The 64,107-nt window shown below is 36.8% G+C and overlaps 1 protein-coding gene across 1 annotated transcript; it reads left to right on the forward strand.

The window, feature by feature from the left end:
* The first annotated feature begins 2,236 nt into the window (after window positions 1-2,236).
* LOC149821072 (cinnamoyl-CoA reductase 2-like) lies at window positions 2,237-59,510 on the forward strand. The gene is made up of 6 exons (XM_089982873.1): window positions 2,237-2,441; window positions 2,677-2,849; window positions 2,929-3,114; window positions 3,249-3,411; window positions 58,612-58,798; window positions 58,893-59,510. Exons 1-6 carry the CDS (start codon window positions 2,330-2,332, stop codon window positions 59,035-59,037), a joined length of 966 nt encoding a protein of 321 aa, XP_089838999.1. The 5' UTR covers window positions 2,237-2,329; the 3' UTR covers window positions 59,038-59,510.
* The last annotated feature ends 4,597 nt before the right edge of the window (window positions 59,511-64,107 follow it).

A 64,107-nucleotide genomic window follows, 5' to 3' on the forward strand; every position in this document is an offset into this window, starting at 1 on the left:
GAAAGATACATAGTTTAGACTTCACATCTAACTTAGAACATTGTCAGAACATTCAAAGACTGATAGAATAATCAACTTACTTAACAATCCATATCTCCTCTAGAGTCTTGCAATCAATTCCTTTAGATGGTGACATTGATTATAAAATGAGTCATGTTAACTATTTTTGCCCAAAAGCTTTTCTTCAATCTTGCATTCAATCTCATACTGCGAGCCCTTCATAAGAATCATGTTTCATCCTTTCTGCCAAACCATTTTATTGATGTGTCTCTGGTGTGGTAAAGTGACTGGTGATTTAATTATTTTTAAGTAACTTCATAAACTCATTAGACTTATACAATCCTTCATTATCTAACCTCAAGTATTTTACTCTTTTTCTACCTGTCTTTACCTCTACTTTTAGAGTTTGAATTTCCAGAATATCTTTGCCTTTTTCTTCTTAAGTAGACCCAAACTTTTCTTTAAGTATTCATCTAGAAGTAGACCCTATGTGGTCTCATGTCTTATTTGGCAAGACAATTCCACATCACCCCAGGTACCCGCCCCATCCAAGGTTCTCACCCTTAGGCAGATGTCATTAAGTCGCACTCGAGGAGAGGTCTCAACATCTGGAATCTTTCTGCCATGAATCAAGCACTTGTCGGAAGATGGTGGTGGAGGATGGCCAGAAATAATGGCTAAAGGCCAACCATGTAGCTCATGGCGTAATAAGGCTTCTTTAATTTGTATAGGCTGGGCCAAATCTCTTGATTCCTTTTTAGCACTGGGTTGATCACGGCAATAACAGTGTGGGTCCTTCCAAAAGATGGTGGCTTCTCCACAAATTCGGCATATCTAATCTCTTTTGTTCCCTTGTGACTTCTCATCACCTTCTCTTTCCTATTAATAGAATTTTTCTCTTTCTCTCACAAAAACAAATGCACCCTTAGGGTTACATATGTGTAGGATCTGTAACCCAACACTGATCTGACTTTCAGTGAATGGGTTGGATTCCAGATCTGGATCCAACTCAAAGCATATGTACAGTTCAGTATATATATATATATATATATATATATATATATATATATATATATATATATATATATATATCATCTCACCCATCTAACATTGGATTCGTAGAAATGGATCAATTGAATAGATTTTCCTATAAAATAGATACAACAGGTTGGGTCAAACCTGACTTTGACCTGGTTCCAAACTTATTTATTTATCCAATTCTGGCCCAAGTTTGATTTAACCCAACAGTATTTGTTCTAAATCCAGCCTATTTTATAAAACTGACCTGGTTTTTATGAATTGTACCTGCTCCAATTGCCTTTGGTTGGGTCAGAATTGGATGAAGATCCAACACACTTGCACACCCAATTCACATTCATTTTCCTTTTCTTAAAATGCCTGTCATGATATTTCTTTTATTGATTTGGAAAATGGTAAATGAAAATAATAGCAGAAAATTTTGCTTTTATAGGGTTTAATTTATAAAACATGTTATAAACCATTGAAAACATGAATATATATAAAGTTTGGAAAGAAAATAAATGAATGGGAAATGTGTTTTGGACAAATGAGAAACAAGCTTGCTTCCGCTTTCCCTTATTTGAAAGAAGTGTCAACTCTTGCTTAAGAAGTGCACTAACCTTCTGGTAGGAGCAGCTACTGCATGCCACCTTGTGTTGGGATGCTGCAAGTTCCAATCCAATGGTATCATTAACTGGTAGGGGTCTGCCTAACCCCAGCTTGCCTTTCAAAAAAAAAAAAACGTGAACTAAGCTTTCCACATGCTTCCAATTTATGTGTGCCTGACGTACCCCTGAATGGAACATGCCATTGGAAATGGTAGGCCAAATTTTGAATCCAGCCCAGCTTATCAACACTGAACCCAGTGGATTCAATGAGTCTAGGTCTAATAGATCTTATTATTTTGAATTAAAAACTTAGCAAATGAACTCTCTTTCTCTGTTTGTAGTGTAGCTGAATCTTTCTTCTTTGTTCGTGCATTGCACCAGCACAATGTCACTAAAGTGCACTAAGCACTCTCTTTCTCTGTTTACTATTAAGCCCGTACAATTCACTAAATTGTCACTAAAACCGACAAAAATCCACCAAGGCACAGGGCCATCACATATGCTAAGCCCGTACTATTCACTAAATTGTCACTAAAAACGACAAAAATCCACCAAGGCACAGGGCCATCACATATGCAGACAGAAACTGTGCAACTGCCGCCATTACATCCACTTACACACACACTCTCCATCTGCACACACACACACACACACACACACAGAGAGAGAGAGAGAGAGAGAGAGAGAGAGAGAGAGAGAGGATGGGAGGGGAGACGGTGTGCGTGACCGGAGGCAGTGGGTTCATCGGCTCGTGGCTCGTCCGCCTTCTCCTCCTTCGCGGCTACACAGTCCGAGCCACCGTCCAGAATCTCGGTAACACTCCACTACCCCCCTTCGCCCGATCAGTGCGATCACCACTCTAGTCCTTAACTTCTTTTGGGGTTGGAATTGGATGCACCCACTTATCCAGAAATGTGGGATGAATTGGGGTATTTCATTACAGTGCCCAATTCAACATCCTGGCTTCGTACACTAGCTTTCTGAATAAGTGGGTGTGTCCAAACACTCCTCACTCTACCTCTCTTCTTCCTTGCCTTTTCTATCTAAGAGGACGAGCGGGAGACGAAGCATCTAGAAGCACTAGAAGGAGCGGAAGCGAGGCTACGTCTCTACCAGATTGAACTTCTCGACTACGATTCCATCTTCTCCGCCATCGACGGCGCGGCCTGTGTCTTCCACCTCGCTTCTCCGTGCACCGTCGATCGAGTGAACGACCCGGAGGTACGGTCCTTCCCTTCACTTTTTTGTTTATCAGACCCTGATCGGTTTCTTGTTGTGTGTTCGTGTGACAAATCGGTAGCGGGAGCTTCTTGAACCAGCGATTCAGGGTACGCTCAACGTTCTCAAAGCGGCGAAGGCGAGCGGCGTGAAGCGGGTCGTGGTGACTTCGTCGATTTCGGCCATAATTCCGAGCCCCGGATGGCCTGCAGACGTCGTTAGAGGGGAGGATTGTTGGACTGATGTTGAGTACTGCAAGCAAAACGGTGTAACATTCTCCTTTCTCCAGTCTTGTATAGTTATACTGATTCTATCTGCCATCGAGGAACCCTAATTTCGTTTTTTCTTTTTTTCCTTCGAAAATTTGAGATTTTTATGTGAAAGGTTTGGTGGTGGTTTTAGTTGTGGTATCCGGCTTCGAAAACTCTAGCGGAAAAAGTGGTATGGAGATTTGCAGAAGAGACTGGATTGGATGTGGTTGTGATTAATCCGGGGACGGTAATGGGGCCCATTTTACCTCCCACCGTCAACGCGAGCATGGCAATGCTTGTTCGTCTTCTTCAGGGTAATTGGCTCCTGAATTCTCCTTCTTTTCCTAGTTCATTGTCGATGTGATTGAATTGTGAAGTTTATGACTCAATTTGGTTTTATCAAATGAATAATGTGTTAAATAGTGAACCACGATAAAGATATTGATGACGCATGACTGCCCAAAATTAATTGAATTGCAAGGCCTTCATTGTGAGAATTAGTTTGGAATTATTGGATGAATAATGTGTTGAGAGATGACTGTTATAATTTAAAAATGTTGCAATATTTGGCCAATTATCTCGACTGCTGGTGACTATGATGAATAATAAGTCAAATAAAAATTATCCAATATCTTGATCATCAAACAAATAAATCAAGCTAATAAGTCACTACACACTGTCTCGTGAATAAATGTAAACAATCAAACCGTTTAAGACTTAGGGTCCGTTTGGACGACTTGGGGCAAAACCAGGTTTCTAAGAAACCTGCATTTGGATGGCAAAAACCCAGTTTTGGTCTAAAAAAAATGTAAATAAAAAAGAGTCAGGTCATTTTCCAGCCAGCCAGCCAGCCACTAGCTGAAAATGGCTGGCCAAATGAAAAACAGAAAGACATTTAAAACAAAAAATGGTGGCCGGCCGGAAAATGGTCGGCCACCATTTTATCTTACAAAAATGAAAAAAAGAGATGGCACTGCTGGCCATTTGCCAGCAATGCCTTGAACGTGAAAACAACAGATTTTTTTTTTCCGGTCATTTTCTGACCATTTGCCATTCGGAAAAAGTCAAACACCATTGAGGTGGGGAAGGCAAAAGCATAGTTGGCAAACTCGTGACTCGGGTTTGGATTGTTTGACCCTTGACTCGCGAATATGTATAATCACTAAATTTAGCACATGACATCAATGACTAAGTTATATAAGTACTCAACTATGTCACATATGTGCGGGTGCGAGCGCGGCGATGCGGCACTTTAAAAAAATTTGGGTGTGGGGTGCTGGAGTGTATATATATATATATATATATATATATATATATATATATATATATATATATATATAGAGAGAGAGAGAGAGAGAGAGAGAGAGAGAGAGAGAGAGAGAGAGAGAGAGAGAGTTTGGGTCTAGATCAAGTGTGGATCTATATTAAGATCCACACTTGATCCAAACCCACCTTTTTTAATCAAAAAGTGGGGTACGAAACTCCAACTCCCTTTTTTTTTCTCTCTCTCTCTCAGTTTGGGTTTAGATCAAGTGTGGACCGGGTCCACACTTGATCTAGACCCACCCTTTTAATAAAAAGGTGGGGGCATGAAACCCCCCTTTTCTCTCTCTCTCTGGTGGGTTTCGACCGAGAGGGCATCCCCTTTCTCTCTTTCTCTCTAGTAGATTGAATGAACGAGAAGAAGAAGAAAAAGCGGAGGAGCATGTAGCTACTCCCCGATATGCCCTCTCTCTCTTTCTTGCATATTGGAAGAAGGAGAAGAAGAAGAGGAGGTGAAGGTCCAACTCTTCCTCTTTCGTCTTCGTCTTCTTCCCTCTCTTCCTCTTTCATCTTTTTCTTCCTTCTCTATCTCTCTTTTTCCTTTTTTTCTTCCTTCTTCTTCTTCTTCTTCTTCCTCCTTGTTTCACCGACATAATAAAAAAAAGAAAAAAATATTGGTCACAATTTTTTTAATGGTCCAAAATGGACTCGGTCAAAGTTGAGTGAATCCATTTTGGACAAATATAACTTTGGGTGCAGGTTGACCGCACCCAGGATTATATTGACCGCATCGGTGCCGCACCCGCACCTGCGTCGCGACACCTGGAATTGGTGCTGCACCCGCACCTGCATTACGACACCTGGTTTAGCGAGTCCCTGTGATATATGTACTCAACTATCTATAATTGCTAATATTTATGATTCTTTATAACAAGTATTCTTTTATTAAAATTACACATTAAAACCACAAAATGCACGACAAAAAAACACATAAGATGCAATTTGGGTTAGTGGTCCTGAATTGGTTACCCAGTTATGATCCGATATGGGTCGACTCCAGCAATTCCTGAGTCAACTCGTTAGGTTTACCAACTATGGTGAAAAACCCTCCCCGATAAACCAAGTTTACAACTTGGGGTGGGGCGGGGGTCTACTTAGCTAAGTTTACAAGGTTTTATATTTCAGATGCTCAAACAAAATAAAATTTAGAAGATATTAAAACCACAAAAATATAAAAAAAAATCTCTAATATCCCAAATTCTAATACTCTAGTAATATAGTTTCCTAAATCCATAGTTGGCTCACCCGGTGACTCGGGCAAAAACCGTTTTTGGTCTAACTCGTGACTCAGCATGACTAAGCAAGTTAACTTGGATGACTCGGTTTTTGTTTTTTCATAAATTTTAAAAATAAAATTCTTGCAATTATTAATATTTTAAATATTAAAAAGTGTAAAAATATGGGAAACATGAAAGAACATTATGGTCAATGTTGCATAGGGATATGGGGGCATTTTACTAGGTTGAATTTCATTAGTTTTGCTTGCTCAGATGTTAGCATGCATTTTGGTTAAGAAGATATGTGGAGGAGCTGCTGAACACAATTAATTGGATAAACACAATGTGTTTTCTATGAATGAAGGAAAAAAGTCAAAATACACAGACAAGTTGATCATGCATGGTCTCATTGTTACCAAGCCCACAAATGCTTTTAGTTTCATTTTTGGTGTGTAAGATATCTACTGATGTTTTTTTTTCTTTTCCAGCTTGTGTCAAGGTATAATATGTAGTTTCATACTTTAGTTTTGAATGCATGTCACTACAAAATTTGATGTTGCACTTGGTCACTTGGCCGAGTATCTATGTCACATGGGTGCGGGTGCAGGTGCGGGTGCGGGTGCGGGGATTCGGCACTTCCAAAAAACCTGGGTGTGGGGGTGCGGCAGGGGCAAAAATGTAAAAAAAATTTATATATATATATATATATATAATTTTGAAGTTTTAACAGTTTAACATTTAACAGTAAACATTGTCATAAACTCATAATATGATTCATCATGCATGCAGTATATCAACCTAAATATCAAATTATCAATCAAATAAGTAAAGCAATTACATAAATCGACCTAAATATCAATCAAATAAGTATTGCATAAAAGAACTAAATTACATACCAAAGTATATCCTGATGAAGTAATGGATGCTAATAATTTTCTTCTTCATCATCAAATGCATCATTAGAAGGAATACTGGGCTCAGCTAAATCCATGTTTGTTACGTTGAATTCATGTTCTCCCTCGAAGTCACACTCTTCTGGGTTTACATCCCAAAATTTGGATGTTCCTTGTCTGCATTATAAACCCAATTTGAAAATGATAAATACAATACAAGTATATTTAAATGAAAACTAAGAAATAATCAAATAACTAAGAGAGCAAATTAGTACCTGTATTCATCATTGCTTCGCGAAAGTAATCGAAGATTTGAATAAACATATACTAAATCCTTTGCACGCTTGCTGGTGAGTTTATTTCTCTTCATGTTGTGGATTTGAGAATATGTGCTCCAATTTCTTTCACAACAAGATGAACTAGCAGGCTGCGATAGCAATCTTGATGCAAGACGTTGCAGAAGAGGTGTTTCTGATCCAAATGTTGACCACCATGTGATAGGATCTATATTATCTTCTTCTCTCGCGAATAATGCCGGTGCATATAATCTCGAAGATGAAAATTTTCTAAACTCTTGTGTGACTTGATGTAGAAGATATGCTTCTGGAAAAAGTCATCATACACATATTTCTATGTCTTGATAGCTCTGGGTCTAAATTTGGAGGGACACGACCAATACCACCAGCCCGCCACTTATTTGCATAATATTTTGGATTAAGAGAATGTGCCATGCAATGTAAAGGAGTGTTGCTCTTATCCCATCTTCTGACTAAAATTGAATGAATATGATTAAAAAAATCTGAATCATCCAATGCAGGATTTTTTTCTTCATGCATGAAAACTATAGCTTGTATTTTTTCAATCATATTATCCCACATTTCATAAACTCTGTGAAGCATGGGCTCATCCTTATCAACTTCTCTTAACATTTCCCAAATAGGTTGCGTAAATTAAAGGAAGTATACCACTCTGTCCCAAAACTCATCATCAAGAATGAATTTCTTAATTTCTTGAGCCTTCATATCATCATCAACACGATAGAATGTCCAATTTTCATCAGTCACCATGTTAATTAAAGCATTCTTCACTCTTTTAATCCTCTTCATCATCACAATGATGGACGCAAAACGTGTTTCAACGACCTTCAACAGTTTCAAATCAGAATGCCTATTAAATATAGCATTAGCACGATGGTGGTTAACAACAAAATTCCTAATGCTTTTGACATTTCTTTCTAAATCTTCAATCCATGAACATAAAGCATATGCTTGTGAATTTTCTTCTTCTTTGGGGTTGATATGCTCTTTAGGGCTAGATTTAAGCTGTGTGCTACACAGGGAGTCCAAAAAAATGAGGGTACTCACTCTCCAAACTCAACGCTGCACTTTTACAAACCGGAGCGTTGTCTGTAATGATTTGTACCACTTTCTGATCACCCACTTCTTTTATCACTTCTATAAACAATCCCTTCAAATACTCTGCATTTTTATATTCCCCAGATGCATCAACTGCTTTCAAGAATATTGGGCCACTAAGCGAACAAGCAATGAAATTGATTAATGGACGCCTTTGAATATCTGTCCATCCATCAGACACAATGGAAACTCCATTTTGCTCCCATGAATATTTTTTAATTTCTAGCAACCTCTTCACGTTTGCCCTCTCTTCTGCAAGAAGTGTGGTTCGTATTTTTTCTGAACTTGGAGGCACATAACCACTCAAATTATAATTTGCCAGGGATGTTACTAAATCCTTCCAATAAGGATTTCTAGCCGCATTAAATGGGAGTGAACCATAATAAAAATACCTCCCAACTTTTCTATCCAATTCTTCTCTTCCATATGTATTGAATGCTGCTTGTATCGTTCCTCTACCTCCTAAATTGACTTTTCTTTTTTTTTCAGCATCTTCTTGGTGGCTTGCAAATGGCACACTGACTGCAGAAGAATCGACCATTGCCTTTCTCTTCTCATATTCTTCTTGTATTTTCTTGTATTGCCTTCGCATTGCCTCATCAACTTTTCTGCAAGCTGAAATGCCATGTCCTGGTATCTTCAACAAATGAGCCTTCACTCTTGTGTAAGACCCAACAAAATCTTTTTCGCAGAGCTTGCATCAAAATCTTTTGTTTCCACCACCTCCTTCTCCAGTTTTTGCAACTTTATCTACATGTATCCATAGTGGCCCCACATCATCAATCCCACTGCAACTATCAGCAAAACTAGCAGCAGAATTCACATGTTGGGATGAGGATGACGCAAGTCCTTTCCCTTTATCCGTCATTTTTATCCTGAAAACACAAAAAAAAAATACATTACAATTTTCAAATCAATTCGAAGACACAGGGAGAAGGGGGGGCTTAGCCCCTCCCCTGCCAACCCAACAAGAGAGCGAGAGCGAGAGCGAGGGGGGCTCGGCCCCTCCCCTGTCGACCCAAAAAAAAAAACAGATGGGGGAGGGGCCCCCTGTCGACCCAAAGACAAAAAACAGATGGGGCTCGGCCCCTCCCCTGTTGACCCCCCCCAAAAAAAAAAACAGATGGGGGAGGGGCTCGGCCCCTCCCCTGTTGACCCAAAGAAAAAAACAAACAGATGGGGGAGGGGCTCGGCCCCTCCCCTGTCGACCCAAAGAAAAAAACAGATGGGGGAGGGGCTCGGCTCCTCCCCTGTCGACCCAAAGAAAAAAACATATGGGGGAGGGGCTCGACCCCTCCCCTGTCGACCCAAAAAAAAAAAAACATATAGGGGAGGGGCTCGGCCCCTCCCCTGTCGACCCAAAGAAAAAAAAAACAGATGGGGGAGGGGCTCGGCCCCTCCCCTGTCGACCCAAAAATGAAAAACATAAAGGGGAGGGGCTCGGCTCCTCCCCTGTCGACCCAAAAAAAAAAACATAAAGGGGATGGGCTCGGCCCCTCCCCTGTCGACCCAAAAACGAAAAACATAAAGGGGAGGGGCTCGGCCCCTCCCCTGTCGACCCAAAAAAGAAAAACATAAAGGGGAGGGGCTCGGCCCCTCCCCTGTCGACCCAAAAACGAAAAACATAAAGGGGAGGGGCTCGACCCCTCCCCTGTCGGCCCAAAAAAGAAAAACATAAAGGGGAGGGGCTCAGCCCCTCCCCTGTCGACCCAAAAACGAAAAACATAAAGGGGAGGGGCTCGGCCCCTCCCCTGTCGACCCAAAAAAGAAAAACATAAAAGGGAGGGACTCGGCCCCTCCCCTGTCGACCCAAAAAAATAGCTAGATGGGGGAGGGGCTCGGCCCCTCCCATGCTGAAAAACGAGGGAGCAGGGGAGGCTCAGCCCCTCCCCTACCGACCCAACAAGAGACCGAGAGAGGGGGGGGGGGGGGGGGTGCTCGGCCCCTCCCCAGCCGACCCAAGAAGAGAGTGAGAGACATACCTGCGAAAGGAGAGGAGGAGCCTGGGAGGCGGAGCTGGGGGCGGCGGCGCTGGGGGCGGCGACGCTGGGGGCGGCGGCGCTGGGGCGACAATGGGAGAGCTCGAGCTCAGGGGGAGAGAGAGGAGAGATTAGGGCAAAAAATTTTTTTTGCCCTAATCCTCCTCCTTTTCATCGGGGGGGAATTTTTTTTTCCGCCCAAAATTGTGGACAAAAATGACCCTGGGTGCGTTGACCGCACCCAGGGTCGTGTTGACCGCACCCGGTGCCGCACCCGCACGCGATCCCCTGTCGCGTCGACGCGGGTGCGGCATCTGTTTTGCCGAGTCCCTGTGACATAGCCGAGTATACACCCCCACCGAGTGGCAACCGAGTTTGTCCATAACCATGCAAAACTCAAATCGCCACTTGGTCAGGTGCCGGGTCAGCCCGAGTGACCGAGTTCGACGGTTTAGACCGGCGATTTCACCAACCATGTCTAAATCTACTCTAAACATCCTAACTCCTAACTCCCAATATTAATCTACTTTTTATATTTTACAATGTAGATTTTTATTGTTTCATCCACAACTCATGATGATGGGCCATCATCAACTATTTCATCCTCGAACTTGGCAATGCCCTTTGGTGGTAGCTTTGCATTTGTGCATGTGGTGGTGACGGTGTAACATACGCCCTTCTTTCTTCTATTTCTCTAAATTTGGCAGAAACTTCAATACAAGCTCTGTTCAAAACATAGGAAACGTGATATGGTTGTAAGATGCCATGCCTTGCAATATAATATTTGAACTTGTATAGCCCATTTAGTTGTCAAAAGCGCTAGGTGGAGCCTAGGCGGTGAGCCCCTAAAAAGACTAGGCGGTACCCCAAATAATTTTTTTTTTAAAAAACATACAAAATATGTAAACAAACTACTAAAATTAATGACAAACATGTATACAACATAAAATCAATAAACAATAAGCAATAGATAAATAATAGCATGTTGTCGACCACTGTGAAACAATTATATTACATAAAAACAAATAGATAACTCATATGCTTATAGATTATATATGAATTAAGTACACCTATATGTATATATATATATATATATATATATATATATATATAATATAAACACATAATATTGTAAATTTATAATATATGTTTATGATATGTTAATATATATATAATTGTATACAATTACACAAAAAACATATATATGTGTGTGCTATGCCCATCAAATCGAGAGACTATCTTGGCTAGGCTGCCTAGGTTCCGCCTAACGGAGGGTTGAAAGGAGGAAGAAGAACAAAAATAAGGTAAAAAAGAAAAACAAAAGAAGAAAAAGAGAGAATAAAAAAAGAAAGTTTTTAGGGTGGGAGAACGAAGAAAAAGAAAAGAAAAGAAAAGAAAAGAAAAGAAAGAAATGAGACAAAAAAATTTAAAAAAACATGACAACTATGTCCCTACTGCTTAGGCATGGACAACCTAGGCAGACTAGGTATAAACAAAAATAGGGCCCTACTGCCTAGACCCAAAAGCCTAGGCTGTGGCCCTATGCCTAGCCAGGGTAGGCGCAACTTTTGACAACTAAGATATCCCATTATGAAGCATGCGCCTAAAACACTACCAAGTTACAATTTTTTCAAAAGCATCTGGTTCATTGATAAATCTTAAATAAAAAAGCTAAAAACTCTAAAACAATAATTTTTTTATCTTAAAGCTTTGTAAATCTCTTGCTGCAATATCTTTTATAACTAAGAGAAGGAAAGAATTTGTTTCCCTTACAACCTCCAAAAAAGAATAGAAGTGGTGAACTTCATTGGAAATTTGCTCCTTTCTCATGCAAAATCACCTTCTAAGATGGAAAGCATAAAAAACTCTAAATTCTCTTATGAAACTTCTAAATCTCTGTTAGGAATATGAATTATTTACAACTGTAGGGTTGTATTTGTAATTTATCTATTTTGTTTGTGTTGTATTGAAAAGACGGTATTTTGGTAAAATACCAAACCCTAATGTAACCCTAACATCTATCTATCTATCAATGTGTGTGTGTATATATATATATATATATATATATATATATATATATATATCATGTGTGTGTTATGAGAAAACTACCCACTAAGGAATCCAAGAGTGGGCATCGACTTCTATTCCCAGTCATTTCCTTCCTCTTGTCTCATGTGCTGCCATTGAGATCTCTGAAACCAAAATTTTAATCTCATGCCCATTCTCTTCAGAAAGTGTTAGGTGTTAAAAATGTAAATATATATCGTATAAATACATATGTACATATATGTATTTATAAATATATATGTGTGTGTAACTAGGTTAGTTTTTATTTTTTGGTCTTGTTTGAACTAGTCAACATTTGTTGACTAGTCAACAAGAGAGTCGTTGGGAGGCCCATGTTAAAATGTAAACTGCAATATATATATATATATATTATTTAATATTATTATATTTTCTTTTATTATTTTCTTTTTCTATTTTTTATTTTCTTTTTTTAGCATCTAGTTCAATAGAAACTAGATATTTTGATCCAGTCAAGTTCCTGTTGTGCAAGTAGGACTGTAGTCCAACAGCTATAATAAATGCTGTTGGACTATAGTCCAACAGCTATAATAATAAATGCTGTTGGACTGTAGTCCAACAGCTATATTAAGAGACGTTGGAATCCAACATCTCTTTTTGGAAAATGAGCTCTCCTCTCTCTCCCATTTTTTTGTATATATAGGGGTGAACCCCTTCAATGTAAATAACCATGCTTCTTAAGCATTTTGTTTATGAATAAAGTATTATTTATTTTTCAAGTGTTCTTCCCTTTATACCCTTTCAAGGGTCATGCTTGTAGTGTCTCCAATAGACACTTGTTTGTGAGTTATTTGTGCATTTGTTGAAGACCACCATTTTATTACATGGTATCAGAGCTACGAAATCCTTAGATCTTGAAGTGCTTCCGCCTCGATTTCCGTGCCACATTTACAAAAGGTGTTTCATCACCTTGTTCTTGGCTCAAGAAGATTTGTTTGAAGAAAGGCGAACTTGTGCTAAAAAAAAAATGGTTTTGTATCCTCTCTTATTCCTTTGTCTACTCTTTTTCTTTTCTTTTTATTTTTCTCTCTCTCTCCTCCTATTTATTCCTCTCTTACCCTTGTAAAAGATGGATGACAATGATAAGATCACCATCATTCCTATGAAGCTAAATGATACTAACTATGTAATGTGGGCTTCGATTATGAAGCACCACATTTGGGGAAAAGGTTTATGGGGTATAGTGGATGGTTCCGATTTGGAACCTAAACTATCTCTTACCAAGAAAGAGGGTGATAAAGAGGTTCCTCTAACGGAAGAAGAGAAGAATAAGGCGTTAGCCACTTATGAAAAGAAATGGAAAGAATGGAGGATAGGGCATGCAAAAATTATGTCATGGCTCATCAATAGCATAGACATTAAAAAATGCTCTAGTCTAGCTAAGTTTGAGCATGCCGATAAGGCTTGGGAATACCTCAAAAACATGTATTCCCTTAAAGATATTGCACATGTATGCAATTTACAAGATAAAGTTCGGACAATGACTCAAAAAGATAAACTATTCGAGAATATTATAATGAGTTGTCCGAACTTTGGGAAGAGTTGGCTCTTCTTGAGCCCAAATGGCATTGTGCCGAAGACATCGAGCTTCGCCAAAAGCAACTCGATATGGAACATTTATATCAATTTGTGAATGGTCTAAGGCCGGAGTTTGAATCCACCAAATCGGCCCTTTTACATCGTGGAAAAATTCCTTCTATTGTTGATACTATAGAAGAGCTCACTATGGAGGAAAATAGACTTAGAAAAAGTACTCCAAAAGTTGATGATGACTCCGTTTTAGCTGTATCTAGACCGGGGAATCATACTCGTACTTACAAGCCACTTCATTTTGGAAGGCAAAACGGCGACTTTGATAAAAGAAAAGTTATTTGTCATCATTGTCATGAACCGGGGCACTATAGGCCTCAATGTCCAAAGTTAAAAAGAAGAGAAGAAAAAAGAGTTGCATCTGTTGAATCTGAGTCAAAAGATCAAGATGCACCTGTGTCTATGGCTCAACTGATGGAAATCCTTCAACCTCTTCTCAAAGGGGTATCCTCCTCAACCGAAGCCTCAACTGGAGCGGCAGTTGCATCTTTCTCCGGTTCAGGTAACTTTCCTTGACTTTTAGATTCTGGTGCTTCTTTTCATATGACCCCAAATGTTAATAGTCTATCCGAATGTCTTAAAAATAACTCAAGTGTGTCAAAGGTTTTTACAGCCGATGGCACATCTCTCGAAGTAAAAGGAATAGGATGTTTTGAAAATCTTCAAAAATCCAAAAGATTTTTTATCCCAGAAGTTAGATATATCCTTAAACTTAATTTGAATCTCTTATCTGTCTCGCAAATATCTGATTATGGATGTAATATCTCCTTCTCTTCTCATGGTTGTTGGGTACAGGATCGCCAGTCAGGGAAGCTGATTGGGGAAGGCCATAGAGAAAGAGGACTTTATTACATGGACTTTTTGGAATTACCCAAGAATGCATTTTGTTATAATATTCAGAAATTAGAATTGGATTTATGGCACAAAAGGCTTGGCCATCCTCATATGTCTAAAATTCAATATTTTCCAAGTTTGGAAAAAATTTGTAATTCTGAAAATTTTTCTTGTAAAGACTGCATTCTTGGCAAAAGGTTACCATTTCTTAGTAGAACTTTTGTTTCCTCACGACCACTTGAGTTAATACATTCGGATGTTTGGGGCCCCGCACCAGTTATTTCCAAAGGTGGTTATACATATTATGTCATTTTTGTTGATGACTTTTCTAGACATACTTGGATTTATTTTCTTAAACATAAATCTGATGTCTTTGCTAACTTCCAAATATTTCATAAAATGGTTAAAAATAAGTTTCAAAATGATATTTCTGTTTTTCGCACTGATTCAGGGGGAGAATTTATGTCCAACGAATTCAAAGACTATCTCAATTTACATGGTATTACACATCAAAGATCATGTTCACACACTCCACAACAGAATGGCCTAGCCGAACGCAAACATTGGCACATTATGGAAACTACTAGGACATTGCTAATTGCAAATCAAGTTCCAAAAAGTTTTTGGGCTGAAGCGGTCCTAACTGCCACCTACCTCATTAATAGGATGCCATCTTCCTCATTAAAGAATACAACTCCAATAGAAAAGCTTGTTAATTTAACTCCAAATTATTCTAGATTAAGAGTCTTTGGATGCAAATGTTTTGTTTTCACCAACAGAAATGATAAACTCTCTCCTCGTGCAATCCCATGTGCCTTTTTAGGATATGCTGATAATAAAAAAGGCTACAGGTGTTTCGATTTTCAAAATGACAAATTATATGTGTCAAGAAATGTATCTTTTTTGGAAAAAGGAAGCTTCTTTGAATTTGAAAAATCCAAGGATATCACTGAATACTCGTTTTTAATTGATCCAACTTCAAAATTCAATGAATGTGATGTTGGATGTGACCTTGACAATGATCAAAGTCCTATTGTTGTTGAAAATGATGATAATGAAGAGCAAATCCATAGGGATGTTAGTCTACAATATTCAAGACGTAGAGAGCAAAATCTTCCATGTGCATTACAAAAATACTCTGAAGTCTCACCTAGAAGAACGTCTAGAATCTCTAAACCTCCAGAAAAATTTGTGTCTTATGAATCTTTTTCACCCACGTATAGGGCCGCCATTACATTAATACAATCATATGTTGAACCATCATCCTATTCTCAAGCAAAAAAATCATATAGAATGGATAGAAGCCATGAAAATAGAATTGGATGCACTAGAAAAGGCCAATACTTGGACGATACAAGATATTCCTCCGGGTAAGAAACCTATAGGTTGTAGGTGGGTATACAAAGTCAAAACCAAAAGTGATGGGACCCTGGAAAGATATAAGGCCCGTTTAGTAGCAAAAGGATATGCCCAAGAGTATGGCATCGATTATGAAGAAACATTTGCTCCTGTGGCCCGTATGACCACTGTTAGAACTTTAATAGCCTTGGCCTCCATTAGAACATGGCCTATCTTTCAATTAGATGTCAAAAATGCTTTCCTGAATGGGAATCTCGTTGAAGAAGTATACATGGAAGCCCCACCTGGTATTAGTATCCCTAAGGGTAAAGCTCTTCGTCTAGAAAAAGCTCTTTATGGTCTTAAACAGGCTCCAAAAGCCTGGTATGACCGATTTAGTCATGTTATGCTTGATATTGGTTTTCAACCTTGTTTAACTGACACTGCTTTGTTTGTTAAGAAATCTGATGCAGGCATCATTCTTCTTCTTCTCTATGTGGACGATATGATCATCACCGGAGGCGACAAACAGGGAGTTGCAAATATCAAATCTCTTCTTAAAACTCACTTTGAAATGACTGACTTAGGTTTATTAAGATATTTTTTAGGCATTGAAGTTGCTTATTCCCCTCGGGGGTATTTGATATCTCAATCTAAATTTGCTCTTGATATCGTTTCCAGGTCTGGAATTACAGATGATAAGAAAGTAGACACTCCAGAAGTTGTCAATGTTAAAATGAAAATTGATGATGGAGAACTTCTTGATGATCCTACTCCTTATAGACAACTTGTTGAAGCTCTTTCTTATCTTTCCATTACTAGGCCAGATATAACTCATGCGGTTCATATAGTCAGTCAGTTTCAGCATGCTCCCACCTCCGTGCACATGGGAGCGATTTTGCGTATTATTAGATACTTAAAATCCTCTCTTTCACGAGGACTCTTCTTGTCTGCTTCATCTTCATTAAATTTAATTGCATATACTGATGCTGACTGGGGAGGTGATCCCAATAATAGACACTCAACTACTGGTTTTTGTGTGTTCCTAGGTGAAACCTTGATTTCGTGGAGGTGCAAGAAGCAACAGAAAGTCTCTCTTTCCTCCACCGAAGCTGAATACAGAGCCATGACAACCACCACTATGGAGGTTGTTTGGCTCAGACGATTGCTAGCGGATATGGGAGCTAAAGCAACGCAAGCTTCAAAGATGTGCTGTGACAACAAAAGTGCGATCTACATTGCAAGCAACCGGACATTCCATGAGCGCACTAAACACATTGAGATGGACTGTCACTATGTCAGAGAGGAATACTTACATGGAACCATTGATCTGCCATATGTTACATCATAATATCAATTAGCAGACTTCTTCACCAAGCCTCTCGCTGCTCCCAGATTTCACTTCCTCTTAGACAAACTTTCGCTCATTGTACCGTAAGTTTGGAGGGGAGTGTTAAAATGTAAACTGCAATATATATATATATATTATTTAATATTATTATATTTTCTTTTATTATTATTTTTTTCTATTTTTTTATTTTCTTTTTTTAGCATCTAGTTCAATAGAAACTAGATATTTTGATCCAATCAAGTTCCTGTTGGAACTTGACTGTGCAAGTAGCTGTTGGACTGTAGTCCAACAACTATAATAAATGTTGTTGGACTATAGTCCAACAGCTATAATAACAAATGTTGTTGGACTGTCGTCTCTTTTTGGAGAGCTCAAAATGAGCTCTCCTCTCTCTCCCATTTTTTTGTATATATAGGGGTGAACCCCTTCAATGTAAATAACCATGCTTCTTAAGCATTTTGTTCATGAATAAAGTATTATTTATTTTTCAAGTGTTCTTTCCTTTATACCCTTTCAAGGGTCATGCTTTTAGTGTCTCCAATAGACACTTGTTTGTGAGTTATTTGTGCATTTGTTGAAGACCACCATTTTATTACAGCCCAATGGCTCTATTGAGAGTCGTTGGACCCTCCCAGTGACTGTCTTGGAGCCTCTCATGTTTGTCTATATGTTGAAACCCCTCTCAAATGTAATGTTTCTTCCATAGTCTTGATCAATAAAATATTAATTTTATATCGTGTCTTTGCCTCTTTAGTGGGTGTTTGTGTGTGAGCTCATTTTGTAGCTTGTGAATGTTCTGGTACTTTGGTGGAACTGTTTGAGTGTCCAGTTTATTGTTTTCGTGAATATTTTTTGGAGGACCTTGTTGTTGAGAAACTATGTTTTGATGACACATAATATGATATACTGTCATGTATGCTTTAATATGATATGATGATATGCCTTTATGAAAAATGTTATATTATGACTTGATATGATCTGTCATGTATTTAACGAGTATTTGATGCAAGGTTATTTCACCTAAAAAGAATTGAGACAACCTGCTCAAGTATAACCTTTGGTGCAATTATACTCTCTGAAGAAAAAGCTTGATGGGCCATACACTCTTAAAGATCATTCAAGGAGATCGGCTACTTCAAGATGAAGACTTTTTTCTTCTTTAGAGTCATATGTAACAGAACCTTCAGAAGCATGCATATTGCATATTGCATATTACATACTCTATCATACAAGCCATCTATTTTACAAAAAGATATGTTTTCATAAAAGGATACGATATTTCAAAAAACGCCTTTTTGAAAACAAATCATTGTACTTTCTTACAAGCATTTATGAAAAATGTATTTTGACAATATATAATAACTCATGATTTCAAAAGCATTAATTGTATCTTCTAACATGCACTTATGAAAAAGACAACTTGAAAAGAAACAAAAGCTAATGATTTCAAGTATGAAAGAAAAAGACAAAATGAATTTATGTCATAATACATAATCGACTATCTTGAATTAACAAAACAAATATTATTATATTATGGAAAAGACTTTAGTTACTTTATACACTCAAGAATGTTGACTTACTTAAAATCATCATTCCTTCTGTAAACATTAAATGACTCTTCAAAAAGCATTTGAGAAATGACCATTTATAAATAAAGTATTCAACAAAGCATTTATTGTTTTTACATACATTTAACTAAAGAAGTGACGACTTGTAATAAAAATACTGATATACTACAAATCATTAAATTGAGTAAAGACAAAACTACATGATATCTTACACTCCAACGTTCACTGTATTACAAATCATTTATTATAAGAATAGAACTTTTACAAATTATATCTCATCTAAAAAATACAACAACGAATAGTGTACCCCAAATGCTACACTTATGGAAAGAAGACTTTTCGAAAAAGCAATATAGTACACATATCTTTTTACACAAAGTTGTTTTTGAAATGACTTGACATCTCATATCTCAAAAGGACAATCATTTAAAAAAGGCAACGACTATTTTCTTGAGGCTATATATACACTAACAAAATAGTATTTTGAACAAGACACGTGAGCTTACAAAGAGAAAAATTCTTATTCTATATTCGAAAAAGAGAGCCTAGAAAAAGAAAGAGAAAAGAAAAGAAAAAAAGTCAAGAAAAACTCTTTGACAAAGAGAATCATCTGTGTGAAAAGAAAAGAACATTCTGAGAATCTTCATTCGTGCATTCATATCTTTTTGAAGGTTCTATAGGAAGTATTGTAACTTTCTGTTATTCACTATATTTCTTCTCTGTGGAGAGAAGTAGACCTCTGTGAAAGCGGGTGTTTTCCTTCTCTGTTGAGAGAAGTAGGCCTCTGTGAAAGAGGGTGTTTCCCTTCTCTGTTGAGAGAAGTAGACCTCTGTGAAAGAGGGTGTTTTCCTTCTCTGTTGAGAGAAGTAGACCTCTGAGAAAGATGGTGTTTTCTTTCTCTGTTGAGAGAAGTAGACCTCTGAGAAAGATGGTGATTGTACTATTTATCCGGTAACTCAGATTTTATAGTGAAAGGCTCGAGTGTTTTGTTTGGGGACTGGATGTAGGTCAGTAATTCGATCGAACCAGTATAAATCTTGTGCTTTCTGTGTTGTGCCTTATTGCCTTTAAATTTTTATATTATCGATCTATTTCATATTTCACTATTCACCCCCCCTCTAGTGGAATTTCATTTGTTATCAGAGCAGGTTTGCTGGTTTCGACATAACAAGTCTTCCAGCACAAATGACATCAACCTCTTATGCTCGTGATATTGAAGGTCAACACGCATCTCGGCCTCCCTTATTCAACGACTCCAACTATGGATATTGGAAATGTAGGATGACTATATTTCTAAAGTCTATAGATTTTGCTGCATGGAAAATTGTTGAACATCCATACACATCTCCATCCTCAGACTATAGCTTATGGTCTGATGAAGAAAAAAAGATGGCCAATCTAAATGCAAAGGTTATGAATGCTTTGTATTGTGCCATTGATCAAAATGAATTTAACAGAATATTCATTTGTGAATCTGCTTATGATATTTGGCACTCTCTGGAGGTTATTCATGAAGGAACCAACAAGGTGAAAGAAGCCAAGATCTTATCTCTGGTTCGAAAATATGAGTTGTTCAAAATGAACAAAGATGAACCTATCACAGAGATGTTTACAAGATTCACCAACATCACCAACGACCTTAAATCTCTGAGAGAAACCTATTCCCAGACATAAGGTGAAGAAAATCTTGAGATCTCTCACAACTGATTGAGAGAAAAAAACAACAGCTATTGAAGAAGCTCAAGATTTATCCAAGCTTACCCTGGACGACTTAATAGGCAATCTTATGGCCTATGAAGTTCATATGAAGGAAAAAAAGGAAGATGAACAACCTACAAAGAAGACTCTAGCCTTCCCAGCCCTTTCTGAGAATGAGGACTCAGAAAATGAATCTGAAATTGCGCTGCTTACTCGAAAATTTCAGTGCTTCATGAGAAAGAACAAACTATCAAATAAGCACAAGGAAAAGAAAGATTCTAAGGAAGATAGCATGTGCTATCAATGTAATAAGCCAGGTCACATGAGACGTGACTGTTCTCTTCTAAAAAAGAAATCCAAAATCGAGGAACTAAAGAAAAGGTTCTTCAAGAAGAAGGCTCTGCATGCTCAATGGGATGATTCAGAACCATCCACAAGTGAAGAGTCAAGTGATGATGAAGCTGAAACCGCCAACATGTGCTTGATGGCAGAAAGTTCTGTAAGTGAATCCTTTGATTTTTCTTTTGAAGAACTTCAAAATGCTTTTCAAGAACTTTTTGAAGAATCAAGAAAAACGATTCTCAAAAACAAAAGTTTGAAATTTGAAAACCTAGAGCTTCTCCAGAAAAATGAAGAACTCAGTATTGAAATTTCTGAGTTGAAAAAGAAAAATTTTATTCTTACTTCTGAAATCAGTTCTACTAATTCCAAAACAAAAAATCTTCAAGTAGAAATTTTAAAATTAAAAAGCAAAACTGAAAACCTTATGAAAACGGTTTTCAAGTTTACCAAAGGGAAAAAGAACCTGGATAAACTCCTATCCTCTCAAAAACTCTCTTTTTACAAGAATGGTGTTGGTTACTCTCATATAAATACACCTTCTTGTATGAACAAAAATATTGTTTTTGTCAAAGGTTCTGCTGAACCTAAGCAGGAGTATTACAACTTTCATACTATGTACTTCTCTAAATTTGTAGACAAACCCAAATCAAAATGGATATGGGTTTCAAAGTCTAACAAAAAGGGACCCGATCGGGTACCTCATAGAATTTTTACTTAATGTTTTGCAGGCTCTAAAGAAGAAGAACAGATGGATACTAGACAGTGAATGTTCAAAACATATGACAGGACATCCAAATCTGTTTGTTGTTCTTCATCATAAAGGAGGAACCGTCACCTTTGGAGATAACAACAAAGGTTTGATAATTGGTATTGACAATATTAGTAATATTGATAAACCTCTTATCAAAGATGTTCTCCTTGTTAAAGGCTTAAAACATAACCTCCTAAGTATAAGTCAAATGTGTGACACAGGTTATAATGTTAGCTTTAAACATGATGCATGCCTTATAGCAGACACCAACGAAAATATTATTTTAAAAGGTATAAGAAGAAATAATATATATGAATTATACCTAGAGAATATTACTGAACACTACCTTATAGCTAACAATGACACTCAAAATCTATGACACATGAGAATGGGTCATGTTAACTCTAAATATATGTCTAAATTAGCTAAAAACAATTTGGTACGTGGGTTACCTAAAATATCATTTAAAAAAGACTATTTTTGTAATGTATGTCAATTAGGAAAATTGTCTAAATCATCTTTCAAATCAAAAAATATTGTTTCAAGTAAAAAACCTTTAGAGCTTCTCCACCTGGATCTTTTTGGTCCTTCTAGGGTAGCTAGTCTTAATAATAATAAATATGCTTTTGTCATTGTAGATGATTACTCAAGATTTACTTGGGTAATATTTTTGAAAAACAAAAGTGATACGTTTTATGAATTTGAAATTTTATGTAAAAAATTACAAAATAAAAAATCCTCTACTATTATCAAAATTCGTAGTGATCATGGAGGAGAATTTGACAATGATCTTTTTGTAAATTTTTGTAACTTGCATGGTATTTCACATAACTTTGCCTTTCTTAGAGCTGCACCTCAAAATGGTGTGGTAGAAAGAAAGAACAGAACCCTTCAGGAATCTGCTAGAACTATACTCCAACATAATAATCTTGCTAAATATTTTTGGGCAGAAGCTGTTAATATTGCATGCTATATATCAAATAGAGTTCTTGTCAGACCCTTATTAAATAGAACTCCTTATGAATTATTCTATGACAGAACTCCAAGGATAGACTATTTTAAAGTCTTTAGGTGTAAATGCTTTATCCTTAACACAAAAGATAACCTTGATAAATTTGATGCTAAATCTGTTGAAGGCATATTCTTAGGATATTCAAGTCATAGTAAAGCATACAAAGTTTTTAATAAGAGTTCAAATACTATTAAAGAATCTATGCATGTCAGTTTTTGTGAATCTATTAATCAATCTGTTCATAAGCAGACTAACGATGATGATATTGAAAGTACAAATTTTTTCTTAGATAACACAACTAAACCAAATGAAGATGATCTTCAAAGAACATTTGCTGAAATCAGAGATCATCCTCAAAAGCAGATTTTGGGAGACCTGACCAAGGGGGTTCAAACTAGAGCTCAGCTAGAATGGATTGCAAACATGACATTCATCTCTCAACTTGAACCAAAGAAGATTGATGAAGCTATCATTGACGAGTTCTGGATGCTAGCCATGACTGAAGAACTAAATCAGTTCCAAAGAAATGATGTCTGTGATTTTGTACCAAGTCCAAAAGATCATCAAATCATTGAGACAAGATGGATCTTCAGAAACAAGCTGGTTTGAACATGTAATGTTGTAAGAAACAAGGCAAGGCTAGTGGCTCAAGGATACAACCAAGAGGAAGGTATTGATTTTGATGAAACATTTGCTCCTGTTGCTAGACTTGAATCTATAAGAATGCTTTTAGCATATGCAAGCTATATGAATTTCAAACTATATCAAATGGATGTTAAAAGTGCCTTTCTAAATGGTTTTATAAATGAAAACGTATATGTAAAACAACCCCCAGGTTTTGAAAATGAACAATTTCTGGATCATGTTTTCAAACTAAAGCGTGCTTTATATGGTTTAAAACAATCACCTCGTGCTTGGTATGACGGACTTAAAACTTTTTTATTAAAAACCAGATTTTCTGTAGGCAAAGCAGATTCAACCTTATTTATAAAAATAGTGAATGATCATACCCTAATCGTTCAAATATATGTGGACAATATCATCTTTGGATCTACTAACAACAGTCTTTGTGAAGATTTTTCTAAGTCCATGCAGAAAGAATTCGAAATGAGTATGATGGGAGAACTCACCTACTTTTTTGGACTGCATATTAAGCAAACCAAGGATGGGGTCTTCATCAATCAGACTAAATATGCTCATGAACTTCTGAAGAGGTTCAACATGAACTCAACTGCTTTAAAGAATACTCCTATGAGCACAACAACTGTATTAGGCAGAGATGAAGATGGTAAGACTGTGGATACAAAGTCATACAGAGGTATGATAGGATCACTACTTTATTTAACTGCTAGCCGTCCAGATATTATGTTCAGTGTGTGCTAGATTTCAGTCAAATCCAAAAGAATCACATCTTAAAGCTGTAAAAAGAATAACGAGATATCTAAAAGGCACAATTGATTTTGGGTTATTTTATTCAAAATCATCTACATTTGATTTAATCTCATACAGTGATGCTGACTTCGCTGGAAGTAAATCTGACAGAAAAAACACAAGTGAAACATGTCATAATGCTAGAGCACTCGCTAGTTTCATGGTTCAGTAAGAAACAAAATTGTGTATCATTATCAACTATTGAAGCTGAATACATTGCTGCAAGCCTAGCATGTACACAGGTCATCTGGATGAAACAAACCTTAAAAGATTTTGGTTTAAAATTTGAAAATACAACTATTTTCTGTGATAATACTAGTGTTATAAACTTATCTAAAAATCCTATTTTACACTCACGAACTAAGCACATTCAAATTAGACACCACTTTTTAAGAGAACAAGTCCTAAGCAACATAATCAAACTAGAATTTATACCCACTAATAAACAATTAACAAACATTTTCACTAAACCTTTAAAAAAATGAAGACTTTATAAGAATTAGAAGAGAGTTAGGAATCTGTAAATTAAGTGATATATGAATTTAATCCATATGACTAATTAAGATATAGTAAAATTTGTTTACTCGAGTTCACCTTTAAAAATATTAAAATATAATTTTACTACAAACTTTACTTGACAAAAATTATCTTAACTAAAGGTTAACAAGTAAAAACACTTTATGTCAAATCATTTTTTTTACAAATTCGTTTTACACTGTCATCAAAATCGAGTGTGTATTTTTTTCATGCTTTGTCTTCATTCCCCTTACCACCTTTTTCAAAGTTAAAAAGAGTCTATCATGTATTCACGTACATCACAAGTTATTTTGTTTATCATCTCTCTCAAAGTACATTTAGTTTTATGTCAAATCACCTTTTACGCATCTCTATAAGAATCCCTATAAAAACTCATTTTCGACAAACATGTCTTTCCTCTTATTTTTTAATCAATTATCCTTTTCATTGGTCACATCTCTATAAGGGTCCTATCTTTCTCTCTCTCTCCCCTACGAAATTTGAATCCACCTTTTCGTCATTTCAAAACCACGGATTTGGCCCCTTGACAAGATTTGAAAACCTCATTTTTTACTCTCTAAAAACTAGGAACTCTTTCATATCGAGTTTCTTAAAAACTATGTCTAGACAATCATGACATTACTTTATGTCATATCGATCATCTATTATGTTTGTCTTCTCCATTTATATCTTATTCTAAAATCTATGAATGACATCACCTTTTCTTTATGTCAACTCTTGCTCCTTCCACGCCTATCCATAAAAACTACTTTTTATATAAGCAATCATCACTCTTCTCTCATAAGTCTATTTTGTTTTCTTCTAAATGCATCCTATACAAATTTAGATTCTATCCTCTTTAAGTAAATTTTTTACTTGTTGTTTGTTTTATTAGGCCTTTATTTATCTCACATCTCATCACATCTTCACATGAAAATCTTTAAAATCTATGGATCATAATCCACATCGTGGCACACACCTCTTTGGCTCCACTCTTTCATCCTATTTTATTCATTCATTTTTTTACTACTTCCAATAAGCACTCCTTACTCTAACTATGACATATTTCACAATACGATGGACTTTTCCTCTATTAAAACTTCCTTCTATAGAAAAATAATTTTTGAAACTATGTTCTTCTTGTCATCTTTCCTAATATAATATACTCTCATCAACACAATCTTCCAAAGAATGATTTGATCTATCATTCACAAGAGCCTTAAGTTACAACTCACGAGTTCTCAATTCAACTAAAATCTAAATTTCATTCACTTCAATTGTCATTCACTTGGTATTATAATATTTTTCATCCCTCTATTTAATGAAGTGTTTCATTCCTCACCAATTCATTCGAAATATTCTGTCATCCTACAAGCTCTTACTCTCTCCATTTTTTTAAGCCTTTATTCCCTCAAATCACTTGCAATGGCCTCTTCTTCGAGAACTTCTGATGTCAACATGATTGAGGCAGCTGAATTGAGATATCCAGATCTCATTCACCACTTCCATTCCATTAACTCTCTGCCAATCCACACTGGTAAGTTAGTCCATTTTAACGCATTCACCTCCTTTAACCTAGAGACCTCTCTTCAAGACTTTGTGTACATCTTAGGATCGTCCAACTCCTTGTCATATTATCCTCAGCTAATCAAAATTTTCTACACCAACCTTTCAGTCAACCATGACCAATCAACTATCACATCCATGGTCCATGGAAAAACTTTTTCTTTCGACATTCCTCTGTTAGGCCGTATTCTTAACATTCCTTCTTATGGCATCGAACTCCCCAACATAGTACCTATCGATCGGACCGTGTTCAAGAAAGTCCTCCACTCCACTCGTTCAACCCACTTCCCGTGGCATACAAACAATTTGAAACTTCATGCTCTGCTGTTGTCCCAGATCCTCTCTTCCAATGTCTTCCCTAAAAACCCATCCAAGGGATTCGTGGCAAACGAAATCTCTCTTATTTTCTATGCCATTTTCTGTAATTTTCCCATAAACTGGTCCAGTATCATCTTCAATAACATGATTAATTTTCGTTCCTTCCGCTCTCTTCCATTCAGGTATTTTATCACCCATATTCTTCATTATTTCCAATTGCCACTTCAAAATGATGTCGTCTCCTATTCCATTCATTCTTTTGATGACTCCTACTTCCCTGAAGAAGGGTCCCCTTAACACTATTCTGACGACGAAGGCCATGGTGAAGCAGATCCAACAACAAATTCTGAACTAGACATCTTCTCAGCAATTGTCGACGTCTAGAATACTCAGGATCTCCTTCTGAGGAACCAAGCTTCTCTGCACCAAGCCTTTGAATCTTTGAAGATCGGCCAAGATGATTTACTCTGGAAGCTCAATCCCACATCCGATTCAGAATGAACTCTTTTATTTGGTCTGTAATAACTTTTTTATACTCTGATCCCCTCCTTTTTGTCTATGACAAAGGGGGAGAAAAACCTGTCTCCTATGTTGGAGAAAAATACTCTGATCTGATACTTAAAACTTTTATGTTTTTAATGCATTTTTATATCATTATTATTTTTATGCATATGGCTTTTTGACAGGGGGAGCATATTTTGTCATCATAAAAAAGGGGTTGAATGTTGAGAAACTATGTTTTGATGACACATAATATGATATACTGTCATGTATGCTTTAATATGATATGATGATATGCCTTTATGAAAAATGTTATATTATGACTGAATATGTGTAATGAAATAAGCGGAAGAAGCCAAGAATGCTAAAGCATTCACTATGTCCCACACGGACAAGTGCAACAAGCACAAGTGAGGAAATCCACTAAGGGATATACAAAGGGCCTTATAAAAAGGCAACACACATGAAAAATAATATCACTATTATTGAAGAGGAGCTCTCAAGAGCAATACAACATACATGGGGGGTTCTCCCTATTTATAAGAAAAGGAGACCAAAGGGGCTCCCAATAGAGTCGTTGGGAGCCCCCAACGGTCACATATGTGACCGTTGGGGGCCCCAACGACTCCATTGTGGGGCCCCTTTTCGGTATCCAAAAAATACAATTTTAAAAATAAAATAAAAAAAAAAAATAAAAAAAAATAGTAAAATAAGAGAAACAAAATAAGTACCCCTATGGGGTACTTTGTGAAATGACCATAATACCCCTATCGGGTATTATAGTATTATTACATATGTTTTAACACCCCCCCTCAAACTTTACGGGGGAATGACCGAAAGTTTGCCAAGAAGGAACAAGAAGCGAGGAGCAGGCAGGGCTTTGGTAAAGAAATCTGCAAGTTGATATTCTGAAGTGACATATGGCAGTGTAACTGTCCCACGAAGATATTCATCACGTACATAATGACAGTCCATCTCAATATGTTTAGTCCTTTCATGAAAGGTGTGGTTGCTGGCAATATAGATGGCACTTTTATTGTCGCAACAAAGCTTCGAAGCACCGGTAATTTCGACTCCCATATCTTGAAGAAGACTTCGAAGCCACACAAGCTCCATTGTAGTGGTTGCCATAGCCCTGTATTCTGGTTCAGTAGAAGACAATGAGACTTTCTGCTGTTTCTTGCACCTCCAAGCAATTAGCGAATCTCCTAGAAACACACAAAAGCCAGTAGTTGAGATTCGATCATTTGGGTTTCCTCCCCAGTCAGCATCAGTATAAGCTAGTAAATCTAAGGAAGAGATTGAGGATATGAATAGCCCTTTAGTCAAAGTATTTTTAATATATCGAATGATCCGGAGCACAGCACTCATATGCACAGATGTAGGAGCATGCTGAAATTGGCTTGCAGAGTGCACAGCATGAGCAATATCGGGCCTGGTGATAGTCAGATAGGTGAGGGAGCCTATGAGTTGCCTGTAGGGCGTAGGATCATCCAACAGAACTCCATCCTCCAGTCGTAGTTTAGCATTGATAACCTCGGGAGTCTCCACCTTTTTATCATCTGAAATCCCAGATTTGGAACATATGTCTGCAGCAAGCTTCATCTGTGACAATATATACCCTCGAGGAGAGTATGCAACTTCTATACCAAGAAAGTACCTGAGAAAACCCAGATCAGACATATCAAAATTATGTTTTAACATATTTTTAACTTTAAGAATACCACTTTCATCATTGCCAGTGATGATCATATCATCAACATAAAGCAGAAGGATGATGATACTATTACCTGCATGTTTAACAAAAAGAGCAGTGTCAGTATAACATGAGCGAAATCCCAATTGTAACATGATAGCACTAAATCTATCATACCAAGCCTTAGGGGCTTGTTTAATACCATATAAGGCTTTTAATAACCGAAGGGTTTGACCTTGGTTAACATTGATTCCCGGCGGAGGGTCCATATATACTTCTTCATTCAACTGACCATTAAGAAAGGCATTTTTAACATCTAATTAGAATATAGGCCATTTCTTAGATGATGCTACCGCAATTAAAGTTCTAACGCTTGTCATGCGAGCCACGGGAGCAAAAGTCTCCTCATAATCGATGCCATATTCTTGTGAGTATCCCTTAGCAACTAATCTAGCTTTATAACGCTCTAGGGAACCATCACTTTTTGTTTTGACTTTGTAGACCCATCGACATCCTATAGCTTTCTTATTTGGAGGAAGGTGAACTATTTCCCAAGTTTTAGCTTTATTTAAAGCATCTAGTTCAACTTTCATTGCTTCAACCCAATGAGGTATACTTTTTGCTTGATTATAATGGGAGGGTTCATAGTAAGAATGCAAGGCTATTAGACAAGCTCTATATTTAGGTGAAAGAGTTTCATATGAGACAAACCTATTAGGTGGAATTGATTCTCTAGAAGAACGCCTAAGGGAGGTTTCTTCTAGGGGTTCATTAAGCCGCAAGAATTTTTCTAAAGCACTAATAGATTGGGCTTCCTCACGCCGAGTGTATACTTGGAGATTGTCACCATTAGTTGGTGATACATCATTATCATGAGAATCATGAGTATTTTCTAAAACTTCCGGATGACTGAAAGAGTCATCATTTGAATCTTCTAAAAGATCATTGATAAACATATAATCAATTTCATTTGATTTTTCCAATATGTCAAATCCATTTTCATCTTCTAAAAAGGTTACATCTTTGGAGATAAATAACTTATTGTTTTTATGATCAAAGCATCTATAGCCTTTTTGATTTTCACCATATCCTAAAAATACACATTCTATTGCTTTAGGTGACAATTTATCTCTTTTATGTAAAAGAACAAAGCATTTACACCCAAAAATCCGAAGACGATTGTAGTCGGGTGTCATATTAAAAAGTTTTTCATAAGGAGATATATTATTCAATTTTGAAGATGGCATCCTATTGATTAAATAGGTGGAGGTTAATACGGCTTCGGCCCAAAAATTTTTAGGAATATTTTTAGAAATGAGTAAGGATCTAGTGGTTTCCAAAATATGCCTATGTTTTCTTTCCGCTAGACCGTTTTGTTGAGGAGTTCTTGGGCAAGATTTTTGATGACAAATGCCATGTTGTTTTAGATATGATTGAAAATCATTTGATAAGTACTCTCCACCCGAATCGGATCTAAGAATGGATATTTGACTTTAAAATTGATTTTGAATTTTTGCATGAAATTCTTTAAAGAAGTTAAAAACTTCCGATTTAAAGTTAAGAAAATAAATCCATACATATCTAGTATAATCATCAATAAAAGTAACATAATATGAATAACCACCTTTAGATAGAACCGGAGATGGCCCCCAAACATCGGAATGCACCAATTCAAAAGGTATTGTTGTCACAAAGGATCTAATAGGAAAATGAGTAGACTTCATTTTGCCAAAAATGCAATCTTTGCAATTGATATCTTTTTCTTTACAAAACTTGTGTCCAAAAGGAAAAAGATACATTTTAGAGTAACTTGGATGTCCAAGCCTTTTATGCCAAGTTTCAATATTTTTGTCTTGGACATAAGTACAAAATGAGGTATTTGGAAGCATTAAATTATCCATAAAATAAAGGTCTCCCTTCCTATGGCCTTGCCCAATCCGCTTCCCGGACCGGAGATCCTGCACAAAGCACCCTTGGGATGAGAAAGATATTTCACATCCATGGTTGGCTATTTGAGAAACGGAAAAGAGGTTAAGATTTAATTTTGGAACTATTCTAACTTTTGGAACAAGAAAATTTTGAACATTTTTAGAATCAAGAGTTCCAACACCATTTATTTTGAGAAAGGTTCCATCGGCCGTAGAGACACAAGACATTTTTGAATTGGTGTGCACATTGGTTAATGCATTTTCATGAGGGGTCATGTGAAAAGAAGCTCCGAAATCTAAAATCCAAGAGTACGTACCGGGAGGTGATGATGAGGCAATTGCGGCACCGGAGGTGGAAGAAGTAGCCTTTAGAATTTGTTGGAGAGCCAAGGAAATTTGTCCAAGAGTATCTTTGAGATCCCCGTTCTTGCCGTCATCTTCTTCGGTGGATGATTCTTCAACGGAAGCCACCTTTGACTTGAATGCTTCATTTAGCTTTGGGCAAACGGGTTTAATATGTCCCGGCTCATAACAATGATGACATATAATCATTTTTCTCCCACCACTCCCTTGCTTACCAAAATGAGGTGGTTTGTATGTTTTGACATGATTGCCGGGTTTAGATACGGCAAGAACTTCATCAATGCTTTTACCCATATTATGTCTAGTCTCTTCTTGAGTAATCTCGGCAATAGCCTCTTCTAAGGGAGGAAACGTGGATCTATGGAGGAGTGAGGATCTAACTTGTTCAAATTCGGGATGAAGCCCAAATAAAAATTGAAACAATCTATCTTGTTCCATTTGTTTTTGTCTTAGTACCACATCCTCCATAGATACCCATTTAGGCTATAAAAGAGCCAATTCATCCCACAAAGGATTTAGAGCACTATAATAGTCTTGTATGCTCATGTCACCTTGTTTTGTGGTTCTCACTTTTTCTTGCAAAAAATAAGCTCTTGCAAGATCCTTTTGGGTAAACATACCCTTCATAAAAAACCAAGCTTCATTTGCCCAGCGGAATTTTGCAATATTTGCACATACCTTGAGTTCGACATTATTCATAAACCATGCTAGGATTTTTGCATGGTTGCTCTCCCAATCTTCCATTTGATGATTATAATCTTCAATGGCCTTGAGACGAGCATCGCCTTCAAGTGCTTTCTCTTGATCTCCTTCCATCTTTGTGAGCTTAAGTTGGGGTTCCAGAACGGTTCCCATTACATAACCCCAAAGCTTCTTGCCTTTGAGATTATTCTCCATTGCGGATGCCCACATCATGTAATTTTTTCCATTGAGTTTGAATGATAGATCGATCTTGACTTCCATTGCTACACAATGAAGATGTGAGAAAGAAAGGAAGTAGAGAGAGACAAGATTTTACCTTTAGAAGATCGTATGACTCTGATACCATGTAATGAAATAAGCGGAAGAAGCCAAGAATGCTAAAGCATTCACTATGTCCCACACGGACAAGTGCAACAAGCACAAGAGAGGAAATCCACTAAGGGATATACAAAGGGCCTTATAAAAAGGCAACACACACGAAAAATAATATCACTATTATTGAAGAGGAGCTCTCAAGAGCAATACAACATACATGGGGGGTTCCCCCTATTTATAAGAAAAGGAGACCAAAGGGGCTCCCAATAGAGTCGTTGGGAGCCCCCAACGACTCCATTGTGGGGCCCCTTTTCGGTATCCAAAAAATACAATTTTAAAAATAAAAAAAAAAATAAAAATAAAAAATAGTAAAATAAGAGAAACAAAATAAGTACCCCTATGGGGTACTTTGTGAAATGACCATAATACCCCTATCGGGTATTATGGTATTATTACATATGTTTTAACAATATGATCTGTCATGTATTTAACGAGTATTTGATGCAAGGTTATTTCACCTAAAAAGAATGGAGACAACCTGCTCAAGTACAACCTTTGGTGCAATTATACTCTCTGAAGAAAAAGCTTGATGGGCCATACACTCTTAAAGATCATTCAAGGAGATCGGCTACTTCAAGATGAAGACTTTTTTCTTCTTTAGAGTCATATGTAACAGAACCTTCAGAAGCATGCATATTGCATATTGCATATTGCATATTGCATATTGCATATTACATACTCTATCATACAAGCCATCTATTTTACAAAAAGATATGTTTTCATAAAAGGATACGATATTTCAAAAAACGCCTTTTTGAAAACAAATCATTGTACTTTCTTACAAGCATTTATGAAAAATGTATTTTGACAATATATAATAACTCATGATTTCAAAAGCATTAATTGTATCTTCTAACATGCACTTATGAAAAAGACAACTTGAAAAGAAACAAAAGCTAATGATTTCAAGTATGAAAGAAAAAGACAAAATGAATTTAAGTCATAATACATAATCGACTATCTTGAATTAACAAAACAAATATTATTATATTATGGAAAAGACTTTAGTTACTTTATACACTCAAGAATGTTGACTTACTTAAAATCATCATTCCTTCTGTAAACATTAAATGACTCTTCAAAAAACATTTGAGAAATGACCATTTATAAATAAAGTATTCAACAAAGCATTTATTGTTTTTACATACATTTAACTAAAGAAGTGACGACTTGTAATAAAAATACTAATATACTACAAATCATTAAATTGAGTAAAGACAAAACTACATGATATCTTACACTCCAACGTTCACTGTATTACAAATCATTTATTATAAGAATAGACCTTTTACAAATTGTATCTCATCTAAAAAATACAACAGCGAATAGTGTACCCCAAATGCTACACTTATGGAAAGAAGACTTTTCGAAAAAGCAATGTAGTACACATATCTTTTTACACAAAGTTGTTTTTGAAATGACTTGACATCTCATATATCAAAAGGACAATCATTTAAAAAAGGCAACGACTATTTTCTTGAGACTATATATACACTAACAAAATAGTATTTTGAACAAGACACGTGAGCTTACAAAGAGAAAAATTCTTATTCTATATTCGAAAAAGAGAGCCTAGAAAAAGAAAGAGAAAAGAAAAGAAAAAAAGTCAAGAAAAACTCTTTGACAAAGAGAATCATCTGTGTGAAAAGAAAAGAACATTCTGAGAATCTTCATTCGTGCATTCATATCTTTTTGAAGGTTTTATAGGAAGTATTGTAACTTTCTGTTATTCACTATATTCCTTCTCTGTGGAGAGAAGTAGACCTCTGTGAAAGCGGGTGTTTTCCTTCTCTGTTGAGAGAAGTAGACCTCTGTGAAAGAGGGTGTTTTCCTTCTCTGTTGAGAGAAGTAGACCTCTGAGAAAGATGGTGTTTTCTTTCTCTATTGAGAGAAGTAGACCTCTGAGAAAGATGATGATTGTACTATTTATCCGGTAACTCAGATTTTATTGTGAAAGGCTCGAGTGTTTTGTTTGGGGACTGGATGTAGGTCAGTAACTCGATCGAATCAGTATAAATCTTGTGCTTTCTGTGTTGTGCCTTATTGCCTTTAAATTTTTATATTATCGATCTATTTCATATTTCACTATTCACCCCCCCCTCTAGTGGAATTTCACTTGTTTCCTTTCATAGTATTAAGACTTGGAGATCAAGCTGATTTTTCGGTGCATTAGGAAAGCATGTCACTCAAGATTTGGAAGAGATAAAACCTCTTTTGCAAAATTCATTTAAGTGCTAGTGAGATTGTTGTGTTCTCTTGGTGGTGGAGTGCACGTGCATGCATGCTCTTCATTGAAGGTGCTCTCTTGGTGGTAGAGTTCTCGTGATCCTTTTGATTGTCTCCTATTTTTCTTCTCGCTCTCTATCTTTTATCTTTTCTCTTAACCCTTGTAAACATGGGTGACAATGATAATGTCACTTTAAAACCCATCAAGCTCAATGACACAAACTTTATAACATGAGCTTCAATTCTGAAGCACTTCATATGGGGGAAAGGGTTGTGGGGATTTGTGGATGAGTCAGATTTGCATCCCAAACTTATTCTTAGTAAGATAGGAGTGAAAGAAGTACTTCTTACAGAGGCAAAAAAGACCAAGGCTATGACCACATATGATAAAAAATGAAAAGAATGGATAATGGATCTTGCCAAGATTGTGTCTTGGCTAATTAGTAGTGTTGATATCAAGAAGTGCTCGAGTCTAGCTAACTTTGAACATGCAAATAAAGCATGAGATTATCTTAAGAGAATGTATTCTCTTAAAGATATTACTCACATTTGCAACTTGCATGACAAAGTACACACTATGACTCAAAGAGTAAAAGGTATTGGAGAATACTTTAGTGAGTTGTCCGACCTTTGAAATGAGTTGGCTATTCTTGAGCCATAATGGCATTGTCCCAAAGACATAGAACTCCGTCAAAGATAAATTGATGCAGAGCATTTCTATTAATTCATCAATGGTCTAAGACCGGAGTTTGAGTATACTAAATCAACTCTTCTTCATAGAGGAAAAGTCTCCTCTATTGAAGATACTATTGAAGCGCTAAGTATGGAGGAAAATAGACGGAAAAAGAAGATATCTAAGCATGATGATGATTCGGTACTAGCCGTGTCTAGGCTAGGAAACAATGTCCATTCTTACAAACCATCACATTATGGGAGACCTAACAACGATCACTATGGAAAACAAGGTAATGAGTTTGAGAAGAAAAAATATTTGTTATTATTGCCGTGAACCGAGACATGTCAAGACATATTGTCTTAAATTAAAGAGACCCTATGAGAAGAAAGTAGCCTCGGTTGCACAAGAGTCAAGCGAATTTAAAGCTACGCAAGAATTAAACATCGGGAGCATGTCCTTAGCTCAACTTGTAGAGGCTCTTCAACCACTTCTCAAAGGAGCTTTCTCAACCAGAGTGACAATCTGTTCTATTGGCATCTTTGAACCCGATAAGTTTCTTTGGCTTCTTGACTTAGGTGCCTCTTTTCATATAATACCAAATGGTGATATTTTATTCGAATGTCGTAACTCAAGCGGGTTAAATGCTTTTACTGCTGATGGAACATCTCTTGAGATAAAGGGAACAAGAAATTTTAAAAATGTTTCAAAAGGTTTTTCTATTCTAAAGATTATATATATTCCCAAGCTAAACTTAAATCTTTTGTCTGTCTTTCAATTATCTGACCATGGGTATAATATTTTTTTCTCTTCTATTGGTGGTCGAGTGCAATATCGCCAATTAAGGAAGCTGATTGGGGAAGGCGATAGAGAAGGAGTTTTATACTACATGGATTTTTTGGAAATACTCAAGAATGACTTTTGTTGTAATATTCAGAAACTGGATTTTGATTTATGGCATAAAAGACTTGGCCATCGTAATATATCCAAAATCCAGTATTGTTCAAATATGAAAAAATTCTGTAATCTTAATTTTTTTTTATGTGAAGACTATATTCTTGGCAAAATAAAAAGATTACCATTTCAAGAAAGAACTTTTGTCTCTACACAACTGCTTGAGTTGGTGCATTAAGATGTTTGGGGTCGAGCACCTGCTATATCTAAGGGTGAGTTTGCATATTATGTCATCATTGTTGATGATTTTACTAGACATGCATGGATTTATTTTCTCAAATATAAATTTGAAGTTTTTTCATATTTTCAAACATTTCACAAATTGGTCAAAAAATAAATTTCAAAACGATATTTTTATCTTTCGCATTGATTCAATGAGAGAAATTTTATCAAACGATTATAAAGATTACTTGGAATCAAATGGTATTACATGTAAAAAATCTTGTCCCTACACTCCACAACAGAATGGCGTGACTGAAAGAAAACATAGGCACATCATAGAAACTTCAAGAACTCTACTTATCTCAAATCAAGTACCTAAAGAGTTTTGGGCCAAAGCAACATTGACTGCACTTTATCTTATTAACAGAATGCCATTTGTCACCTTGAAAAATTTATCACCAGTTGAGAAACTCTTTAAACTTATTTCTAATTATTCTCGATTAAGAGTTTTCGGATGAAAATGTTTTGTTTTCACTGATAAAAATGATAAACTTTCTCCTTGCGCTATTTCTTGTGTCTTTTTAGGATATGCAAATAACCAAAAAATGCTATAGGTGCTTTGATTTTAAAAATAAGAAATTATATATTTCAAGAAATGTATCTTTTTTAGAAAAAGAAAAATTCTTTGAATTCGAAAATTCTAAGGAAATAACTGAGTATTCTTTTATGTTGGATCTAATTCCAAAGTTTGGCGATAGTGATGTTGATTATGATGAAAATAAGGATATCAAAAATGATATGTTAAGTGAAGAAGAATCTCATGATAATGAGATGAGTAAAGAATAATCTCAAAATCAGGATTGTATTCAATATTCCAGGCGTAGTAGTTCTGAACATCCATGTACCCTAGAAAAATATACTAATGATGAAAACCATGTAGAAATACAAACTAAAATGTCATCTAGAGTATCTAAACCCCTTGAAAAATTTATGTCCTATGAGTCCTTTTCACCTAAGTACCAAACTTACATTACATTGATATATTTCTATATAGAACCCTCAAAATATGCTGAAGCAAAGAAACATTCTGAGTGGGTAGAAGCCATGAGGGTAGAATTGGATACGTTAGAAAAGATGAATACTTGACTATCCAAGATATTTTCCTAGGAAAGAAATCCATATGTTGTCGTTGGGTATATAAAATAAAAACCAGTGATGAGACTCTTGAAAGATATAAAGCTAGGTTAGTTCCCAAGGAATACTCTCAAGAGTATGAAATAGATTATGAGGAAACCTTTGCTCCAGTTGCTAGGATTATCATAGCTAAAACTGTAGTAGCCTTTGCCTCTGTGAAGAAATGACCTATATATCAAATGGATGTTAAGAATACATTTTTAAATGAAAAATTGGTTAAAGAAGTATATATGAAAGCACCGTCTGAAATAATTATTCCTAAAGAAAAAACTCTTTGGTTAGATAAGGCTTTATATGATATTAAACAAGCTTCAGAGTCTTGGTATGACATGTTTAGTCAGGTTATACTTATTTTGAATTTCAATCGTCTAACTAACACAACTTTGTTTGTTAAGATTTTGATGCATGTATTATTCTTCTTCTCTACGTGGACGACATGATCATCACTGAAAGTAATAAACAGGGAGTTGAACATATTAAAAGGCTTCTTAAAATACATTTTGAAGTAACTGATTTGAGATTTTTAAAATATTTTCTTGGTATAAAAGTTGTTTATTCTTCTAGAGGATATTTGCTGACTCATCTAAATTTGCTTTAGATATTGTTGCCAGGTCTGATATCTCAGATGATAAGTGGTTGACACTCCTAAAGTTGTCAATATTAAAATGAAGATTGATGACGGAAAACCACTCAAAACCCAATACCTTATAGACAACTTATCGGGGCATTGTCATATCTCTCAATTATAAGGCCTGGCATTGCGCATGCAGTTCACACAATGAGCCAGTTTCAGCATGCTCCCACCATTGTTCATATGGGAACAATTTTACGTATTATTAGATATATCAAAACTTCTATTTTTCAAGAACTTTTCTTGTCTGCTTCTTCCTTCTTAGATTTAATTGCTTATACTGATGCTGACTGGTGAGGTAATCCAAATAACCGATACTCAATCACTAACTTTTGTGTTTTTAGGTGAGTCATTGATTTCATGGAGGTGCAAGAAGTATCATAAAGTTTCTCTCTTGTCAACAGAAGCAGAATACCGAACCATGACTACTACCACTATGGAGGTACTCTGGCTAAGAAGATTGTTGGAAGATATGAGAGTTCAACCTAAGGGAGCATCAAGAATGTGTTGTGACAACAAAAGTTTCATCTACGTTGCCAACAACTGGACCTTTCACGAACGAACCAAACATATTTAGATGAACTGTCACTATCTACGAGTGGAGTATCTACGTGACATTATTGATCTTCCTTATGTTACTTCAGAATACAAGTTGACAAATTTCTTCACCAAGCCTCTCGTTGCTACTAGATTCCACTTTCTCTTAGGCAAGCTTTCAGTTTTCCAACCGTAAGTTTGAGGGAGTATTAAAAATGTATATATAGGTAACTACGTTAGGATAGTTAGTTTAGTTTTTATTTTTTTGGTCTTGTTTAAACTAGTCAACACTTGTTGACTAATCAACAAGAGAGTCATTGGGAGGCCCAACAACTTTATTTAGACCCGTTGGACCCTCCCACTCTCTTGTAGCCTCTCATGTTTGTGTATATATAGGGGTTAAAACCCCTCTCATATGTAATGCTTGCATAGTATTGATCAATAAAATATTATTTTTATTCTGTGTGTTTGCTCTTTTAGTATGTGTTTGTGTGTGAGCCCATTTTGTGCTTGTGAATGTTCTTTTGGTACTTTGGTGAAACTCTTTGAGTGTCCACTTTGTTGTTTTGATGAATATCTTTTAGAGGACCTTGTTTCCTTTCATTAGGGTGTGTTTGAAGGTAAAAAACAACCTTTATTTGTGTAAAAAGTCCAACCAAAACTGATCCAACCTTTTAAAAAGCAAAAAAAAAAAAACCCTAAAAAATGCGAGTTATGAGTATCATATGGTGCACCCCATATGAGGGTATATGTGTGACTGTTAAAATGTATCTAATATATATATATATATATATATATATATATATATATATATGCTATATATTACATCAATACCCGATAGGGGTATTTTTGTAATTTCACATAGTTGTTTTAGAAAACAACTATTTTTTCTTTTTGTCGAAATGTAATTTTTATTTTTTGTTTTTTAATTCTTTTTATTCCTTTTTTTGAGGACCTAAAGGGGCTTCAACATAGAGTCGTTGGAGCCCCCTTTTGGCTCTCCTTTTGAGGCCCTTTGGCTCTCCTTTTGAGGCCCTTTGGCCCTTTGGCCCTCCTCTTGTATAAATAGGGGTGAACCCCTTGTGTATATTCATTCTTGAGAGCTTTCTCTCTTCTCAATAAGAGGCTCTTTATATTGTTGCCTTCTTAAAGGCTTGTGCTTGTATTGTCCCTTTGTGGACTTGTGATATTGTCTCTTTTATTCATTGTTGTAAGTGCTTGTATGCACTCTTTATCTTTCCGCAATATCTCATTACATGGTATCAGAGCCACTCGATTCTTGAAGGAAAGGTGTGGTTCGTGTATCTCATATTTAGTGGACATCTTCTCACTTCTTGGCAACATCATGGAGACAAAGATTGACCTTTCTTTCAAGCTCAATGGAAAGAATTATATGATGTGGGCATCGGCAATGAAAAACAATCTCAAAGGAAAGAAGCTTTGGGGTTTTGTCATGGGGACCGTTCCGGAACCAAAGCTTATTTTCACGAAAATGGAAGAAGGTCAAGAAAAGGCTCTTGAGGGAGATGCTCGCCTCAAGGCCATTGAAAGTCATCAAAAGGAGGTGGAAGATTGGGAAAGCAATCACGCAAAAATCCTTGCGTGGTTTATGAACAATGTGGAGCTTAAGGTATGTGCTAATATAGCTAAATTTCGTAGAGCCAATGAGGCTTGGTCCTTTATGAGGGGTATGTATACCCAAAAGGATCTTGCAAGAAAAGATTAGAACCACCAAGCAAGGTGATTCTAGCATTCAAGAATATTATAGTGCCCTAAACCCACTATGGGATGAATTGACTCTCTTGGAGCCAAAATGGGTTTCTATGGAAGATATTGATTTAAGGCAAAAACAAATGGAACAAGAACGATTGTTTTAATTTCTTTTTGGGCTAGGTCCCGAATTTGAGCAAGTGATATCTTCACTTCTCCATGGATCTATTTTTCCTCCTATTGAGGATGCTATTGCCGAAATCACTCAAGAGGAGGCAAGGCTTGGCATGAGTAAGCATGTTGATGAAGTCATTGCCGTATCAAAACCGGGTAACAATGTTAGAACCTATAAGCCTCCTCATTTTGGGAAACAAGGAAACTACAATGGAGGAAGAAAAATGATTGTTTGTCATTATTGCAATGAGCCGGGTCACATTAGACCCGCTTGTCCAAAGCTTATTGGAACCTTCAAGCCTAAAGTGGCCTCTCTTGAAGAAACCACCACCAAGGAAGATGAAGGCAAGAACAATGACATTAAAGAAACTCTTGGACAAATATCTATGGCTCTCCAACAAATGCTAAAAGTTTCTTCCTCCACATCGGGTGCGGCTATTGCTTCATCATCATCACCCGGTACGTATTCTTGGATCCTTGACTCGGGAGCTTCTTTTCATATGACCCCTCATGAAAATGCACTTAGTGATGTTTGCACCAATTCAAAGGACTCTTGTGTCTCTACGGCCGATGGGACTTTTTTGAAAATTTCAAGTATTGGCTCTTTTAAAGATTCACAAATTTTTTGTGTTCCAAAAGTAAGAGTTGTTCCCAAACTAAATTTAAACCTTTTTTCGGTTTCTCAAGTTGCCGACCATGAATGTGAAATATCTTTCTCATCTAATGGTTGCTTTGTGCAGGATATCCGGTCCGGGAAGCGGATTGGGCAAGGCCATAGAAAGGGAGACCTCTATTATATGGACCATCTTGATCTCCCTACAAATTTTTTTTGTTCTTATGTCCAAGAAAAAAACATGGAAACTTGGCATAAAAGACTTGGTCATCCAAGTTATTCCAAAATGTATCTCTTTCCTTTTGGAAACAAATTTTGTAAGGAAAAAGAAATTAATTGCAAAGATTGCATTTTTGGAAAAATGAAGTTTATTCCATTTCCAACTAGAACTTTTCTCTCATCAAGGCCTTTTGAATTGGTGCATTCGGATGTTTGGGGGCCTTCTCCGGTTATGTCTAAAGGGGGCTATTCATATTATGTTACGTTTATTGATGACTTTACTCGGTATGTTTGGGTTTATTTCCTTAGTCATAAGTCCGAAGTATTTACTTTCTTTAAAGACTTTCATAAAAAGGTTCAAAATCAATTTCAAAGTAACATATCTATTTTAAGATCCGATTCCGGTGGCGAATACTTATCTCACGAATTCCAAAACTATTTAACTCAAAATGGCATTTGCCATCAAAAGTCATGTTCTAGGACTCCTCAACAAAATGGCCTAGCGGAAAGGAAACATAGGCACATTATAGAAACCGCTAGAACATTACTTGTTTCTAGGAATATTCCAAAGAAGTTTTGGGCCGAAGCCGTCCTAACTTCAACCTATCTAATCAATAGAATGTCGTCTTCTAAATTAAAAAATGCTTCTCCCTATGAAAAACTCTTTAGATTTTCACCCGATTTCAATCGTCTTCGTATTTTTGGTTGCAAATGTTTTGTCCTACTACATAAAAGGGATAAGTTATCTCCAAAAGCTATTGAATGTGTTTTTTTGGGATATGGTGAAAATAAAAAAGGGTATAGATGTTATGATTTTAAGAATGATAAACAATATATTTCAAAAGATGTAACATTTCTAGAAGAAGAAAATGGTTTTGATAAAATGGAAGAAACAAATGAAATTGACTATGTATTCTTATATGATCTTATTGATGACATACAAGAAGATTTTCTTGAGAACATAGACGATACTCGTGAGGTATCCCTTCTTGACATAACACTCTCAAATGATAGTGATTCAAATATAAATGTTCATGATAGTGATACCAATATAAATGTTTACTCAAGAAGAAATCAAGAAAATCCTATTAGTGCCCTCGAAAAATACTCCCAAATTTCTAAATCCACTGAGGAACCACAAGTTAGGCATTCTTCTAGAATATCAATACCCCCAAATAGGTTTGTATCCTATGATTCCTTAACTCCCAACTATCGGGCATGTCTAATATCCCTACATTCTTATTTTGAACCGGCCCACTATAATCAAGCTAAATCTATACCTCATTGGGTTGAAGCAATGGAAGTTGAACTAAATGCTTTAAAAAAGGCCAATACTTGGGAAATAGTTAATCTACCCTCACACAAAAAACCTATTGGTTGTCGCTGGGTCTTCAAAGTTAAAACTAAAAGCGATGGCTCTTTAGAACGATATAAAGCTAGATTAGTTGCTAAGGGATACTCCCAAGAATATGGCATTGATTACGAAGAAATATTCGCTCCCGTAGCTCGAATGACTAGTGTCAGGACCTTAATAGCTGTCGCATCAACCAAAAAATGACCTATTTATCAACTTGACGTAAAAAATGCGTTTTTAAATGGAAGTTTAAGTGAAGAAGTTTATATGGATCCGCCACCCGGGATAAATATTAAGCAAGGTCAAACCCTTCGGCTTTTGAAGGCATTGTATGGTCTTAAACAAGCCCCTAAGGCTTGGTATGATCGTTTCAGTGATATCATGATAAAGTTAGGATTTCATTCTTGTTATACTGACAGTGCTCTTTTTGTTAAACATGCAGGTTCTAGTATCGTAATTTTGTTGCTTTATGTTGATGATATGATTATCACTGGTAATGATCAAAGTAGTATTATCCATGTTAAGAATATGTTAAAAGATAATTTTGATATGTCTGACTTAGGTTTTCTCAGATATTTCCTTGGAATTGAGGTTGCATATTCTCCTAGAGGATATATTTTGTCACAGATGAAGCTTGCTGCAGATATATGTTCTAAGTCTGGGATTTCTGATGATAAGAAAGTAGAGACTCCCGAGGTTATTAATGCGAAATTGCGATTAGAGGATAGGGTTCTTCTGGAGGATCCCACACCTTACAGACAACTCATTGGGTCTCTTACCTATTTAACCATCACCAGACCATATATCACTCATGCGGTTCACTCCGTTAGCCAATTCCAGCATGCTCCTACAACTGTGCATATGAGTGTTGTTCTCCGAATCATCCGCTACATTCGGAATACCATCAATAAAGGGCTATTTCTATCCTCCTATTCTTCCCTGAATCTTCTTGCTTATACTGATGCGGATTAGGGAGGTAATCCCAATGATCGAGTCTCAACTACTGGTTTTTGTGTCTTTTTAGGGGACTCTTTGATTGCCTGGCGATGCAAGAAGCAACAAAAAGTTTCACTATCATCCACTGAAGCTGAGTACCGGGCTATGGCAACCACGACAATGGAACTTGTATGGCTTCGCAGTTTGCTTAAAGACATGGGAGTTGATATTACTGAAGCCTCAAAGCTATGTTGCGACAACAAGAGTGCCATCTATATTGCGAGCAATCATACTTTCCATGAACGTACAAAACATATCGAAATGGATTGCCACTATGTTCGTGACGAATTCTTACGAGGAACTATTGCTCTGCCATATGTCACTTCAGAATATCAGTTCGTGGACTTCTTCACTAAAGCTCTTCCGGCTCCTCGTTTCATGTTTCTTCTTGGCAAACTTTCCGTCATTCCCCCGTAAAGTTTGAGGGGGGGTGTTAAAATGTATCTAATATATATATATATATATATGCTGTATATTACATCAATACCCGATAGGGGTATTTTTGTAATTTCACATAGTTGTTTTAGAAAACAACTATTTTTTCTTTTTGTCCAAATGTAATTTTTATTTTTTAATTCTTTTTATTCCTTTTTTTGAGGACCTAAAGGGGCTCCAACATAGAGTCGTTGGAGCCCCCAACGGTCACAAATGTGACCGTTGGGGGCTCCCAACGACTCCATGGGAGCCCCCTTTTGGCTCTCCTTTTGAGGCCCTTTGGCCCTCCTTTTTCCTCCTCTTCCTCTTGTATAAATAGGGGTGAACCCCTTGTGTATATTCATTCTTGAGAGCTTTCTCTCTTCTCAATAAGAGGCTCTTTATATTGTTGCCTTCTTAAAGGCTTGTGCTTGTATTGTCCCTTTGTGGACTTGTGATATTGTCTCTTTTATTCATTGTTGTAAGTGCTTGTATGCACTCTTTATCTTTTCGCAATATCTCATTCCAGTGACATGGTACTATATTGTTTAATACATATGGTACGACATTGATACACCCATGAAATTAGTTTTAGGGGGTGTACCGTGTCTTTTTTGACTGAGAAAGTGTTCTATCATAACGTATATAACCATGCAACAAATAATGTGTTGATGAAATTAGCAATAGCTCTTTTTTTTCTTCTGATGAAGCAGCTGGGGTTAGGCAGACCCCTACTCTTTTCCAAAGGGATGACCTCTCACTTGGTAAAATAGTCAATGACAATGATGGCTTCAAGGAAGGTAAGCCTTATGAGTCCAAAATTCTGCAAAATACCAAACTGGAGATTTGGGTGCAAACGAGCATGAGGGGAACACATCATCTTGTACATTTTGGCATTTTTTGCATGTTTATGCAAAGCTTTGGTAGTCTTGGTTAAGGCTCATCCAGCAAATCTTGCTGTTGTAGCATCATGGGCCTCTTTTTTATGGTTTGCCTCCCATAAAACCCCTATTTCTATGAAAGGTTTTCCACCAGCCTGCCTTTTCTTTCGCTTTTCATTGAAGTTTGACTCATGTAGGCCTGGTTTGGATCTTGTTTACAAAAATAAATTAAAGAACATTTTATAAAGAAGATATTTGCCTTTATTTTTAATTACGTAGGTGTTTGGATTACCAACTATCTAAACTAGAATGAATAAAAAAAAGATTTGTAGTGAGTAGTGATGGAGGTGGCACCAGTGGTGGTGGTGGTGGTAATGATGGGGGGACATAATGGTGGTGGTTGATGGTGATGACAGAGGCGGTAATGGTGGTAGTGACGGTAATGATAGTGATAGTGATAGTGATGGTGGAGGCGGTAATGGTAGTGATGGTGATGATGGAGGACAATGATGGTGGTGGTGAAGAAGTGGTAGTGGTGGTGGGGATTGAAAAGAAGCCGTCATTATCCTCATTATGTATATGTCTGACCCGATCCATTTATGTAATGGATCGGGTCCAGACCCAGTTTATGTATGATGTAAATTAATCTTGTATTAAGGGTTATTTTAGTACCCTAGTGTTTTACACTCTTGTTATTAATAGAATGAGAGGGCAGTCACGATGGACTGAACCCCCTTGCCTCTCTCTTCTCTCTCTCCTTTGATCTCTCTCTCTCTCTCTCTCTCTCTCTTCTCTCTCTCCGTAAACGATAGGGTTACTTTCTAACATGGTATCAGAGCCTTACGCGACATCTGGGAGTGAAGGGCTGCCAGCGTGAACCTGCGTGGATTTCAGCGTGAGCCTATCAGCGTGAACCTTGTTGGGTGAGCCTATCTGCGTGGATCTGTCAGCCTATCTGCGTGGATCTGTCAGCCGTGAATCTGTGTGGATCTCAATGCAGATTGAATCTGGGAGTGAGGCTGCCAGCGTGAATCTGCGTGAATCTGGGAGTGAGGCTGCCAGCGTGAATCTGATTGAATCTGGGAGTGAAGCTATCAGCCGTGAATCAACGTAAATCTGATCTATCAGCCGTGAATCATCGTAAATCTGGAAACGATAAGTACAGGTTCCCCTTTCTATGTGAAAAACTCGATCCTCTTCCTATCTGTGATTTTCTTTCTTCGTGGTATTCTGTGAGAAACTGCGTAGTTTTCTTTTCAGATCAAGAAAGTTTTTTTTTCTTCTGTTAATCAGTGATTAAACTGCTGTCTCCTGCTGTTTTTCATTGGTTCCAAAAAGGAACTGCCTGCTGAGTATCACCTGCTAATCTCTGTTTTCCCTTATCTGAAAATATTTATGTGATTTTCCTTTAAAATCTCTGTCGAGTATCACCTGCTAATCATTGTTGGTTCTGTCAGCCGAGTACTCTGACTGGTCGGTTGTTCTGCTATCATCTCTGTCAGCCAAGTACTCTATTAGCCCTCTGTTTTTTGTTTTTCATACCTAAGTGTCAGTTCAAACATATTCATCAAATGGACTTTACTCACGGGCAATCATGTTTGTCCTCAAGTTTTCTCGGTCAATTAGTCTTTGAAAAACTGAATAACTGCAACTTCTTAACCTGGAAAATACAGATCATCCCGTTTATAAAGAGTCAGGACCTTTCTGGTCATCTGGATGGATCGGTCCCACCACCTCCAGAATTTCTTTCGCAAGAAAAGGCGGACGATAAAGGAGAACAATCTGTTGTTCTCCACAAGAATCCAGAATATGTTGCTTGGATGAAGAGGGATCAATCGCTAGTGGCATACATCGCTTCAACCCTCTCACAGGAGGTCCTTATTGCTCTTCCTGATGATTGTTCGACAAAGGAACTGTGGGATATGTTAGTTCAAATATATTCACAAATCTCTGAGGCAAGAATAATGTTTCTTAAGCGAGAGTTTCAAATGATGAAGAAAGATTCCATGTCTATTATGGAATACCTGAATAAAATAAAAGGCATCACAGATCAACTGGCCGTTGTTGGGTGTCTTGTCAGTGAAAAGGATAAAGTACAACAAACCTTGAGTGGATTGGGGCCAAACTATCATGTTATGACGACCACCTTATTATGTTTACCAGAACTTCCAAAGTTTGAAGATCTTCGTGCGAAATTATTGCAATATGAGATGAATCTGAAAGGATCTTCTGAAGACTCTCATGGGAATTCCGGAACACAAGATGTGCTGGCTATGGGAATGAGTTATGGTCGAGGACGAGGAAGTTCTTTTCGAGGAAAAGGAGGCCAAGGGAGAAAGAACTATGGAGGTCGTGGCATACTTCCAACACCCAATATCCAGGGACAAAGATCAATTTCCACCTGTTTCCTATGCAACAAGAAAGGGCACATTAAAGCAAATTGTTGGTTTAATCCTCAAAACAAAGGGAAAGTTCCACAAGCAGAGGCTAGGAAGGATGAAGAAGTAAAAGAGTTGCTGTTGGCAGCTTTGGCAGGATTGAACATGAAACAAAATGACAAAGGAATTTGGTATGTCGACTCCGGAGCAGCTACTCATGTTACGGGTGATGTAGGTAAACTCTTGACTCTTACACCTTATGTTGGAAAGAATAACATAGTCACAGGAGATGGATCCCATCATGCAATCTCACATACTGGAAATGCCATTATACACATGTCAAAGTCCTCTCTTAAACTTCCAAGTGTCATCCATGCTCCTAATATTCAAAAGAATATTGTTTCTGTCTCAAAACTTGTTGATGATGCTAATGCTTCAGTTGAATTTACTCCCTCTTCTGTTTATGTCAAGGATCTTCGCACGAGGAGGACATTCGCTGAAGGAAAACGATGGGGCAACATGTACATCTTTCAAGAAGATCCTTCCTCCATTCATTCCAACTATTCATCCTTGAAGCCTCACCAACGTCAAGTTTTTTATTCTGATTTTATATTTACTGTCTCTGAAAGTAATAAGCCAAGACTTTGGCATAGTCGTCTTGGCCATTGTGGTCGCCATTTCATTGAAAAACTTGTCCTGAATAATCTTATTCCTAAGTCCAGTCTGAGTTTAGAAGTCATTGATACAAAATGTTCTAGTTGTCATTTATGCAAGAGTCATGCTTTACCTTTTGCTTCCATTAATAAAAGAACTTCAAGGCCATTTGAGGTCATTTGTTTAGATGTCTGGGGTCCTGCTCCAATTACTTCTTCTTCTGGCAGTAAATACTATCTTATTTTCATTGATAGTTACTCACGTTATACTTGGATCTTTTTTATGAAGCACAAATCAGAAGTCTTTGGATTGTTCCAGAAATTTCACTCTTTTGTTCAAAATCATTTCTCTACCAATATTCTTAATTTCCAGTGTGATGGAGGAGGTGAATTATCCTCGAGTGATTTTGTTAATTTTCTTTAACATAATGGGATAAAGAGAAAAGTGTCTTGCCCTCATACACCTCAACAAAATGGGATTGCTGAGAGGAAGCATATATGTATCTCTATATATAAGTATATATATTTATACTTACAATAATGTTCTTGGGTATACATTTTAACACCCCCCCTCAAACTTACGGTGTGATAACCGCAAGTTTGTCAAGAAGGAAATGAAATCTAGGCGAACAAAGAGCTTTTGTGAAGAAGTCCGCAAGTTGATACTCCGACGTCACGTATGGTAGATCAATGACCTTCTTCAAGTATTCTTCCCTGACATAATGGTAGTCCATCTCTATATGCTTTGTTCGCTCGTGAAATGTGTGGTTCTTGGCAATGTAGATTGCACTTTTATTGTCACAGAAAAGCTTTGTTGGTTCTTTGACAACTACTCCCATATCTTCCAAAAGACGTCGAATCCATACTATTTCCATGGTGGTAGATGCCATGACTCTGTATTCGGCTTCAGTGGATGATAAGGAGACCTTCTGTTGCTTTTTACATCGCCATGAGATCAAAGATTCTCCTAAGAAAATACAAAAACCAGTGGTGGAGTGACGGTTACTAGGGTCACCTCCCCAATCTGAGTCAGTATAAGCAAGCAATTTTAATTCAGAAGAAGAGGATAAGAATACTCCCTTATTCACCGTTCCTTTCAAATATCTGATGATGCGAAGCACAACACTCATATGAACGGTTGTAGGAGCATGCTGAAACTGGCTCGCGATGTGTATAGCATGTGACAAATCGGGTCGAGTAATGCTGAGATACATTAAAGAACCTACCAACTGTCTGTAAGGAGTAGGATCGATTAGAGGAACACCATCGTCAATCTTCATTTTTGCTCCCACAACTTCAGGGGTTTCGCATACTTTGTCATCAGAAATTTCTGATCTGTCAATAATCTCACAAGCAAGCTTAGACTGAGATAAAAAATAACCACGTTGCGAATAGGCAACCTCAATTCCAAGAAAATATGTCAGAAAACCCAAGTCTGACATCTCAAATTTTGAAATCAAGACGGACTTAATACCCTTGACTCCTTGAACATCATCACCTGTAATTAACATGTCATCAACATATGGTAATAATATTACAATTCTTGCCTTAGATTTTCTAGTAAATAGAGCAGTGTCAGTATAACAGGAGGAGAAACCATTTTTCAGCATTACACTGGTAAATCTGTCATACCAGGCTTTGGGGGCTTGTTTCAAACCATAAAGATCCTTTCGAAGACGAAGGACTTTATCTTTAGGGATCTCCATGCCTGGTGGAGCATCTATATACACTTCTTCATTAAAATCACCATTTAAAAATGCATTTTTCACATCCATTTGAAAGATATTCTAATTTTTAATAGATGCAATAGTGATAAGACATCTAACTGTAACCATTCGGGCTACAGGAGCAAAAGTTTCTTCATAATCAATTCCATACTCTTGCCCATACCCTTTTGCAACTAAGCGAGCCTTATACCTTTCAAGGGATCCGTCGCTCTTAGTTTTAACCTTAAAAACTCATCGACAACCTATAGTTTTCTTTCCTATGGGTAAAGTTTGGAAATCCCAAGTTTCAGCCCTTTTAAGAGCATTAAGTTCATTTTGCATAGCTTCTTGCCATTCTATACATGTTTTTGCTTCTTCAAAATTTCTTGGTTCAAAGTAAGAGTGAATGGCACTAAGACAAGCTCTATATCGGGGTGAGAAGGAATCAAAGGAGACAAAACGAGTGGGAGGTCTCCTATTCCTCTCTGATCTTCGGTGATCGAGAACAGGAAGAAGTTCACTATATTGATCAATAGCACTTCTAAAGGTGTCTTGGTTTCTACGAGAGTATGTTGTAGGATCATTTGAACTCCTGCCTTCTTGTTGGTTATGCTCTTCGACATTACTCTCAATGTTCTCATCATGGTTTGATGATACATCATCATCACTAGATGTCTCATCATTACTAGACAACAAGTCAAAAAGAAAGGAATAATCAAAATTTTCTTGTTGAGAAACATTTTTTTCAAAGCCACTTTCATTTTCCAAAAAAGTTATATTTCTAGAGACATATAACTTATCTTCTCGAAGATCATAGCATCAAAATCCCTTTTGAGTTTCAGAATATCCAAGAAAAGCGCAGGGAATAGCCTTGGGAGAGAGTTTGTCATTCTTATCCGTAAGTATGAAGCACTTACACCCGAAGACTCGTAACCTATTATAATCCGGTTCGAGTTTATATAAAATCTCAAAAGGGGATATTTTTCCTAATATTCTAGAAGGCAAGCGATTTATCAGATAAACAAAAGTCAGAGCTGCTTCAGCCCAAAAATTTTTAGGGATGTTTTGGGAGATAAGAAGGGTTCTAGTGGTCTCAATGATATGCCTATGTTTTCTTTCGGCCAACCCATTCTGTTGGGGGTTTTTAGGACAAGATCTTTGGTGAATGATTCCTTGATCTTCAAGATATATTTTAAATTGGTTGGAGAGATATTCTCCTCCAGAATCACTTCTGAAAATATTTATATTACTATTAAATTGATTCTTGATAATTGAATGGAAGGTTCTAAAGCACGAAAAGACTTCATGTTTGAACTTAAGAAAAAAGATCCATGAATATCTAGAGAAATCATCCACAAAAATAACATAATAAGAAAAGCCTCCTTTTGAGACTACAAGTGCGGGTCCCCAAACATCGGAATGAACAATTTCAAAGGGTTTAGATGAGAACATAGTTCTTTGCTCAAAAGGTAAACTTTGCATTTTTCCGAGAATACAGTCATTACAAGAAAAAGAACTTTTACATAGGTCCTTTGCAAAATGTAAATAAGATAACTTGGTGATATTAGGATGACCAAGTCTTTTGTGCCACACATTTATATCTTTGTTTCGGGCAACATTGCAAAACGATTTTGGAACTTGAAGAGATTCCATGTAGTATAAATCGCCTTTTCTAAAGCCTTCCCCAATCAATTTCCCGGACAAGCGATCCTGTATTAAACATTTATCACATGAAAATTTAATATCACAACCATGGTCCGAGAGTTGAGAAACAGAGAGATGATTTAAGTTAAGTTTAGGTATAAATCTAATTTTAGGAATAAAAAAATCTTGAGTTTCAAAATTACCTATTCCTTTAATTTCAAGAGAGGTTCCATCCGCAGTGGAAACAAAGGATGGAGAGACATTTTTTGAATAATCGGAAAGTGAAAACATGTTTGGGGACATATGAAAAGATGCACCTGAGTCCAAAAGCCAAGAGACTTTACTTGGAATGGAGGAAGTAGACACGGCGGCACCGGATGTAGCTCCCTTGAGAAGAGGTTGAAGGGCTTCCATTATTTGGTTCAACGAGAGTGACCCACTTGATGATGCCTCTTCCTTTTGTGGTGCACCGGTGGTGGCCATAGCGAGAAGCTTCTTCCATTTGGGACATACGGGTTTGATATGCCCCGGTTCTTTACAAAAGTGACATATAATCTTTCTATAGTCCCTCTTTCCTCTTTGTCCACCATCTCCTCCTTGATTTTGGAATTTAAAATGAGGAGGACGATAGGTCTTTACATTATTTCTGGGTCTTGATACGGCATTAACCTCATTGTTTTCTTCATGATTACAAGGAACCATAAGAACACTTGATCCTTGTTTACATAAATTCATACGAGTCTCCTCACCACTTAATTTGGTGAGAACATCTTCAAGAGAGGGAGGAGTAAATGAGGATAGAAGTGATGACCTTATTTGCTCAAATTTCGGTCTTAACCCATTCAAAAAATTGAAGAAACGATCTTCTTCAAGTTGCTTGTGGCGAAATTCAATTGCCTCTCCACTCCATTTTGGTTCGAGCATAGAGAGCTCATCCCAAATAGAGGAAAGATCGGCAAAATATTCCCTAATAGACATTTCACCTTGAGTAAGAGAGAGGGCCTTCTTTTGAAGGTAATACTTATGGGATAGGTCTCTTGATGTATACATTTTCTCGAGATAATGCCAAGCTTCCGATGCTCTTTTGAATTTGATAATGTTGGCATTAATCTTTGTTTCGACGGATGCGAAGAACCAAGAAAGAATCTTGAAGTTCTTCATTTCCCATTCGTCGTGTTTCTTGGAGTATTCCTCAAGAGATTTGATCCTTTCCTCTCCCTCAAGAATCTTGATTTCACTTCCGTCCATTACGGTTATCTTGGGTTCCGGTTCCGGAATCGTTCCTTGCACATAACCCCACAATCCTTTTCCTTTTATGTGGGCCTCCATATTCCCGGCCCAAATATGATAGTTGGACCCATTCAACTTGAAGCCAAGGGCAAAGTGAGACTCTTTCTCACCCATTAAGGCGTAAAGAGAAGGAGAAAAAAGACGTACCAATACAAGGTTTCAACTTCTACTTTGCACAAGATCCTTCTAAAATATTTGAGAAGCAAGATCCACCACTTCAATCTCTAAAGATCCGAAGGCACGGTTTTCGAGGCACTCGAACAAAAGAGGATCCCACGATCTTCAATCACCAACCGAGCTCCGATACCATGTAAAATTGTCTACGAAGAGACAATACACATACAAGCACAAATACTTTATAAAAGAAGTGCACGAAAGCACTCTCACAACACTTGAACAAAATACGCAAAAAGCGTATAAATAATAAACATGCAATAATGCATGTATTTCATAAATAAAAGCAAATGCTTGAGACTCTTAAGCTTAGGTTACAACAAGGGGGAACACCCCTATTTATACAAGAAAGGAGGGGTGCAAGGGGGCTCCCCAAAGGAGTCGTTGGGGAGCTCCCAACGGTCACAATTGTGACCGTTGGGGGCTCCCCAACGACTCTATTGGGGAGACCCCCAATGCACCTTTTTGTAAATACAAAAAGAGAAAAAAAAATAAAAGAAATTTAAAAATAAAGGAAAAATTACAGCATATTCCAAATGGAATATGCGCAAAATGTAAAAGGACTAAAATACCCTTTTTGGGTAAAAAGGGAAAAAATGTATAAATATATATACTTATATATAGAGATACGTATACATATAACATATGTATACGTATCTCTAGATATATAAGTATATATATTTATACTTACAATAATGTTTTTGGGTATACATTTTAACAACATCGACATATTGTTGAGACTGCAATGAGCATGATGCATGGGAGCAATCTCCCTGTATCATTATGGACTGATGCCTTCCACTCCACAGTTCATGTGATAAATCGATTGCCCATGAGTATCTTAGAAAATAAGTCACCATACTTCTCTCTTTTTGGCATACAACCTGATTATCATGAATTACGTGTGTTTGGGTCTCTTTGTTATGTTCACATTGACAGCTCACTCAGGCACAAGTTCCAAGATAAGGCTTTAAAATGCATGCAGAAGATTACAAAGGGTACAAGTGTTATGATCCCCTGAGTAAGCGTGTCAAAATATCAAGGAATGTTATTTTCGATGAAATGAACTTTGCTGATCAGGATAATAATTCAACTATGGTGGATACTGACAACTCAAGCTCCAACATTGAGGTATACTACCCCTGGTTAAATTCAGAACTCTTCTCCAATGGTAAAGTAGATTGTCCAGAAAATTGCAGTCAGAAGGAGCCACATAAGGGTTCAACCAATGAGACTCAAACGGAGGAAACTGTTACATATGACTTGGAGCCAACAAGGTATAAGGGTATTGTGTACACCCGGCGAGAGAAAGAACCCTCATTCATTCCTTGTAGGAATACGGATCCATCTGGATCATCCGCTTCGCAGCAAATGGATATCAGAAAATCCTCACGGATTCGACATCCGCTTGACAGGTGGGTAAGTTATAAAAAATTTTCATTGGATTTTCAGTTATTCTTGACATCCATAAGTAAAGAGGATGAGCCTCTCATGTTTTATCAAGCTGCGAGCTCTAGAAGATGGGTAGAAGCAATGAATGAAGAAATAGAGACCTTACATGAATGTGGGACATGGGAGATTGTACCTAGACCACTGAACAGAAATGTTGTTGGGTCAAAATGGGTGTACAAGATAAAGTATAAACCAGATGGGAGCATCGAAAGGTACAAGACTCGACTTGTAGCCAAGGGATTCACACAAGAGGAAGGCCAAGACTTTGATGAAACTTTTAGTCCTGTAGTTAAAATGGGGACCATTCGCATTGTGTTGAGTCTAGCCATTAAACATGGATGGACATTGAGCCAGTTGGATGTAAAAAATGCCTTTCTGCATGGGGATTTAAAAGAAGAGGTCTACATGGAACAACCCACTGGATATGCAGAACGAGATGCCAAAAAATATGTATGCAAATTAAAGAGAGCACTCTATGGTTTGAAACAAGCTTCTCGTTCCTGGTTCGATAGCTTTTCTCTAGAAATACAACGGCATGGCTTCTCTCAGTCTCTTTTGGATCATTCATTATTTATTCACAATGAACAAGGAGTCACTACTCTTCTGTTGATATATGTAGATGACATCATCATCACAGGGAATTGTAAAATTCACATTGAGCAGGTGAAGAAGTTATTAAATCAGAGATTTAAGATAAAAGATTTGGGAGAGCTGCGATATTTTCTTGGGGTAGAAGTTGATAACAGAAATGATACACTTACTCTTACTCAACACAAATATACGTTGGACATTCTCGGCAGAGCAGGCATGACAGATTGTAAGCCGTTAACAACTCCAAGTGTCATTCATCAGAAATTGAGTTTACAAGAAGGGGATATATATGAAGATCCCACTAAGTATCGCAGTTTAGTTGGCATGTTGCAATACCTGACTTTTACTAGACCTGACATAGTATATTTGGTTAATCAGGTATCCCAGTTCATGCATGAACCTCGTATGTCACATATGGAGGCAGTCAAACGTATACTCTGCTACCTAAAGGGTACAGTTGGTGATGGGCTGGTATACAACAAAGAATTAGATCCAGGCGGGGGCCATGAGATCGTCACTTATGCTGATGCTGATTGGGCGGGTGATCCAGACGAACGACGATCAGTATCCGGTTATTGCAGCTTCATTGGGCCACACTTGGTATCATGGAGCAGTAGAAAACAAAAGGCGGTTGCTAGATCAAGCACTGAGGCTGAATACAGATCGATGGCCACTGCCACGGCCGAGAGTACATGGATAAGACATCTCCTGACAGAAATGGGAGAACCGATTGCTCGGTCACTGTTGTTGTGTGACAACCAAAGTGCCATCAACATGTCATTCAATCCCATTCACCATAGTCTAGCAAAGCACATTGAAATAGATCAATATTTTATTAGGAAGAAGGTTGAAGACAAAGAGATTGAGCCTATGTATGTGCCAACTGAGGAACAAGTTGCTGACATCCTCACTAAAGGGTTGACAAAGGATAGGTTTTGGTTTCTGAAGAACAAGTTTTTCATGGTCCAACACCATGCACAACTTGAGGGAGGCTGAAAAGAAGTCGTCATTATCCTCATTATGTATATGTCTGACCCGATCCATTTATGTAATGGATCGAGTCCAGACCCAGTTTATGTATGATGTAAATTAATCTTGTATTAAGGGGTATTTTAGTACCCTAGTGTTTAACACTCTTGTTATTAATAGAATGAGAGGGCAGTCACGATGGACTGAACCCCCTTGCTTCTCTCTTCTCTCTCTCTCTCTCTCTTCTCTCTCTCCGTAAACGATAGGGTTACTTTCTAACAGGGATGTTGGTGATGAAGTGGTGGTGGTAGTGGTGATGGTGATGACAATGGTGGTGATGGAGAAGTGGTGGCGATAGTGACTTGGTGATGGTGTTGGTAGTGGTGAGATGGTGGTGAAGTGGTAGTGGTGGTGGGGATGTCGGTGAAGAAGATGGTGATGGTGGTGATGGTGATGACAATGGTGGTGCTGGTGGAGAAGTGGTGGCGATAGAGAGCTGGTGATGGTGGTGGTAGTGGTGAGGTGGTGATGGTGGTGATAGTGGTAGAATAGAAGAAAATAAGTAATTGTAAAAAAAAAGTAGGTCTCCCTTAGTGTTTGGATCTTTTACTTTTATTTTTTCTAATGACTATAAATTTCACCTCTTTTTTCAAAAATAAGGCGAGACCTACCTTTTTTTTTACAATTACTTATTTTCTTCCATTCAACCTCCATCATCCCCATCACCACCACCACCACCACCATCACTACCACTGCTTTTCCACCACTATCATCACCATTGCCACCACCATCACCACTATCATCACCATTGCCACCACCACCACCACCACTATCATCACCATTGCCACCACCATCATCATCATTTTCACCGCCACCATTGCCACCACCACTATCATTACCATTACCACCAGTACCATCACCATCACCATTGCCATCACTACCACCATCACCACTATTGCCACCACCTCCATCCGTCATCACCATCACCATTACCACCACTACCACCACCACCACCACCATTCAACATCACCACTACCCACTAATATGCTTTTCTTCTTTATTTTAATTTAAACAGTTGGTGACAGAAACATTCACTTAATTAAAAGTGAAGTTAAGATTCTTCTTTATAAAATGTGCTTAAATTATATATGCCAACAATAAATAAAAATAGATCCAAACAGATGTAAAATAAGTATAAATGGCAAGGAGCAATTTATAAGCTTGTCCAAACAGGGGGTAATTTTGGAATCTGTTAAATTATAAAATCAGAATGAGACTGTATTGTGGCTAAAAAAAGAATACTACTAGTAGTAGAGAATTTAAAAATATTTTGAATAGATAGTTGTAGAATTTTGTTCTGACATGGAGTACCTCTTGGATTCCTGTAAAAGCTGTGTTTCCTATTTGGAAGATGTTCTGAAATTGTTTCTTTCTTGTTTGGAGGACTTGCTTAAAGTTTAAGAATGAAGTCAACTTTTCATTGTTCTGGATTTGTTTCCATTTTCTGTTCCGACTTTCCTTATTTGGAAGAGGGTTGGTAGTTTAAAGTTTAAACTAATCAAACATCAAGACTTCTATTACAGTAAGCACAAGTGGATAGATAAAAGATGCTGATTGACTAGAGGTAAAGATGGTTTGCAAGTTGTTAGATGCTTTCTACTTGAACGTGAGCTTTCCTGGCAGCTCCATATCCAGCAGTGTTACAGTTTAGACTATATAAATTTGGGTAGAGAAATGCATTGGAGGCCATTTTAATTTTCACCATTCTAGCTCTTTTTCCTTTTATCAAAATTATAAGGGGTTAATTTTCTCCACCCTTAAGTCTCGTTTCTCTGCGTGGTCTCTATCAAACATGACTTTTTTTCTCTACATGCAACATTTGGAAAGCTTAGTGAACACTAAATTTTAATTTTGATGACTTCTCACGGATTCAAAATTTCTTTACTGTTGGATATTAAATTGATAAATTCAATTTTTACACAGATTTGGTTGCAATTTAGAGTTTTCTTTGTAAATTTTTTTGGTAGAGACCAGTAAGCACACCTCCCATTTGCTTTTAGGAATGTACCTTCTATGCATGTTATTCCAGAATGTTTGGCTCAAAATATTAACATATGCATCTAATACATTGAGCATGATGCTTTACTGATCAGACTGGGGAGTCACAACTCCCATCTATGTTTTCTTGATAACTTCAATCATGTGATCTCCTTTATATACATTCTTTGTCGAAAACTCCATATAATTATCCATGCCCTGTACCTTATTGCCATGTGTATGCCACATATGCTTGTGTGAATTTTTGATATATGATATTCTATTACTCACTAATAGCATCTTTAATTGGAAAAAGAAAATTGGATGGTGTAACTGCCTTTGGTAACAGATGTTGACAATGTCAAATGCTGTGTAGTTTCTAGAATTGGTACTGTTAATTAAGTTCACTTGTCTACTGTGATCTCAGTGTTGCACTGAAGTTATTGATTTCATGGATGACTTTTGTTTGTGTTGCTATGCTTTAAACAGTTATGGGATGTTATGGCTGGTAGAACTTGAAAATGATGCAAAATCAGATGGGTACTGTCTACACACGACTGCTGTATTGTTAAATGCATATTGAATGTGTATTATATATATTAAAAAAGCCCTAGAAGGGAATTGCAACACATGATACACACTTTCACAATGTTAGAACTTACAAATATGATGCATGACATGTACAAAAGAAATAAGTTTATATTTCTTTTCATAGCTAGCCGAGTTCTACTGGTGATATCCCATTGTTTATATTTGGATGGCTATGCCTACTAGGCATCATACTATTTTTGAGAAATACAGAATGCCATCACAAGTGAATTAGTAAAGTAAAAATGAAGAGAAAATTTGTTGTCAGGTGTGGTTTCCTGCCTTATCGATACATCTTTTCTATCAGGTATTTCGAATGAGTTAATCTTATGTACTCAAGTAGTTGTCTGTTACAGTTATACAACTTACTATTGGTGCTTGAGCACAAGATTGGTGGGCAAACACACACTATGTATTGGACACCTGGTCATCACATTTAACCCTTTCACTTGTTACGTCTTCGATCATGAGAATGTGACCTATTGAAATGCTCTCACTGCAGGGTCTACCGATTCATATAAAGATTTTTATATGGGTTCTGTGCATGTCAAAGATGTGGCTCTAGCACACATTCTACTATATGAGAATGTTTCTGCATCAGGAAGACATCTTTGTGTTGAAGCTATAGCTCATTGGAGTGACTTTGTAGATACTGTTGCAAAACTTTATCCAGAATACAAGTTGCTTAGGTATGTAGATTCTCTCAAAACAAAATTTAAAATACACTTTAATACTGATTTCATTTTGCCTACTGCTATCTTTGGTACTCATTTGTGCGGGTAGGTTCACTGAAGAAACCCAGCCAGGGTTATTGAGGGAAAGTCATGCAGCCAAAAAGCTGATCGACTTAGGTCTACAGTTTACTTCTATGGAGCAAATCATCAAGGATTCTGTTGCCACTCTGAAAGAAAAAGGATTCTTGACCTGAATAATTTCAACAAAAATCCAATATGATATGCATTTTCTATGCTTTCACGGTCTTCCTCTGCTTGTTGAGATTTTTCTCAGCAGAAAATATATTATGAACATAATGATAATCTGTTCGTCATCAGAAATACTGTTTAAACCTTCTGGTGCTTCTGATTCTGTACAGGAGCAATTTCATTTAGCTTCTTGTTTCACCATTCATGCGTTTGATGAAGTTTTGATGTATTGGATTTCCATTTAGGTAATTGTGATACCATGCATGCATCCATGTTGTAGAATGTAGAGAGTAATTCCAAAGCATTATTTAGGATGTTTTGTATTTATGACATTGCCAATACCGAGATACGGCTGGCTTTATGAAGTTTTTAATGACTAGTATATAGGGGAACATATGCGGGGATGAAAAGGAGTATCTGTGACATAGTTTGCTATGCATTAATGGAGTCTTATTTATTTGATGATTTTTTGAATGAAGATCAAATCGTGCTTTTGATTTTTTTTTTTCAATGTTTCTGAGTCCTTGCATGCCCAAGTTATTGTTGGTTAGCGTGCACGCCACTCCATGCTTTCTGGTGCAAAATAAACATCTGGTGCACGAGTAAATTGGTTCTAAGAATCTTTAATCGAAGTTTCAATTTGATTTAACCAACCTTCCACTGTTCTTGTTTTGATTGGCTATGTAATCGGCTTTAGAGAGGCTGAGGGCTCAACTAGTTTATGCTCGATGAGCAGCTCGTGGCTCAGCTTGCCATCTACACCATCTGATTATGAACAACTTTCGCTGCATGGTTTGTTTCCCAGCCCTACATGTAGGTACAATAACCAAACATCAGCCAACTCTTGAATGTTATGTTGGAGTTGAATGGTGATTACCAAATACCCAAAGTGCTTTCCAGGGCCACATAATGGACTTGGAAAATCATACCAAAGAACATATTGGTGCTAGTGATTGCCATTTTATCCTTTCACCCATTGGTTATGAGTAAGAATGAAATAAATTGCTAAATGCCAATAAGGAGTCAAATTGCTTTTTATGCTAGATGATTTTGGGAATTTGGGTGATCAAGTTTAACATCTCTTTTTTTTAATCCAAAAAAATAAAATATTTCAAAAATCCAACAAATTAAAAAAAAGCCAAAAAAAAATTCAAAAGGTTTTTTCTTTCTAAGGTCCAAGTCATCCTCTTCATTGCCGGAACATATTATTCCTATTGACAAGACTAAGCTTTTGTAAAAAAAAAATTCTTTTATTTTTTCATACCATTTCTGCCAAAATCATGTGGGGGCACGTCAAAGGAGTTTGGACTTATCTAGAACCTAAAGATAGGGCATTGTCAAATTGTTCAAAGTCCAAATCTCTTAGGCAAGAAGAAACCCTTATCAACCAAGCATATACACTAGCACAACCTCATTCAGTAGGACCCACAATGGTCTCCATATCCTAGTTATCCTTGAACTGATTCGACCTCATTTGACAAGATTCAGAATGACCTTAGCAATCGAGTTCACCTTGACTTCAATAGTCATAAAAGGAGGATAGAGCTTTGTCATGATGTAAAGCATAACATTAAAAGATCATTAAAGGTCAAAGATCTCTCAAAATCGATCCAACTCTCTTCAATTCTTAGAAGAAAATAAGGCAACGATACAATGAAGTCAAGAGACTTTAATCTAATAATTTTAACTCATGAGTCTTCTACGGGATGACACAATCAGTTTGTTGTCTGCTATATTGAATATGCATGGATAAACCCAAGCTTATCCTTATCCGATTTCAACCGCTTGGTACCTCTCCCAGGGCGAAAGGACTTTTCTTCGGAAAATTTTTGCACTAAAAAACTCTTTCAGATGAGTGTGATGAACTCTATAAATAGGGACTCACCCTTATACCTTGAAGCATCTGAAAATCTCATACCTACATGTTGGCCCTGCAAGAACATCCCTACTTCAACCCTGCCAACATACTGGTCAAACGACGTTGAAGAATCCTCATACCTACACGAAGGTGCTATGAACAAAAGAACGAGTTTGATCGATCAAACAAACCCTGCGTTCAAAAAAGGTATTTTTCCTAGATCCCTAATCTATTTATTTTAATCTTATTTAGTCTTTGGATTAGGTATTTATGCATATTTTATTCTTTTAATTTGCATATTGGTAAGTCCCATCTTTCTGAACCTCAAAATATTCATTAACAAAGAGAAAGGGAACTTATCTTACCAAATTGTCTTCTCCCATCCGATAGTATTCATGCACCAACTCTAGTACGTTGAAACACAGTAAAATGTTGTCTTTCTCGATCTTAATCATAGCTAAAGAGATAAAAATCACACAAAACAAAGGAAAATAGATCAAGAGAGGCAAATAGTCTAGAACAACAGGGGCCTTGAACTTAAAAAGACTGCAAAAAACCTACTAACTACACATTAATTATCACCAATAGTGCATGATATGTCATCAACAAAAGCAATAAGTCTATAAAGTGTTAGTACAAGAAGCAAATTTCCTAAAAGAATATCGAAAGTCAAGATGTGTCATCAGTAAGAGGAAACATTTTTTAAGGATACATGGCATTGTTGTTAACAAAAGGTGAAGCTTGGTTGCAGACACATAGTTTTGTCTTCAATAAAAGAAGCAGTTTTCTTGACGACAAGATTTGCCATCTGTAATTTTAAATTGTCGTCACTAGATCTCTAATGACACATAATGCATCGTCAGCAACTTACTTGTGGAGATGACTTCTCTTCCCCCAAAGAAGCTTCTTTAAGCAGTCATCTCATGCATTTCAAACATTTCATATATCTCATGCATTTTTTACATGTTTCTTGTATTTCAAGCATTTTCAATATCTCACATATTTCATGCATTTTAGGTACTACATATATTTCATGCATGTTGCATGCTCTAACATGTTTTCTGGCAGGAACCCAACCCTTCCTTAGGTAAGCTTACCCAATCCTATCTTAGGATCACTCTATACAGAGATGAACATTAGGTACTTAGGATGTCCCACAGATTGATGGAGCAATCCGAGAACCCATTTGACGAGCGTGTGAACCATCATAAATTCAATATTTTTCCAAAGGCACATCTCTAAAACTAGCAATGTCCTTTTCATTTTTAAAATATCTTTATTTTTTATGCTTTTTCCCCAAAAAGCTTGTTTTTGTCTTTTTCAAAAAGAAGTTTTTGTCTTTGTCAAAATCATCAGTAGATTTTTATGCGATTTCAAATGACTAAGCAGATGTTTTATCTTTGTCTAACCTCGTTCAGTCAAGACTTTCCACTTATAATCATCGAGTTCAAGGAAAAGCCCTTGTGTAGAACAAGGTACTAACTTAGTTTATAGACCAACCTCGTTTGTCCAGACCTCTCTGTTTATAAGACATACATCATAGGGAGACCCTCACGTTGAGCTACATACATGCCTTTAGCTATCATCTTGCATCGTCCAGTCATCTATGTCTTTGTCTTTTACAAGATTTATTTTCAAAAATACTTTGTCAGAGCTCATCTTTTGTTCTTTTCAAAGTTATTGTGTCTACTTCTTTGATATTGATTGAGCTTTGCACACTCGACAACAAAGAGAAGCATATGTAAACATCTTATTTTTTATCAAGATATTTTTTATACTAAAAAAACTAAGTTTTTGGCTTATTTCAAAACATGGTTAACTTTGATCTAACTTTTGGCATTTATAATGACATCTTTTAGCTTTTTTATAAAAAAGAAGAATTAAAGAGAAGATTAGAACAAAAAATGAGGTTAATCTGACATCGGGATCAAACATTATAACCAAAACATGTTTCCTATTGCTAATGACACATTGATTGTCATGGCCATTTTTTTAAATTGTCATCAATATCTTTGAATTATCATCAGTAATCTTATCTTTTCTGGACATGTCGTCAGAAATTCTGTAACAACACATACATTTGTCATCAGGAGTTAGTCAACCCCATGAATTATTGTCAGCACCTGTTGGTAACGATAAATCACATTTGTTGTCAACAATAATTGTTGTTAGCGGTTTCCGCTGGTTTTAAAAAGTGCATCTCCGCCCTTATCCTATCCCATCCTCCTTCAAAATCAAGAATAATTACAAAACTTAATCCACTATCTTAGGCAACATGTTGTGGACAAATCTCAACCCTTCATTAAAAAATTGACCATTAGGTAACGTCCATGGACCTAGAGAGACAGATTCTAGATACTTAGGAAAGTATATGAATCTACCAAACAAACTAAAAATAAGATGCCACCCCCTATTTTAGTAACTCGAGTTCAAGTTCCTAGCTACACCCTTACCCTGTCAAAATTTCTGCATGGCCTAGCCTAGCCCACCCTACCTAGCTTAGTCTAGGACCTAGATTCTCTATCTCACATAATTAGAATAAAAAAAATTATTACAATTTATATAATCTACACATTCACAATATATAAAAACATATAAAAAACTGTTACAATTTATATATGCATACATACATTCACAATAAAAATAAATTGTTACAATTTATAACATCCACACATTAAAACAAAGAAACTAAAACATATACAAACGCAGTATATACAAATTATAACTTTTGTAAATGTATCTATACAATAGAAAATTATTTGTGAATTTGATCTCACAACTGCTAGAAATTTAGGGCTGGCGACTCTTGTGGATCTTTCCCTCGTGCTCTTAACTGCTAAAGCTCCTTATCATAGCTAGAGATCAACGTTGCTTGAGTTTGCAAAAGCTCTTGTTTATTATGTATAATAACCTCCTTTACTTAAAACAAATCCTACAACCTACGGATTTCAGCTCTTGCAAGAGCTAACTTCAAATCTACTCCACTTGCAGTTCTTCTAAGCCTCCTTCTCCTCACCCCAATTTGCTTCTCTTATTTTCATTTGTAATCAAAATATACATAAGCGTATAAGGTAATAAATTTATAATTAAAGTAAATTTGTAAATATAGTTAATATATATAAGTGCATTGCCATCTCAATGGCTCTCTTTGTGTTATATCTACTTGGCAAATTCACCCCCTTAGCAGCTACGTTCTCTTAACGGATACATGTCATAG

Source organism: Nuphar pumila, chromosome 12 (assembly GCF_984573655.1).
Source record: "Nuphar pumila chromosome 12, dmNupPumi1.hap1.1, whole genome shotgun sequence".
Taxonomy (NCBI): domain Eukaryota; kingdom Viridiplantae; phylum Streptophyta; class Magnoliopsida; order Nymphaeales; family Nymphaeaceae; genus Nuphar; species Nuphar pumila.

What these genes read in the sequence shown, in the direction of transcription:
- LOC149821072 (XM_089982873.1), top strand. Translation starts at nt 2,330, where the DNA reads ATGGGAGGGGAGACGGTGTGCGTGACCGGAGGCAGTGGGTTCATCGGC. An exon ending in AGCCACCGTCCAGAATCTCG is followed by an intron (nt 2,442 to 2,676) that starts GTAACACTCCAC and finishes TTTCTATCTAAG; the next exon opens with AGGACGAGCGGGAGACGAAG. An exon ending in CCAGAATACAAGTTGCTTAG is followed by an intron (nt 58,799 to 58,892) that starts GTATGTAGATTC and finishes TTGTGCGGGTAG; the next exon opens with GTTCACTGAAGAAACCCAGC.